This window comes from Andrographis paniculata, unplaced genomic scaffold (genome assembly GCF_009805555.1).
Source record: "Andrographis paniculata isolate CXL003 unplaced genomic scaffold, ASM980555v1 Contig38END, whole genome shotgun sequence".
NCBI classification, from domain to species: domain Eukaryota; kingdom Viridiplantae; phylum Streptophyta; class Magnoliopsida; order Lamiales; family Acanthaceae; genus Andrographis; species Andrographis paniculata.
The window spans coordinates 1,894,364-1,966,452 of NW_026137571.1; the positions used below are offsets into that span (position 1 = coordinate 1,894,364).

At 31.3% G+C, this 72,089-nt stretch overlaps 4 protein-coding genes and 1 pseudogene across 4 annotated transcripts; 4 read left to right on the forward strand and 1 right to left on the reverse strand.

The window, feature by feature from the left end:
- Positions 1-2,405: 2,405 nt before the first annotated feature.
- LOC127250965 (uncharacterized) lies at positions 2,406-9,057 on the forward strand. The gene is made up of 12 exons (XM_051274478.1): positions 2,406-3,024; positions 3,913-4,128; positions 4,275-5,381; positions 5,506-5,625; positions 6,022-6,203; positions 6,325-6,556; positions 6,713-6,922; positions 7,083-7,211; positions 7,541-7,609; positions 7,971-8,093; positions 8,369-8,419; positions 8,507-9,057. Exons 1-12 carry the CDS (start codon positions 2,785-2,787, stop codon positions 8,672-8,674), a joined length of 2,847 nt encoding a protein of 948 aa, XP_051130435.1. The 5' UTR covers positions 2,406-2,784; the 3' UTR covers positions 8,675-9,057.
- A 3,988-nt stretch (positions 9,058-13,045) lies between these two features.
- Positions 13,046-13,827, forward strand: LOC127250835 (thaumatin-like protein 1b). The gene is made up of 2 exons (XM_051274264.1): positions 13,046-13,097; positions 13,163-13,827. The coding sequence occupies exons 1-2, from the start codon at positions 13,046-13,048 to the stop codon at positions 13,825-13,827; spliced, it is 717 nt and encodes a 238-aa protein (XP_051130221.1).
- A 5,405-nt stretch (positions 13,828-19,232) lies between these two features.
- Positions 19,233-19,901, reverse strand: LOC127250837 (thaumatin-like protein 1a; annotated as a pseudogene).
- A 14,025-nt stretch (positions 19,902-33,926) lies between these two features.
- On the forward strand, positions 33,927-34,883 carry LOC127250838 (uncharacterized mitochondrial protein AtMg00810-like). The gene is made up of 2 exons (XM_051274265.1): positions 33,927-34,119; positions 34,282-34,883. The coding sequence occupies exons 1-2, from the start codon at positions 33,927-33,929 to the stop codon at positions 34,881-34,883; spliced, it is 795 nt and encodes a 264-aa protein (XP_051130222.1).
- A 15,166-nt stretch (positions 34,884-50,049) lies between these two features.
- LOC127250784 (UDP-glycosyltransferase 1-like) lies at positions 50,050-55,781 on the forward strand. The gene is made up of 3 exons (XM_051274205.1): positions 50,050-50,674; positions 53,898-54,447; positions 55,153-55,781. The coding sequence occupies exons 1-3, from the start codon at positions 50,133-50,135 to the stop codon at positions 55,624-55,626; spliced, it is 1,566 nt and encodes a 521-aa protein (XP_051130162.1). The 5' UTR covers positions 50,050-50,132; the 3' UTR covers positions 55,627-55,781.
- Positions 55,782-72,089: the final 16,308 nt, after the last annotated feature.

Below are 72,089 nucleotides of genomic sequence, written 5' to 3' on the forward strand. Positions count from 1 at the left end.
TGATTTTCATTATCAAAGAGATATATATTTATAAAGTTTAGTTTTTTTCAACTTTTTCTCTGCCTCAACCTTCATAATATATACAAAATAAATTTTAAAAGAAAAAATGAAGGCCTCAACCTTCAAAATATATACAGAATAAGTTTTAAAAGAAAAAAAAGGAAGGTTTCAATCTTCAAAATATATACAAAATAAATTTTAAAAAAACAATGAAGGAGAAAAAGACCTCTAAATTAGGGATCATAGTATGTGCTCTATGTTTTTAGAGAGCGTTTGATTGTAGGTTTTTTGAATTTTTAATGATCATGATTAATGTAATGATAAAATTATAATAGAATGAAAAAAGAAAAAAGTTAGATACAATATTTTTGTAGAACATTATACTTCATATAATAAAAATATTATTCCGTTCAACATAAATTGTTTACATTTTTCATTTCTCTCCATTCCATATAATTTATTATTATTTTTTTATGAAAATATAATTATATATGTTAATCAAATTTTAAATTTCATAATTTCTAATTTTTAAAATTTTAATCAAATTATTTAATTAATTTAATCTTAATGTATAATTATTATACTTTATCTAAATTCTCGTATATAATTTTCGGGGATGGAATGAGTAATATAACACTCCCTTCGTTTCAAAACAATAATATAAAAATATTTCCAAAAGACTAAAATATCCTACGAAACTTATACCAAAAATAAAAATAAAACTATTGTTTTATAATGGACAAAAATGACGAAATGAAACAATTTTGTCTTGGGACAGAGGAATAAGTATTGTACAATAAATTAATTAAATATTAACAATTTTTTTACAATTAAAATTTATATTTAGAAAATTAAATATAAATAAGGAAAAAAATCAATTTTGGTCCAAATATAATCAAAATTAATCAATTTTGGTTCCAATATAAAAAATTCATCAATTTTGGTCCCAATATAATCAAAATTTATTAATTTTGGTCACAATATAAAAAACTCATCAATTTTGGTCCAAATATAAACAATTTCAATCAATTTTGGTCTCATTATAAATAATTTTTATCAATTTTGGTCCCACTGTTAAAAAAACTAACGGAAATTGCTGACGTGGACATGACGGAGGTGACGTGGCAGTTGACCTAGAAAGAACGTAACCATGTACAATTATACACGGCCATGTTGTTACATGACCATGTATATTTCAGTGTATAATTAGACATGACTGTGTTGTTACACGGCCATGTACAATTATACACGACCATGTTGTTAGAGGGCCATGTATATTTCAGTGTATAATTATATATGACCATGTTGTTACACGACCATGTACAATTATACACGGTCATGTTGTTATATGACCATGTATATTTCAGTGTATAATTATACATGACCATGTTGTTACACGACCATGTATAATTCTACACGGCCGTGTATCTTTCTGTTTCGGAAAATTTTTATTTTTTGTTATATTTTTAATTTTTATTTTTTGAATTTAGAATAGTTGATATAGTTAAAATGAAAATAATAATAATAATAATCATAATATAATTAAAATATCATAATATAATTAAAATATATCAATTTTAGTTCAAATATAAATATTTATCGAGTATGTTCTTTTGGAAGATTTTGTCTAAAATTATACTATTTAGTAAAAATTTCAATACATTAATTGGATGTTTGTAAGAGAAATTTTTTTGCTAAATAGTAGAATTTTAGACAAAATCTTCCAAAAGAACATACTCGATAAATACTTATATTTGAACTAAAATTGATATATTTTAATTATATTATGATTATTATTATTATCATTATTTTCCATTTTAACTATATCAACTATTCTAAATTAAAAAAAAATTAAAAATATAACAAAAAATTAAAATTTTAGACCGAAACAGAAAGATACATGACCGTGTAGAATTATACATAGCAGTGTAACAACATAGTCATGTATAATTATACACTGAAATATACATGGTCATGTAACAAGATGACCGTGTATAATTGTACATGACCGTGTAACAACATGGCCATGTACAATTATACACTGAAATATACATGACCGTGTAACAATATGGCCGTGTATAATTGTACATGACCGTGTACTTTCCAGGTCAACTACCACGTCACCTCCGTCATGTCCACGTCAGCAATTTCCGTTAGTTTTTTAACGATGGAACCAAAATTGATAAAAATTGTTTATAATGAGACCAAAATTGATGAGTTTTTTATATTGAGACCAAAATTGATGAATTTTGATTATATTGGAACCAAAATTGATGAATTTTTTATATTGGAACCAAAATTGATTAATATTAATTATATTTGGACCAAAAATTGATTTTTTCCCTATAAATAAATACTATACAACTATTAATTATAAATACATAAATAAACAAACCCTACCCACGCCGCCGCCGCTGCTACTCCCCCACCCCCTCCTCCACTTTTTTCCTCTTCCCCTCTTCCTTCTTTTTGCTTTTTCTTCCTTCTTCTTCCATCTCCTTCTTCTTCTACGTTGCGCCTCCGTCTTTCTCCCGAAGTCGTAGTCCGCCGCCGCTAGCCGCTGTAGCCGTGCTGCTCGCCTGCAACCGAACCGTGTAAAAAACGGTTTTGGTTCACCGTCGTTTAAAACCGGCGAACCGGTGATTTGGACCGCCGGGTCGGACCGGTTGGGCAATTCGATATATAAGGCGTGCTTTAAACCTAAAACTTTCAAACTTTGTCTTCTCCGGTTGAAGCAGAGCGGCTGAGCACTCTGCCACCGCAGGCCGGCGAGGAGGAAGGAAAATGGTGAAGGCCTACCTGAGATACGAGGCGGCGGCGTCGTTCGGGGTGATAGTTTCCGTTGATTGTAATATTACTTATGACAGCTCCGGCAAGCATCTTTTGGCAGGGGCTTTGGAAAAGCTTGGAGTTTGGCACGTCCGGCAGGGGATTTGCACCAAGACACTAGTTCCTTCTGCTTCTTCATCTTCGCGCGGTCCGTTGCTCGCTGTTACATCCATAGCCTCGTCTCCTTCCACTCTGGTAATTTTCCTTAAATCTTATTGTTTTAGTGCATTTTAAATTAACTGTTTTGATTTTAGATGATGGATACTTATAATGGTAGATTGAATTCATATCTTTGAAATGTATCAACCATGATTGTGTTATTATCATATCATCAAGGTGCTTCTGTGTTCAAATTACCCTTTGAAGTGTAGTAATGGTGATTTATGTTTGTCTGGTGATGCCTCTAATTTAGTAAATTGCATTGTATTAAAATTATCTTCATGGTTTCATTTTGCATAAATCTTATTGAACTACTTGCATTGGTTTTGTTTTTATTAAGAAGCATATTCGAAAGAAAAAAAGAAACAAAAAAGTTTGTGTTTTTTGGAATGAGACATTTTTCTAGCTCCAATGCCCGTACTAATAGTTTATGTATAATGTACATATTATTGTGTTTGTTTTGTTTTTATAGTTTTATGTGTTATTGTTGTGAGTGGTTAGAAATTGTGAAAATATTATAATAGATGTTTTTATGATTTTGTTAATTTTTATATTATATGTTTATATATTGTATTTTTAAGATAAAATTTTTGAGGAATTGTATGGATGAAAAACATAAGGGAAACACTATATGGGTGCATGGAGTTTATTTTTTTACATTAACACCGGTTCCTTGTGCTAAGTGTGCTCGGATATTTTAGATTTAATTTCTTGAATGAATGTTATATTTGAAATTTATAATACATGTTACATATTACATACTGCTGTAGGTCTTTTACTGCAATGTTTTAATTAATTATATTAATGATGTAATATTCATCAATTTTGGCTTACACACGTCACTATTTGGTTCCATGTTTTAGTGCGTTTTAAATCTGCAGATGTGTTAATCTCTTAGGCAATAAATGCTGTTTGGTTTTGCAGATTGCTAGTGGCTATGCTGATGGTACTGTAAGAATATGGGACAGCGAGAAGGGAACATGTGAAACTACTCTGAATGGACATAGAGGTGCTGTGACAGTTCTTCGTTATAACAAGCTTGGATCGTTGCTTGCCTCTGGAAGTAAGGATTGTGACATTATTTTATGGGATGTAATTGGTGAGGCTGGTCTCTTTCGATTACGTGGGCACCGGGATCAGGTTTTTCTTGATTTTTTGTTTATAAAGTGTAATTTATTTTCTTGTTGCATCGTTCTGTAGAATTCATGAGTTTGTTTGTTTCATACTACTTTGATTTTCGGGGGTAGCAGTATTTTAATCATTTTCTTTGTTTTTACGCAATGTAGGTTACTGATCTCATCTTCCTTGATTCCAGTAAAAAGCTTGTTACTTCATCGAAGGACAAAGTTTTGAGAGTTTGGGATCTGGAAACACAACACTGTGTTCAGATTGTTAGTGGTCATCACAGTGAAATTTGGTCAATTGATGTGGACCCTGATGAAAGATATCTAGTCTCTGGATCAGCAGATCCAGAGATTAGATTTTTCAAAATTAACAATGAGTCAGCTGGTCGAAAAGGTGGACCTGAAATAAGTGAAACTGATGCTGACAATGGAACTTCTTCTGTGCTGAACAAATGGGAAGTTCTAAAACATTTTGGTGATATTCAGCGTCAGAGCAAGGATAGAGTTTCTACCATTCAGTTCAACAAGTCTGGTAATTTACTCGCTTGTCAGGTTGCTGGGACTACAGTGGAGATATTTCGTGTGTTGGACGAGTCTGAATCCAGACATAAAGCGAAAAGGAGAATTAAGAGGAAGTTGAAAAAAACTACTAAAGGAAAAGATGATACTATTGAAAATGGAGACCAGCATATGGATTCTGAAGAGAGTAGTGAGTTCCTTGTTACAATCCAAGACATCTTTAAATCTTTTCAGGTTGTGCGAGCAAAAAAAAAGATATGCTCTATATCTTTTTGCCCCATAACTCCAAAGAATTCCCTGGCTACCCTAGCCTTATCTTTAAACAACAATTTATTGGAATTTTATTCAGTTGAAGACAGTCAGGCGGCACGAATAAGTGCTATTGAGCTCCAGGGACATCGTTCTGATGTGAGAAGTGTCACTCTTAGCTCAGATAATACACTTTTATTGTCGACAAGCCACAGCTCGACTAAAATATGGAATCCTAGCACTGGATCATGCCTCAGAACAATTGATTCAGGATATGGCTTATGTGGCTTTTTTGTCCCTGGTAATAAGTATGCAATTGTTGGTACTAAAAGTGGGACTCTGGAAATTGTCGATGTTCGAAGTGGTACTTGTGTGGAAGTAATAGAAGCTCACAGCGGCTCTATACAGTCTATAGCTCCAACTGCGGATGGTTTTGTCACAGGAAGTGTGGACAAGGATGTTAAATTTTGGGAATACCAAACTAGTGAAAAACCTGATCAAGTGCGCCCTATATGAGTTCTTTTGTACTATTTTGTTTCTTTTTATTGATTGAATGATTTAAAGATTTATTTTTATGTGCGAGACCACATTCTAAGGCAGCTAAAATATATTTAATCATTTGTAGGCTAAACATCTGACGGCTTCTCCAGCAAAGAATCTCAAAATGAATGATGATGTTGTAGCAGTTGCTGTGAGCCCGGAGGGTAAACACATTGCTGTTGCCTTGTTGGATTGCACAATGAAGGTTGAATATTTATTATCTAGTATGATCGTATGTTATATATGGCTCAAATGAAGGGTAATCAGTTTCATATGCACTATGCAATAAGCAACTTTGAATGATTTTTCATATTTTACTTTTAGAACTTAAAAAAAAGAACATTTTGGCCAGTAGTCAGATATGTGAACAGAAATTGGCTCATTTTGTTTCATCTATAAACAATTTATTTAAATGATTTTGTAGTTGTTGTGGATGGTTGACCCGGTGTGTTTATTCTGTTATGTTGACTTTCTTTTTGGTTTACATTGTTGTTGCTTGAATGATATAATTCTGCAGTTGATTTGGAAGATCTGAGGGTTGAAGTACTTCATGGATGGAATCTTTTGATATATTCCTAATCATTTTTCTTAATTTATTTAGGTCTTCTACATGGACACACTTAAATTCTTCCTCTCCTTGTATGGACATAAGCTGCCTGTATTGTGCATGGACATATCTTCTGATGGGGATTTGATTGTCAGTGGTTCTGCGGATAAAAATTTGAAGATTTGGGGGTTGGATTTTGGTGATTGCCACAAGTCCCTTTTTGCTCATGCTGATAGGTATGTTCTCCAATCTACTGGAAAAACAATCTTCAGTTTACTTGTTCTTTTTGACTGCGTGATTATAATACTTAAAGATTGTGGTGGGGTTATTAAATGTGTTACGCTGTCTTCATTGCAGTGTCATGGCTGTTAAATTTGTTAGAAATACCCATTACGTGTTCAGTGTGGGGAAGGATCGCCTGGTTAAATACTGGGATGCCGACAAGTTTGAATTGCTACTAACTCTTGATGGCCATCACTCTGAAATTTGGTGTCTAGCAGTCAGCCATCGTGGTGATTTTCTTGTAACAGGATCTCATGATAGGTCTATTCGCCGTTGGGATCGGACTGAAGAACCTTTCTTTATTGAGGTATTTCTTGTTCAATATGCTACATGGCTCATGTTGCCTCAAGCATGTTATATTGTTTTAATGTTTTCATTACTGACTCATTGTCTTATCTAATGAGATCTTTAAAACTTCTGGGAGCTTCCTGGTTGTGAGATGACATTTTACTATTCTTTGCAGGAAGAGAAAGAGAAAAGGCTAGAAGAGATGTTCGAGGCTGACCTTGACAATCCTTTTGAGAGCAAGTATGCGCCAAAAGAGGAGCTCCCTGAGGAGGGTGCAGTTGCATTGGCAGGGAAGAAAACTCGAGAAACAGTGACTGCAACTGATTCTATTATGGAAGCATTAGACATTGCACAGGAGGAGCTGAAACGTCTAGCTGAACACGAGGTACTTTAGTTTGTTTGATCTCTCCAATTGCACTTTATCCTTATTGATTTCCATATTTTCATTTAGTTGTTCGAGGGTTGGGATGCTCTATTCATTGCAAGTTTTACAGCTTGAGATTTGTTCTGAATACATATTTTTCTTACACTTGTAAATTTTTCAGGAAGAGAAATCAAAAGGGAGTGTTGCTGAATTTAGGCCGAATGTTCTGATGCTTGGTCTTTCTCCATCTGATTATGTTCTGCGTGCAGTTTCAAGTGTTCCCACCAACGATTTGGAGCAGGCATTGCTAGTAAGTCTGATTGTGTAGCATCTATATATGAAATCTTATATGTTTGGATTGAATACCTGATGGATCATAATTCATACCCGATTATATGTCTATATGTTTCTTCTGTATGAAAATAAAGTTTAACTAATGAGCTTTAGCTGAAAGTCGTATCAGAACAAACTTACCATTGGCTGTAGCTTAAAAAGTTGTGCCACTTGTATTTAATTTTCCCAGTCTGATAAATTACGTAGGTTTCATATATTACAGTTTTCAGCTTTGACATTCCCCGTGAGCTTCATTGTGAGTAAGGAGCTTGATGTATTACTATTTCCGTGTTTACCTTCTTGCAGGCCCTGCCATTCTCAGATTCCTTGAGGATTTTGTCGTATTTGAAAGATTGGGTAGCTTTACCTGATAAGGTGAGTGATATTGAAAATCTGTAAGTGTGTTGGGTCGATGGCTGTTTATTGAATACCTTGTTCAATTCAATCAATAGAATCAATTATTTTGATTTTTAGGAGATTATCACATTCTCTGGATGAAAATTTAATATTTAAACTTACATGCTGATCATTTGAAACAAGGTTGGCTTTATGTGTTTTCTCGATATCGAGCTTAGTTATATTTCTCTGACAATGATTCAGATCATTTTGTATACAGCCACATTTTAATGATTACATTTTCTTGCAAGTAAAAGTCATAAAAATCTTGTCTAAATATCTGAGTAATGTGTTGGGATCTGCATAATTTTCTGATGTAACATTGGTTTCTATTTTCCAGGTTGAGCTCGTTTGTCGGGTTACCACTGTATTGTTGCAAATTCATCATTACCAGCTAACCTCGACTGCATCTGCTCGACCCATCATTTCTAATCTCAAAGATGTATTGCACACAAGGGTGAAGGTACTATTTCATTTCTCAATATATAATCTGCAATAAAAAAATTCATCGTAGGTTACAATCAAATAATATCTTATTTTTGGGATGTGCAATGGATCTGTCTTATGGGTAAATTCATTGTTGTTTCAAAAATACAGATTTGTATTAGTACTCAATCCAAATTACATCCACTCGACAAATGTTAGTTTTAGAATTTGAGTTATGACATACTTTGAATCGATAATCGTTTTCAATTTGAATATAAAATCTGTATTTGATCGAATCATTGGTGGTAATAGGAATGCAAGGATACATTAGGCTTCAACTTAGCTGCAATGGATCATGTGAAGGTAAAAACTCCCCTACTTAGGCCATTTTATTTATTTATTTATTTTCACCCAACATGTAAAACCAATCCTTTCTTCTTCCTATCGCAGCAATTGATGGCTGCAAAGTCCGATGCCCCGTTCAAAGATGCAAAAGCTAAACTGTTGCAGATACGCGCGCAGCAATCGCAGCGCGCCGATGAAAAGTTGCTACCGCGGGAAGAGAAGAGGAAGAAGAAAAAGAAGCATAAGATCGATAACGGACATGTATGGTCGTGAGCCATTCATAATTGATGTCCTCTTCTAACAACATACTCGGAACATCCATTTGCTGCAGCTGTTTGGACACTGTCTTTAGTCTACGCAAAATTTTGTTCGACTGGCCGAGGTTAGTTTCCGTTTCCTGCTGTAAATAGATCTTGATGCACACAATAGTCCTACCGTTGCATTATACTGGTTTTTCGCACAATTGTTGGAGCAAGTTAGCGTTATTTATTTATAGATGGAGCTTTAAGGGGCAATTTGACAATTTGACAAGAAAAGGTTTTAGGACAGAAAAGATTTTGGACAATTTGATGTTAGTTTGAGTATATTTGGAGTGTTGGCAATGTATGGTATGGATAATTATATTTATTCACTTAAAATTTTTGGAGTTTTATTTATTTAATTTTTGGAGTTTTATAGTAAATTAAAAAAAAAATACTCAATTCTAAGGGTCACATTTATCTTTTGCGTATTTAATATTAAAAATATTTTTATATTTGTATAATTTTTTTACAAATGTTCTTTTATTAGTATTAGTATTATAAGACAGTGATGGAAATATTTTTGTAACTTTATTTTTATAAATTGTACTACGTGCGGATATAATAATTAATATTCAAAAATGAATATGCAAAAAGTAAATGAGACTTTTGGAGTTGGACGAAGATAGTAGTATTTTATGAATGAGTGAAAGTGTGTAAGATATTTTGGTATTATTGTCCTTTGAGTTTGTATAAAGTAAGGCTCAGCGTTTTTGGATACATTTATTTTTGGTAAAAAATTCTTGCACGAACAGACCTTAATTGTAATAGGAGTAATATATTTGTAATTTAAATAAAAATAAAAAATATTTTGGTATTAGAATATAATTATTTTTATTAAAATAGAATAAAAGATATTTTGAATAAGATAAACGAAAATAATAAAAATTATTTTAACTTACGAAGAAAGAAGTATTTTTCTCAAATGGCATTATACGAAATTAATTCATAATATTGTATTTTAAATAAATAAATAAATATATATGTACATTTAATTTATTTTTTTTATAAAATTAGTTTAAATTAATTATAAATATATATTATATTTTTCATTTACCTCTATTATATAATTTTTTTTATATATTTTATTAAAATATATTTTTTAAAATATTTAATATATATTTCAATTTTTAAATTATATATGTCATATTATAAAATAAATAAATTACTTTCAATCTAATTTTCACTTATAATCCAATCTGTGGCCGAGTATGACTCATTTCAATATATATATATATGTATATATATATATATATGCTAATTTGAGTTTTTTTTAGTAATTGTATTTTTTACTTTAATAAAAAATATCTCAATATTTTATATAATATTACAAACATTTCTATTAAAACGTAAATGAGTTTGAGGGTCAAATAAATATAGTTTAAAAATTTCATAAAAAAAATTGTGCTTAAATATAAAACAAAATAGATCCGAAAATTTTTGGGCTATGTCATCCTAGAATGAGTGATGAACTGTGCAAAATTCGGGCCTATTTAGGTCGGACTATGCTTGCTTGACTCGGCCCAATTTAATAAAAAATATTTTAAATTAAATAATTTTATAAGTCTATTAATTAAGTAAATTTATAAAAATAAAAATATAATGACGCCATGTGCTGGCCGTTGGGTTTGCTTTGTATTTCTAATTTATTTTTTCACTATTAAATTTATATATTTTAAGTAAAATATTTTTATTTATAAAATATTGTGATAAAATATTACTCCCTCCGTGTCACATACCGTGTCTGCTACACTGTAAATACGGTATTTTAGGAAGAGTGTGATTAGTAGATAATTAAGAATATATTAATGAAAATAATTATCTTATAATATAAATAATTATAAATTAAGATTAAGATAACTAATGAGTTTAATTAAATTTTTTTAAAAAATAAAATTAAAAAATTTAAAATGAGATTAAAGTGTATAATCATTTTCCAAAAAAGGAAAGAGTGACATGGTATGTAGGACGGACAAAAATGGCAACGTGGACATAATACATGGGACGGAGGAAGTATATTTGAACAAAAATTTAATAAAAAAATTCAAACCCAAACTAAACATGATTTTTTGGTGATTTTTTTTTTTTTTTTTTTTAAATGTCTACTATCCAAATTTTATAATTTTTATAAAATATAGTATCGTTCTCTCATTAAAAAAAAATTATATTCAAATCGCTATTAAAAAGAATCACCAATCATAGATACTATACAATTTATTTTGAATCTTTATATATATATATATATATGACTATATAGAAATATATTATATAATTTCATCAAATATCACATAAAGTATTAATTTGGCTTCCGAAAATGATTTTGGAATTACTACATTCAAGACCATTTTCTTAAAGTCTCGGAATTTCTTTCGAATGGTGTCTGAAGAATAAATTAAATAAACTCAAAATTTTCAAGACTATTTTAAATGATTTTGGAATTTTCGAGACCAAATCCAACGCTAATTATTAATTGTCTTGAAATTCGAGACCAATTTTTTATGTTTCAAAATTTTGAAGCAATTTTTAAATATTTACAAAACACATTAAATTCAAAATTGGATCACTGGAAAATTTCCCGGCTACCCGGGACGCTGGATTCTCCCCCACCCTCAAGCAGCGGCGGCAGTGGGCTTCGTGAAAAGGAGAGAAAAGGCCAAGATAGACAAAATGCTTTTTTTTTTTCCTTAAAAAAAATAAATCAAGAAATCGACCGGTGAATTTATGAGCTCGTGATAATACAATATTGAGGCCCTGTCGATTTTTGTCTATCTGATGTAATCTTCATTGCAAAAGACATGATAATACCGAGGGAGTGTCCTCGAAACTTATGTATTTTCCTATTAAAAAAAAATGAATTGTTTTGATTATCAGAGCTTCAAGTTCCGCTATCTTCTTGACCGATATTTGTTTGATGTTTGCGTTGCGCTTGCACGCTTCATCGAGCATGCTCGTTAGTTGATGCCACAACTTTTTCAAATTTTATTAATTAAATATAAATAATATATAACAAAAAAAAAAATAAAATTCAAGACTATATACTCATAAACTTTTGAGCTTTTTTTTTTTTTAAATAATATATTTGATATATAAAAATAATTTATTTAGATAAAAATAAAATAATAAAAACTATTAGGCATTTTATATATTCTTTTATGAGAGAAAATTTAATACTCTCTCCGTCACGGAACTAAATATTCATTTACTTTTTGCACGTAGTTTTAGAAATATTAGTATTATATTGGAATATAGTAGGAATAAAGTAGAAATGACTAAAATAACCTTATTAGTATGTGTGATATAAAGGTAATGACATTTGTGTAATATATTGTAAGTTGTAAGGGTATTTGTAATATTAAGTAGATAGTACAATTACTTAAAAAAAGAAATTGATACTTTGTTATGAGACAAACTAAAATGAGAAAATGGATACTTTGTTATGGGAGGAATGAAGTATGACAGTTTTTTGATATTTGTTAATGTCCAAGACCTTGATAAGTAGTGTAAGAAATTCCAATAATATGCAAATAGTCCAAATTCAGTAAATTATTATTATTATTATTTAAACAAAAACTCACCAATTCAAATAAAATAAGAATAATTCTAGAAATTACGTCTTATATGAAAGGAAAAGGAAATTAAAAAAAATGAGCAAAATATATATATATATATATATAAATAGGTATGTTTGTTATTGTTAGTTACTTAAACATACATAAATATATTTTTCTAATTAAAAAATAAAATAAAATAAAAATATCCCAAATTGATTCTAAACATATCCAGATTACATCCCAATTATATAATACTACTACAATATTTACAATGAGTTTACTATATTTTTCCATGATTTTTTCAACAAATTAAAAAATTTAATGGTTTTAAAAAAAGCAAAGAAGTTATTGCATTATTTAAATCTAACAATATTTATATATACAAAATTTAAAATTAAATAGTTTCCTTCTTGAGTGTGCAATTCCGTCCACGTATCTGACCGTTACACATTACGTACATTTATACGTATCAATGTCGGATTAAAAATTCAATCGTGGATTAAATATAATTATTTGGCTATGAGTCAGGTTAAGCTTGTATTAAGTGATATATGATTTATTGGGCTTAAATATATTTTGTAAATACGTACAGAAATTCGGTAATTTATTAATTGAGTGACGATGCCAATTAATAATAATTAATAATAAATGATGCAACAAAAACCTCGGGTAATTTGTAGATCTGAATCTGCTTGCGCTGATGAAATAAGGTTATATTTAATGGTTTAATTCCAACAATCTATAAGTATAAATCATGCGTATCTAATTTCATTACAATTTAACCAACATTTCGAATGGATTTCAGAATTGCACTCTACTGTCTGATCGCTCTCTGCAGTTCCCACGGTACGGTTCCATCTTTTTCCTTCTTTCCTCGCATTTTATTTTTGACGATTTTTCCGCCGGCGCAGGTGTTAAGTCCGCCGTCTTCACCGTAGAAAACAACTGCCGGTTCACGATCTGGCCGGCGATTCTAACCGGTCGCGGCGGCGCTGTTTTATCCGGATTCGAATTAGCCCCACGCGCCGCCCAGAGCGTCGCCGTGGCTCCGCCGTGGTCCGGCAGGGTCTGGGGACGATACAACTGCAAAAACAACGGGACGTTCGTTTGCGATAGCGGCGACTGCGTCACCGGAAAAATCCCCTGCGACACCGCCGGCGGGATTCCGCCGGTGACGCTCGTGGAATTCACGCTCGCCGGCGCGGACAACAAGGATTTCTTCGATGTCAGTCTGGTCGACGGATTTAACCTTCCGGTGGCCGTCGCACCGTCGCGGAGGAGCTGCCCGCCGACGAGCTGCCCGGCGGACGTCAACAGCGGCTGCCCGGCGGAATTCGCGGTCAGAGGCGGCGACGGGAACGTGGTGGGGTGTAAGAGCGCGTGCGTGGCGCTGAATCAGCCGGAGTATTGCTGTTCCGGCGAGTTTAGTACGCCGGAAAAGTGCCCGCCGACGAAGTACTCGATGATGTTCAAGAGACAGTGTCCGCAGGCGTACAGCTACGCGTACGACGATGCGACGAGCACTTTTACTTGTCCCAACGGCGGCGATTATCGCATCACTTTCTGTCCTAATTAGAACTTTGATTTTAGGGTTTTCATGGATGAATAATGAAGAGATTGATTAAATGTTTGATTGATTATATTGGGGATTGAAAGAATATGATTTTAGGGTTTACACAAACACAATAATGCAAGTTTCATACCGGTAGTGTAGGGGTTGGACTTGTGACCATGAGGTCATGGTTCAAACCTCCGATGCCTCAGGTAACCTGCCACACATGGTTCGCCTAGTGTAGAACTAGCAAAAACTGACCCGACAACCCAACACGGAATAATTGGGTTTCGGTTATGCAGGACCCGATTATAATATATTAATATTGATTAATATATTTATTATATATATAAAATAATCATAATTTAATAATTTTTTCCATAAATTAATTTAAACTAAGTTCAATTTTAAATAATTCAATCTATTTTACGCTCAAACTAATAAAAACTAACATAACAAAAAATTATTTAATTTGAATCAAGAAATACGACTTAATTATGTATACAGGTCAACAGGAGTCAACCCGAACCCGACACGATAATAAACGGGTCAACACGAACCCGATACGATCATAAACGGGTCGGGTTAAAGTTGAGTAATTTAACTCGTTTAAAGTATTCAACCCGACACGAATTGACTCATTGACAGCTCTAGCCTAGTGTGATTTTCCGGTCGGGCCTGGTTTGTAGGATATTAGGCTCGGCCGGGAGTTTACCCAGTACGCACTTTCGGATTCCCACGTCATAAAAAAAAAAAAGATAAAACATCGTAAATAATTTTTTTAATAATATAAATAAATAAATAATTGATTAATACTTTATTTTATAGTAATTTTTTTTTAAAGACAAATTATTATCTAATTGTTACAAAAACTATAAAAATAAATAATTGATCAATTATTTGTTTATTTATTTTGTTAAAAAATTATTTAAAATATTATACGTCTTTTATTTGTATAAAATTTGAGTATTTAAATTTCTATTTAGAACCAAACATTCCATTTGAAATAGAAAAATATTTTGTCCAAACTTTAAATTAATGCAAAGGATCACGCAATAAATAAAACTCAAAATATGTTGTTTTTCTTTTTACTAATGCATTTAAGTAAACATTTCAATGAAATGACATAGGTACAATTTATCCATCCAAATTTATATTTATTTTTTAATATTCTATATAAAACAATATTCCATTATAAAAAATCTAAGAACTTGATTTTTATTTTTTGAAATGGAAAATTAATTTAATATTTAAATGAAGAGAAGTTAAATATGCTATTTTTATAATGTGGAATTTTGTTTTATTATATTCTTATTATTTCATTAGCACTAAAAAAAATAATATATTTGTAACAGAATTTTGTCCCTAAAGTTCACGTAACTAATGTAATTCCATTCCTAATTATGTCTCTAATGTCATTAGTAACGGAAAAAGTAGATTTAGAGACAAAAATATTTTGTTACAAAAATGATTTTTTCTTGCAGTGTAGTACATGAACAAAATTAAAGACACCCTTTGTGTTTCGTAATAATTCGACCGCTTTGAATTGGCCATGGATTGGGTGTTTTGAATTTTATTTATTTATAAGGTTGTTAAATTTATTTAATGCAGACTATTTAAATAATGCGGATTACATTTGTATTTAATGTGTAATTATTGTTGAAGATAAATTTGGAGATTCAAATTCATTGCAAATAATCCTTTCGTCTCATAACTAGATATTTATTTGCTATTTGCACGTAATTTTAGAAATATTAGTATTATATTGGGCTGTAGGAATAAAGTAAAAATTACTAAAATAACTTTATTATTATGTGTGATATAAAGGTAATGACATTTGTATAATATATTGTAAGTTGTAAGAGTATTTGTAATTTTAGGTAGATAGTACTGTTACTAAAAAAAATAAATTGATACTTTGTTACGAGATCGACTAAAATGAAAAAATAGATATTTTGTTATGGGACAGAGGGAGTATATGAAAAGACGGGGCAACGTAAAAATCCATTTTTTAATTTCATTACTCACTTAAACATTCTTAAAAATAAAACATTGAACACCGAGTGGTTTTTTTTTTCTAAGTTTATTTATTATATTTTTAAAATAAAAATACATTATTTTCTTCATAAAAAAAATATTAAATCGAATCGAATTTTGAATAGAACAAGATTCTCTTATTAATGCAAAATGGCACAAACTTTATAATTTTACAAAATTGCGCCAAATTCTCGTATTTCTAAAATTGCGTTAAACTCTCTCATAATTTCATAAAATTTGCTTCTAATCTCCTCGGTCGTTCCTATTTAACGATGTTTGATACTTTGACAACTGCAAATGAATTTCAATTTATTTTTTTATTTTTTTGTTATATTTAACCTCAAAGAACAATAAAAAAAAATTAGTACAACATAAAAATAACTATTTTCGAATATATTTACTATTTTTTATTGTAATTATAACAAGGAGAATATTTGTATTAAAAGATTTTAGAAATGAATATTTGTTAGATAATGTAAATAACCGACCAATCTAATACTCCTTTCGTCCCATAATAAAGTATCCATTTTTTCATTTTAGTTCGTCCCATAACAAAGTATTCATTTCCTTTTTTTAGTAACTGTACTATCTACTTAACATTACAAATATCCTTACAACTTACAATATATTACACAAATGTCAGTTCCTTTATATCACACATACTAATAAGGTTATTTTAGTTATTTCTACTTATTTTAGTCATTTCTACTTTATTCCTACTATATTTCAATATAATACTAATATTTCTAAAACTATGTGCAAAAAGTAAATGGATATTTAGTTTCGGAACGGAGGGAGTAGTTTAAGCTGTTAGGATACATATTATTTATATATTTATTTACAAACGAAAGTCAACCAAAAATATTCGCAGTTTGACGTGTGCAAGTAGGGTTAGATACAAAATTTCATAAAATAACTTTTGTGTAATTTTATCTTTGATTAATTTACAAAACCTTAGTCCCAATTGCTTAAAATAAATGTTGTCGACATCGCTAGGGGCTCCCCACACGTTATCTTATTTGTATTCTCCTAAATTCATTTTACTTGTGTTTTCAAAATTAGTCTTCTTCTTTTTCTTTTTTATTTTTTTTAATTCTAAAAAATACTACATTTTATATTAATTTCTATTTACATTATATCACATTTTAATTATTTCTAAAATAATTTTGAATTTCAAAATATCTCAAAATACTTTCAATGCTCAAATCAAACGAGTATTGAAAGAAAAGTGGACTAACATTTGGAGGTGAGATTTTTATTTATTTATTTATTTAGAATAAAACACTCCCTCCGTCTACTTACAATGTCTATATATTTTTATTTTGGGACATTTAATTACAAAGTTAACATTTTATTAAATACCCTATTTTTTTTTCCACAAATACCCTTACTTTACATCACATCATTACTTTTACACAAAAAAGTGAAGACAAAAATGTCATTACACTACTTTTAACTACTCACTATAATTAAAATATTATTATTTCTTAAACACCGCGCCAAAAGTAAATGTAAACATTGTAAGTAGACGGAGGGACTACTTTTTTCCGTATGCCTTTAAGGGTCGTATTTATCTTTTGCGTCATTTTACTTAACATTAAAAATATCCATATATTTGTATAATTTTTTGTACAAATGTTCTTCGATTAATATTATAAAACACTAATAGAAGCATTTTTGCGATTTTTTCTTAATTTGTATTATGTTTTGATATATTATTCAAATATCAACACACAAAAAATAAATGAGACATTTAGAATCGGACGGAGATAATATATGTTTATTAAAAGTTATAAACATTTAACAATGGAGTGTTTATTTTGTGTTTTTGTACGCATATATATTTTTTTATGTTAAACATAAAGAATTGTGTTGATAATATAGAAAATAGTAATATTATGTCTCGAAATTTTGACTTCTTGTAAGTGGATAAGATATATGTATTATATATTATGTTAATGAATGTATATATTGTGTTTATAAATTATTTGGGTTAACATTAAAAAAAAAAAAAAAAAAAGGTATAGATAACATAGCCACAACACTATGTTTAAAATAAAAACAAAGGATAATTATATCTTTAGTTTCGTAAATAGAATCCTTTATTATTTCGATTATTTAACTGAAATATATATATAAAAAAATAGTTTAATATCTAATCCACAGTCCATTAAAAAGTTATTTCATCTATCCCACATAATTTGTCTATTCTTTATATTTTGATCCGTCTCACATAATTTATTCTTTCATTTTTTTAAAATATAATTATACACTTTAATCACATTTTAAAATTCATAATTCATAATTTCTTTTTAAATTTTAATTAAACTATTTAGTTATCTTAATTATAATATATAATTATTTTTATTATATAATAATTATGTGTACTAATACACTTACTTACTAATTATATAATATCTAAAATTTCGTACCCTAAAATAAAATGGACAAATTAGCTAAGATTGATAAAATATTTCGTATTGAAATAATGTTCTATGTGTAAACATAGCAGCGGGAGTTGACATGCATTGGGCTAGCCACTTTGAAACATCAAATATTGGTATTTAAATTTTATATTTCCAAAAATTGGAATGATTACAGTGCTGATTTGAAAAATTCAGCATCGAACTGATTCAACATATATTTTTATTACACATATCATATGTTATGTATAATAAAGACATACATTGTTTGTTCATAATTCTATGTGTTATATAAGAGTATATCATGAGCTAAAATCAATTGTTGTATATAGTATGTTATTATAGTATGTATTGTTAATTCATGTATTGTACTTGTATTATATTAATATATATAATGTGATATCTGTAATAATATTATGTGTTACTCAAACAATGTGCTTTTTTAGCACAATGCTAAATTTAAATTCAATATTTTGTAGTCCGTAGCCTATAAAAAGATATACTCCATCCGTCTCATGTAATATGGTTGTATTACTGTAAATACGAGAATTTAGGTAAAGTATAATTAGTAAGTAATTAAGAAGTGTATTAGTAAAAATAATTATAGATTAAGATTAAGATAAGTAAATAGTTTAATTAAAATTACGAAAATTATAAAATTTAAAATTTAAAATGTGATTAAAGTGTATAATTATATTTCAAAAAATAGAAAGAACAAGATATGTGAGACGAACGAAAATAGAAAATAGGGAAAAATTATATGGGACGGAGTAAGTATATATTTATACTATTTCAATCCAGGGTCTATGTATTTATTTTATATTTATATAGTACAATAGATAAATGAAGTGACAATTTGTACTTTTCTAAAATTTAAATAGTATTTTATATGTACTTCATGCATATATGCCTCGTTACAATATCTCCATTAACTACTTATTTTATTTTAATTTATTAATTAAATTGAATTCAAGGGCAAAAAACAATTTTAAAATCCCCTCCAGTAGGGCAAGTAAATGTGCTGGTTTTATCATCATATGCATAACTATAAGCTTTAGGACACTGTTTCTTGAAAATCTCCGAATATTTCGTCGGCGGGCACTTTTCCGGCGTACTATATTCGCCGGAGCAGCAATACTCCGGCTGATTCAGCGCCGTGCACGCGCTCTTACATCCCACAACGCCGCCGCCGGCCTGGACTGCGAATTCCGGCGGGCAGGCTTTGTTGACGTCAGCCGGGCAGGCCGTAGACGGGCAGTTGGCCCCGCCGGGAAGTACGGACACGGGCAGGTTGAATCCGTCGACTAGGCTGACGTCGTAGAAATCTTAGTTGTCGGCGCCGCCCAGGGTGAATTCCGCGAGAGTCATCGGCGGCGCGCCGCCGCTGGCGTTGCACTCGATCTGGCCGGAGCCACAGTCACCGGTCTGACAGGTGAATTTTCCGGCGGTGGTGCAGGTTGTCCGCGCCCAGACGCGGCCGGACCACGGCGGACCGACGATGAGCTGGCGCGACGCCTTCGGCTCCAGGACGAAGCCGGTGAGAATCTTCGCGCCGCTGCCAGCCAGCGTCGCCGGCCATATTGTGAAGCCGCAGTTGTTCTGAATCGTGAAGACGGCGGCGTCAGCCCCTGTAGACATACAAATATATATATATATATATATATGAAATAATTAAATAAATCCATATTATCAATTTACTGTAGAAAATGTGTGTTTGTTTGCATATTGTATTTAAATTCAACTATTCATCCAATTTATTCCCAAAAAAATATCAAATCAAATACTTATTTTTTATTTTTTATATTATATTAAAAATTAATTTTACATTCAAAACATCACATTAACACCTATTTATATTACATCATACAACTATTCAAATTCAAAATTTTTACTATTCAAATCCCAATCTAAAATTCAAACCCCCAAACAAACACAAATATACAATCGTGTAGAATTGAATATTAGCGCAAGAAAAAAACATAGTTGTGTGTAATTGTATACTGAAATATTCATGACCGTGTGACAACATGGTCGTGTATAATTGTACATGGTCGTATAGTTTCCAAGTCAACTACCACATCAACCTAGTTATGTCCACATCAGTCATTTCCGTTAGATTTTTTTTAACAGTGTGACCAAAATGGATTAAAATTATTTATAAAATAATCAAAATTATTTTTTTTTCCTATTATTTAAATCAAAACTCAAATTCTTCATCAATTTCAAACTATAATCAAACAATTTTTGTTTTTTATTATTATTCATGCGATTTAATTTTATTATTATTATTTTTAAATAAGATTTTGTTTACATAAATAGTTTGAGAAAATTTTAGAGATATTCATCATTGGTAAAATATATATATATATATATATATATCAAAGCAAATATTATTCCTCTTATAAAACATAAAATCAAGGTGCATAATACTACTATTATTTTATGTAGAATATTATATCTAATAATCAATTTTTTATTTAAAAATTAAAATACATGCATTTCATTGGTTTTGATTTAAAATTAAAAATACGATTTCGATTTAATTTAAGTAATATATTAATATGATAGGTTATGAAAAATAATATATTTTTAGTGAAAATTGTGTATACTTAATTGTATAGATATATATATTTATATATTAGTATATATTTCTATCTTACTTACCACAAATATTGTATAAAACAATTATACAGAAGCAAAGTAACTCACATTCTAAATAGTATATTGATATGATATTTTACGAAAAAAAATAATATATTTTTATTAAAAAAATTTTAAAAATATAATTATACACTTTAGTTATATTTTAAAATTTATAATTTATATTTTTTATTTTAATTAAACTATTTAGTATTTTAATCTTAATTTATAATTATTTTTATTAAATTATAATTATTCTTACTAATATATGTTTTCAATTATTTACTAATTACACAATATCTAAAACTTCGTGCATTAGCTAAAAGGGACAAATTAGCTTAGACTGCTGGAGTATAAAACAATTATAGAGAAGTAGAGTAACGACATTCTAAATAGTATATTAATATGATATTTTAGGAAAAAAATAATACTCCATTCGTTTCACATAATTTGTTCATATTTTTTAGTTTCGTCCGTCCAAAATAATTTGTTCTTTTATTTTTTTGAAATATAATTATACACTTTAATCACATTTTAAATATTATAATTTTTTAATATTAATTAAATTATTTAACTATTTTAATCTTAATCTACAATTATTTTTACTATACAATAATTATTTTTACTAATACACTTCTTAATTACTTACTAATTATACTTTACCTAAATTTCCGTATCTACGGTAACGTGTCCATATTAGATGGGATAGAGTATATTTTTATTAAAATCGTGTATACTGAATTGTATAAATATATATTAATATATATTTTTATCTTACTTACCACAAATATTGTATAAAACAACTATAGAGAAGCATAGTAACCATGTTCTAAATCCCATTCTCAAAATATTAAATACTCCCTCCCCCGCATAACTAGGTATCCATTTGTTTTTTGCACTTAGTTTTAAAAATATTAGTCCTATTGTTGGAACAATATTTTTCTCCAACTTATTTTTGGCATATGGTTCTTCTTGCTTTTCCCCTGCTGCCTTTTTCTGTTTCCATTCAGGTCATTTCAACAGACTGCCTGCAACTCTGCTGGTCTACTCTTCTCGATTTGGGAACCTTAGAAGAGACAAAAAGAATGAATTTTTGGGTGGTCAACCTTTGACAGAGTTCATGCAGGATTACATCATTCCACTTTCGTGCAAAGGGTTTTAATTGAGTTTGTCCTGTATGCTTTGTTTGGCTGCTTCTTGTTTTGTTTTGTGGGAAGTATTGTGGTTGTTGCATAGGTTAGAGAGAGTGAACTGTTGTGAGAGAAAGTAAGTTAAATCCTCTCAACCCCAACCCTTCCCTTCTCCATGCATTGAAAGAGTGCTTGACACATTTACTTGCCGGAGACATCGTCGGAGGAAGAAGAGATTGGAAATCCGATCAGGAGATTCGTCCAAAGTCTGAGCAACCCTGCTATTTGCTAGTTGTCAGTACGAGTTCGTGACAACTTATACCTGTGGAGGGATTTTCCTAGGTGGTTTGCGTTATAGTATGGGATAAAGGAGTTTTGGGCTGTTTAGTTCATAATCAACCTTGATTAGTGAACTTCTCCTGGATTGGAATCCCCCGGATGTAGGTTGGTTATAACCGAACCGGGTTACCAAATATCTTGTCTTTTATTGCTTTGGATTTTGCCCTTATTTCGTTGACAAGATAATGTTACAACTGTGATTTTACCACGCTTCGGGAGTTGGCCCATTTGGATAAGTGTACAAGAATTTATCGGGGTTGCACTTATTCCATCCCAACATTTGGTATCAGAGCGGTGTTCTCTAAGTTGCTGAGTAGATTCTTTCACAGTTGAAAAGATGAGTAAGGAAGGTCGATCTACATCGAGACCTCCATTGTTTGATGGAACAAGTTATCGAAGTTGGAAAAACAAGATGGAAGCTTTTCTGATGCAACAAGGTGAAGATGTTTCTGAAGCTGTTGAGTCTGCATGGTCTCATCCCATGAAGACCATCCAAGATGAAGATAACAACATCTCTCTTGTGAAGAAACCGAAAAGAGAATGGACTCTCAATGAAAAGTCGGCTGCAATCGCCAACTCGAAAGCCCTTTTCTCGATTTTTAATGCTGTAGATGAAACTCAAGCAAAGCTGATATCCAACTGCAAAGTTGCTAAGGAAGCATGGGACATCCTGGAAAATGCATTCGAAGGGTCTGTACAAGTTCGAGAATCAAAGCTGGATCATGTTGAAACCTTGTTTGAAGGACTGAAGATGAATGAAGATGAAACGATTGCTGATTATCATAACAGATTCATGGATGTTGTGAATCAAGCTGAAGCTCTTGGGATGCACTTCGAAGAAAAGAGACTAGTGAGGAAAATGCTTAAAAGTCTCACAAAAAATTTCAGACCGAAAGTGATTATGCTTGATGAACCACCAAAGCTGAGAAGTATGACATTGGATGAACTGTATGGTACGTTGGTGAGCTATGAAATGAACTATATCGAAGATGAAGCACCCAAAAGCATGGCTCTAAATGCTGAAGACTTGAAGATGATAGAGTCTGATGAAGAAATGGCACTGCTGAGCCGTAAACTTTCACGAATGATTAGTGAGAAACGAGCTGCCAAGCTGAAGTTTGGGAAGTTTCAGAACAAAAATAGCTATCAGGGAGGAGGAACATCCAGTTCTCAACGAAAATACCCTGAGCAGAAACCAATTACATACAACAAGCCAAAAGAAAGATTCGATGGTGAATTTAAGAAGAAGTTTGTGGTGTCTGCAAAACCAGAGACGGTTCAAGAACCTACCTGTTATGGATGTGGTGGAGTCGGACATATTAAATCAGAGTGTCCAACAGTAAAGAAGAGGGAAAAGAGAGTTTATCAAGCCACATGGAGTGACAATGAAGATGGTGAATCTGCTGGAGGTGAGGAACAGACAGAAAGTGATGAAGTGGTGGCATTTATGGCAAATGCTGGTGAAACCAGTAAAAGAAATGAGGAATCCAACCCGAAAGCTGCTGATGAGTCAAGGGAACTTGATGCTGAAGAGTTGATCGAAGCCTATGAGGAAATGGTAATCGAACAGAAGAAAGCTGTAGTGAAGAACAAGGAGATGCTGGAAACAATCTATCGTCTGGAAGATCAAAAAGAAAAACTTGAGGATGAACTTGAAAAACTGAGGAAGATTGCTGATGATAAATCTGCTGAATCACAGAAGTTGAAGTCAGAGAATTTGAAGTTGAAGGATGAAAATGATAGACTTCGGAAAGGAAAAGAAAAATTAGATGAAGTCCTTTCGATTGGTAAACCATTTGGTGATCACAAAGGATTGGGATTCTGTGAATCTTCTCAAAGTAAACCAACTACATTTGTGCGTGGTGGTTTGTTAACTGATGTCAAACTTCCAGAGAAGAATTCAGTATCTGTAAGGAAACAGAATCTAAAGAAGAGCAAAAACAGAAATTGGAACAGATATCGCAGAAGAACTCAGAATGACAGATCGTCGTTATTACAGCCTACTGACTGCAAGTACTGCTTGTATCCTGGTCATTCAGCTGAGAAGTGTTTCAAACTGGCAAAGGATGTTATCAACGGGAAACACATTCGATGGCCTACAGAAGGTCTGAAACATAGCATCAAAGTCAAATTGGTGTGGATGCCTAAGGAAAGTCTGAATCAGGTGGAATGTAATGTGATTTTGTCAAGTCAAGAGTCTACCAGGGCAGATCGATGGTATTTTGATAGTGGTTGCTCGCGACATATGACTAATCAAAAAGAACTTCTGAAAAATTATGTTGAAGACCGAAGTGGAGATGTTATCTTTGGTGATGGTGCAAAAGGAAAAATCAGTGGATATGGCGCTCTTGAAAAAGTAGGGATTCCAAAGTTGTCGAAAGTCTACTATGTTGAAGGACTGAGTACAAACTTGATCAGCATCAGTCAACTTTGTGATGATGACTTACATGTGAAGTTCACGAAAAATTCATGTGAAGTATATGATACTGAACAAAAATGCGTGATGACTGGAGTTCGATCAAAGAACAATTGTTACCTGCTGGAATATCCTCAAATGGAAGCATTGATATTGAAAGATGATGAATCTATGCTGTGGCACACCAGATTGGGTCATGTCAATCCACAGAATCTATTGAGGATTAGCAAAATTGGAGCTATCAGAGGATTACCCAAATTTTCAAAGATCCCGATTACTACGTGTGGTGACTGTGCGAGAGGAAAACAGAAGAGAGTTGTACATTCCTCACTGGAACAACGTTTCAGTAGCAACTGTCTGGAGCTGTTGCATATGGATCTCATGGGTCCAGTCGATGTCTGCAGTCTTGGAGGTAAGAAGTATATCCTGGTTTGTGTTGATGACTTTTCAAGATATACATGGGTAGATTTTCTACGTGAGAAAAGTGATGCCTTTAATGCCTTTGAAAAATTGAGTACAAGGCTTATGAATGAGAAGAAATCAAAGATTGACAGGTTGAGAACTGATCATGGAAAGGAGTTTGAGAATCGCAGGTTTGCTGAATTCTGCAATGGATTGGGAATTAAGCATGAATTTTCTGCCCCAAAGACTCCACAACAAAACGGAGTGGTGGAAAGAAAGAATCGAACCCTACAGGAAATGGCTAGGTCAATTATGCATGCAAAGGGAGTTGCAAAATATTTGTGGGCTGAAGCTATTAACACAGCTTGCTATGTGATTAATCGAGTGTATCTCAGACCCCACACAGAAAAGACAGCGTATGAAATCTGGACTGGAAAGAAACCAAATGTCTCATACTTTCATACATTTGGGTGTAAGTGCTATATTATGAAGGACAGAGATCAACTACATAAGTTTGATGCTAGATCAGATGAAGGTATATTCTTGGGATACTCTCTGAATTCCAGAGCCTACAGAGTTTTTAACAATCGAACAAAGAAAGTGATGGAATCTGTGAATGTGATATTTGATGATGCCCTCTCGGAAAAGAAATCCATACATCCGAGTGATGATGATGATGATGAATCCACTCCCACCAAAATAATTCAGAGTCATCCAGATGTTCAGAATGTTCCTCAGATTCAGAATGATGTGCCTCAGACTGGTGACAATGCTGCAGAGAGCTCAGTCAGATTTGATTGGTCAGAACCAGAGTGTTCAACCGATATTACCACAACCAACTTACAACCTGCAGAGAGTGAATCTGATACTGAAACAAGAAGATATGGTTCCAGAGTTCCACAAAACCATCCAATTGATGCAGTCATTGGTGATCCAAAAGGAGGAAGATTAACTCGAGGTAAACAAATTGATTTTAAGAATTTGTCTGGGATGAATTGTTTTATTTCCACAGTTGAGCCAAAGACAGTAGACGATGCCCTTAAGGATGAATATTGGATTAATGCAATGCAAGATGAGCTGAATCAGTTCACAAGGAATCGAGTATGGTATCTGGTTGAAAGACCAACTGATGTGAATGTCATTGGAACTAAGTGGATCTTCAAGAACAAATCTGATGAAAAAGGGAATGTTACCAGAAATAAGGCGAGGTTAGTTGCACAGGGGTACACACAGATCGAAGGCATTGACTACGATGAAACATTTGCTCCTGTTGCACGTATTGAAGCAGTGAGATTACTGGTATCTGTTGCATGTTCCTTGGGATTTACTCTCTACCAGATGGACGTCAAAACAGCATTTTTGAATGGATGGATTAAAGAAGAGATTTATGTTGAACAACCAAAGGGATTCGAGGATCCTTTTCATCCAGATCATGTGTACAGATTGAGGAAAGCACTTTATGGTCTTAAGCAAGCACCAAGAGCCTGGTATGAGAGGCTGTCCAATTTTCTGCTGGAAAAGAAGTATGTTCGAGGATCAACAGACAAGACCCTGTTTATCAAGTTGCAAGGAAAAGATCTTATGATTGCACAAGTATATGTAGATGATATCGTGTTTGGATCAACTGCTGAATCGTTGAAGAACGAATTTGTGAGATTCATGGAAGCTGAATTTGAGATGAGTATGATTGGTCAGCTCAATTTCTTTCTGGGATTACAAGTTAAGCAGCTAGCAGATGGAATTTTCTTGAGTCAATCGAAGTATGCTCAGAATATGATTGAGAAATTTGGCCTTCGTGATTCAAAGGTTGTCCGGACCCCTTTAGGACAACAGGATAAGCTATCCAAGGATGATGATGGGAAGATCGTTGATCAGAAATTGTACAGAAGTATAATCGGGAGTTTGCTGTATCTGACTGCTAGTCGCCCAGATATTTCTTTCAGTGTTGGCGTATGTGCAAGGTTCCAATCAGCTCCTAAGGAATCTCATTTGAAGGCTGCAAAGAGGATTCTCAGATATGTCAAAGGGACGACTGAACTTGGACTGTGGTATTCGAACAGATCTAGTCTTGATCTTATTGGATTCACGGACTCAGATTGGGCTGGATGTTGTGATGATAGGAAAAGCACAACTGGTGGATGTTTCTATATCGGGGACAATATTGTGAGTTGGAGTTCGAAGAAACAGAATTCAATTGCTCTATCCACTGCTGAGGCTGAGTACATTGCTGCAGGAAGCTGTTGTGCTCAATTGTTGTGGATTCGACAGATGCTGCATGATTATGGAATTATTCAGGATTCATTCACTCTATTCTGTGACAACACAAGTGCTATTAATATTTCCAAGAATCCAGTTCAGCATGGGAGGACAAAGCATATCGACATTCGATATCATTTTATTCGAGACTTGGTAGAAAATGGGGTGTGTGATCTGCAACACATTGGAACAATTGAACAGAAAGCAGATATTCTCACAAAGCCTCTGGATGGAGACCGATTCGAGAAGTTAAGGAGGAACTTGGGTATGTGTTCATGCCCTATCTGAATTTCACTTCATAAGTGAAAAATTATTTATCTCCAATTTATTATGTTTCCATCGATGAATATTGGAGATATATATATATATATATATGTATATTTTTATTTATATATGTAAGGGGAGAAATCAAATACTCTGGAAATAGGACTTTGGGAATCGTGGTGATAAGGATCATTCCAGAGAGAGGGATTTAAATTGCAGAAGATGAAGTGACCTAAAGTTGTCTGCAACGCTGCAGCTACTGTGTCAAGACAGCTTTTTGGGGAATTGATTGACTAAGGGGGAGAATTTGTAATTGAATATTCAAAGGCGTGTACGGATCGTCTCTCTACCCTGGCTATTTCCTTTGGCAGTTGTCGTTTGTGGAGATAACCTCCTCCAGTCACAAGGTTTTCCCTCATTCTTTTCTCTCCTGCGAAAAATCATGGCTCGAAAACGTTTTGGGAATGTTCGTCGCGCCGGAGCCGAAGGTGGTAGACGTGGGCGTGTTGGCACTCGAGGCAGAGGTCGTGGTCGACGAGGTGAAACTGTTAGTCCCTCTCCCGATCCCATGGAGGTTTCTGAATCGATTAATAATCCTCCGCCACTGGCCGAAGCAAATCTGAAGGAAGCAGAGGACGACACTGTTATTCAAACCCTACAGTCCTTGAACGAACAATCGAAGGTGCTAGAGGAAAATGCCTGTCCAAATGAAGGTATCATCACTGGAACTGAAGTTGCTGTTGCTGTTGAAGAAGAGCCCCCAACTACCGCTGGCGAAGCCCCCATTGAAGAACTCGAAAAGGTTGCTGAGGAGCCCCTGGTTACTGAAGAAGTTGAAAATTCTGGTGATGCTGAGGAAGTTGTTCCACCACACGTCGCTGAACATGAGGTCCCTAACACACAGATAGATGAAGTGGTTGCTGAAGAAGAAGTTCCTACGGAACAAGTTGTTCATGGAGTTGACACAGAAGGTACAAATCTTGAGCCTCGTTCTTCCTCTGAAGATCTTGATGCTCTCATTGACAAGGTCGTGAGTCAGCTTCCTTCTCAAGATAAGGAATCATCTTCCGAAACACCTGGACCAGACACAGTCCCTGAATCTCCGTTACTTGGAAAAATGGTGGAAGGTAGTGAAGAGGTTGTTGCGACATCAGAACAACAACCTTCTGCAGAACAGGCAATGGAGACTGAGTTTACTCCATCCTCGTCAAAGAGACAACCCTCCAGAAAGAGGAAGTCGTCTGCTGGTGTTCCCGGGTCTTTTCGAAAACGGCTCAAACGATCTTTTTCAAAGAAAGTCATAAAAGGGAACAAGTCCAAAACTCGTCAAAAGGCTCTCGGATCTCATTCCATTACTGCACAACAAGCTATGGATACTATACACTTTGATGATCTTGCTGAAGTGTTTGAGTACGACATTCTCGCCGACCGAAAATTTGTGATTGAAAAGAAATTCACGAGCAATGAGCATGTGGAGGTTGGTTTTTCCGATTACCTGCGCCGGAAAGGACTGTTTCACTGGGCTGTCAAACTGCGGAAGTACTGTCCAAAATTGGTCAAGGAGTTTTACGCTAACCTTTCTGCTCATGTCTTAGATCAAGACTCTCCCTGGTTTCATAAAGCTTATGTGCGTGGCAAGGTTTTTGAGCTAAGCCCGCGGGTCATCAACAAGCTGTTAAAGCTCCCTCTTGACAATCCTGAAGAGCTTCCCTCTGATCTTCTGAAAGACTCCACGAAAGATGTTGCCCTGTTCCTGTCCTCACGCAAGTCAGTGGACTTTGGTAGAAAAGGACTCAGTGCCTCTGAGCTTTCACTGAGATTTCAATGTCTTTTCCGTCTCTGCTCCAAAAACATTCTTCCAACCAGCAATGGAACCACTATTGGTTCTGAAATGGGTAAACTAATGTATTCCATTGATCGCTTTTGTCCTAACATTAACTTTGGTTTTATTGTGATGTCAAAAATGGTCAAGTTCTCTCGCGGTCAAAAAACGGAAGGTACGAACCTACCGTATCCTGCCTTGATCACACTGTTGTTGAAAAAGAACGGCATTGTTCCGGATTCTGCCGAAGACGTCATCAACCTGGAGGTGTTTCAGCCCAAACCGAATATTCTCAGTCTGCACAACGACATTACTGACGACATCCCCCGAAATGCGACCGAACAGCTTCTTGAAGCCCGACGAATTCTTCAAGAAGTGGTGCAAGAACAAGCGGCCATCCGCATCACTCTGGGTGAGCATCGTCAGAAAATCATCCGTGCGGTCAACCTCATGCCGAAGATTGGTTCTGTTCTTGCTGATGAAGGGGAGGACCCTTCGCTTCTCTGATCTGCTCGTCCATCCCTTTTTGGCATCTGCTCTCGAGGGGGAGAGATGTGCATGAGATGTACATGGTGTTTGTGTGTTTACGGCTTTGCTACTGTTTCCTGTTGCTGACTATTTCATTCCATTCGCCAGGCTGCCTGTAGCCTGTGTTTGTTTTCTGCTGGCCTGTAACAAATTGATAACTTACTGTTGGTTGTTTGGATTGTTTGGCTTGGTGTGGGAGTGATTCTCCTGCACATTGGGCGAAGTCCCATATGCCAAAAAGGGGGAGAATGTTGGAACAATATTTTTCTCCAACTTATTTTTGGCATATGGTTCTTCTTGCTTTTCCCCTGCTGCCTTTTTCTGTTTCCATTCAGGTCATTTCAACAGACTGCCTGCAACTCTGCTGGTCTACTCTTCTCGATTTGGGAACCTTAGAAGAGACAAAAAGAATGAATTTTTGGGTGGTCAACCTTTGACAGAGTTCATGCAGGATTACATCATTCCACTTTCGTGCAAAGGGTTTTAATTGAGTTTGTCCTGTATGCTTTGTTTGGCTGCTTCTTGTTTTGTTTTGTGGGAAGTATTGTGGTTGTTGCATAGGTTAGAGAGAGTGAACTGTTGTGAGAGAAAGTAAGTTAAATCCTCTCAACCCCAACCCTTCCCTTCTCCATGCATTGAAAGAGTGCTTGACACATTTACTTGCCGGAGACATCGTCGGAGGAAGAAGAGATTGGAAATCCGATCAGGAGATTCGTCCAAAGTCTGAGCAACCCTGCTATTTGCTAGTTGTCAGTACGAGTTCGTGACAACTTATACCTGTGGAGGGATTTTCCTAGGTGGTTTGCGTTATAGTATGGGATAAAGGAGTTTTGGGCTGTTTAGTTCATAATCAACCTTGATTAGTGAACTTCTCCTGGATTGGAATCCCCCGGATGTAGGTTGGTTATAACCGAACCGGGTTACCAAATATCTTGTCTTTTATTGCTTTGGATTTTGCCCTTATTTCGTTGACAAGATAATGTTACAACTGTGATTTTACCACGCTTCGGGAGTTGGCCCATTTGGATAAGTGTACAAGAATTTATCGGGGTTGCACTTATTCCATCCCAACACCTATATTGGAATGTAGTAAGAATAAAATAAAAATGACTAAAATAACTTTATTAGTAAGGTGTGATATAAAGATAATGATATTTGTGTAATATATTGTAAGTTGTAAGAGTATTTGTAAGGTTAGGTAGATAGTACAATTACTAAAAAAGAAATAGATACTTTGTTATGAGACAAATTAAAATAAAAAAATAGATAATTTGTTATGGAACGGAGGGAGGGAGAGGGAGAAAGTAATATTTTTTAAAAATATTTTTATTTGTATATTTATAGAGTCAGCACACTAACTTTTATTTTCGTAACTTATCTACTAACATAATATAAATTGATTGGATAATTAGACGTATACGAAAAATAAATTAATAAAATCGATTTTTTATTTATAAAAACAATAGAAATTGAATCACAATAATATAAAAAATTTCTAGAGATTATTTAATTGGTCAACAAGATACAAATAACTTAAAATAAATAAATAAATAAAATTTATAAGGATGGGCTTAATTGTGATTTTTTCATAAATAAAAACACGTAAAAATAATTAATGCAATTATAAAAATTTAAATGGGATTAAATTTGGTGGTAATTTACGTATCTACCTTTTAATTGCATAAGCGAAACATAATAATGACTTGCTAAAATAATAGTAGAATTAATTAAATTTAATTAATTGATTTTTACGTTATAAGTATAATGCAAAAATAGTTCTGTTCACTTTATATAATGTTTACATTATTTTGCCATTTTTTTTATGATAAAATAAATTTTTCTAAAAAAATATTAAATTAATATTTAACTTATTTATTATATTATATTAAAATTTAATTTTATATTTAAAGTATCACATCAAACGATTATTTTAATTCAAAATTTTATTATTCAAATTTTTAAATATATTTATTTGAATTTTTATTTAAATAGTATTTTTATATAATATTTTTATTAAAAATCATTCCGACCAATAGTATAATTTTGAGTTTGAAATACAAAACAAAATGTAACAAATTGGAATGTTAATTTGGGATATAAAAAATAAGCTAGTTTCTTAAATTATATTTCTTTTATCCGCTTCAAAGGTCACATTTATTTTTGCATCGCTGTATTTAACATTAAAAATCTTCTTATATTTGTATAATTTTTTTTACAATTTTTTCTTAATTTATATTATGTTTTGATATAATAACTATGAATGAAAGAAACCATTTGTTATTTTTTGCATATGGACAAATATGCTTTTCATTTTCCTGCAGCAAGTTTTCCTTTTTCAGTAGTCTGATGTTGCAGAAAGGCTGTCTCTGCAATCCTGCTGCAGTCTAATTTTGTGGGCTTGATTTTATTCATTGTGTTTAATCTTTTAAATGCCCACAAGAGTCAAACATGACAGTTTGGAAATTGTCAGACTCGTGCAGATTCATTGAAGGACACTCTATCATTTTCTACGTTAAGGAACATTAATGTGAGATGTGTTCTTTCTAAGGTTGCATGATATAGACAACCAAAGGAGAAAATGTTTGGTGGTGAGTGAGGTTTGAGAGCCAAAATATAGAGAGAGAAATTATTGTGTGTGCTCTCACCCTTCTCCTTATTTTCCCAATGTTTTGAATTGTTGTTTAACATTGAAATCCATCGGAGAGGTTGACGGAGATCGGATAATGGAGTTCCAACCGGAGAGGATGATCAAACTCTGAGCTGCTTTGTTGTATGATCATTGTCAGTACGCGTTTGTGACAACGTGAACTTGTGGAGATATTTTCCTAGGCTAACCATGATAACTTTTTGAGTTGAAGGAGTTGTGGTTGTTTATGTCCTTAATCAACACTGATTAGTGGAATACCTTCTGGATTGGTATATTCGGATGTAAATTGGTTGATAATCGCACCAGGTTAACAAACACCTTGTCTCATTATTGTTTTATGTTATGCATTGTCTTTCGTTGTTAAAACGTTGTTATAACTGTGAACCGCCCACACTTAGGAAGTTGACCCTTTAAAGCGTTTGAATGTGTTTTGTTCGATAAATCACTTTCCCAACAATAACTAATATTCAAATATCAACACGCAAAAAGTAAATGGACCCTTCAAGCCGGACGAAAATAGTATATATGTTGAAAAACAAACAAATATTCATATAATGTTTGTTCGTTTTTTTTTTTATTTTTGTTTTTTAAATATTTCCGATTCGTTGGGTAAGCATTTATTCATGTACTTTTTACACATAAATTTTAAAATATTAATATTTAATCATTTTTAACTAAAAATATTATTATTATATTTGTTTTTCTTACTCAAATATATCTCTTTCATAGTATAGTAATAGTAATAACATACTATTACAAAATAATTTAGTTTTTACATAAATTACAAACATACCGTTACATATATACATAAAGTTTAAATGACAAAAATATCAAAATTATCTTACATATTTTTACCAATTAATAAATACATTATTTTTTAATAACTATAAAAATACAAAAGTATACATTCATCCGGGGCAAAGATAGTATTTTATATGTCACCCTCACTGATGTCATACCTCATCGATCACATCGAGCAAGTCACCCTCTTACTTATTTGCGTGATATCATTGTTACTCTCTGTCATATTATCTCATCATGAGTCTAGGTCATTTCGTGAGGCGAGTGCTGATCCATTGTGGCAGCAAGCTATGACTGAAAATTGCATACTTGGGATTTAGTAGATTTGCTTTCTGGCAAAACACCTATTTGGTGCAAGTGGATTTTCAAAATCAATACTATTTCTCATAGTTCCGTTGAGCACTACAAGGTGCGTTTGATGGCTAAGGGTTATTCTAAAAAATATGAAGTTGACTATGAAAAGACTTTTGCCTATGTTGCTCGTCTCACTACTGTTCGTTGTTTTCTTGTTGTTGTTGTTATTCGTCAATGGTCTTTTCTTCAGTTATATGTCAAGAATGAATTCTTACATGACACTTTGTCTGAAGAAGTTTATATGACTTCTTCTCCAGGTTTCCCGTCTTTTGGAAAGTTTTGTCCCTTACATCGTGCTTTATATAGGTTGAAGTAGGCCCTTAGGGCCTGGTATGGCCCATTTAGCTCTGCCCTATTGGAGTTTGGTTTTACCATATGCGCCTACGATTCCGAATTATTTTTTCGTCGTTCTTTCTTAGGGATAGTTATCCTCTTACTTTATGTTGATATGATCATCACGAGAAATGATGCATCTGGAATTTCTGATCTACAGACATATCTTAATCAACAATTTGATATGAAGATCTTGGGTCCCATTCGCTATATTTTGAGACTTGAAGTTTCTGATTTTCCCGATAGTTTCTATTTGTTTCAAGCTAAATATGTCTTTGATCTTATTTCTCGAGCTGGTCTCACATACTGTCAGGTAGCCTCTACACCACTTGCCTATAACGTTCGAGTTACACCTCACGATGGCTTTCTCCTTGATGATTCTACCCTATTTCGTCAGTTTGTTGGGAGTTTAATCTATTTGGCTATTACTAGACTTGATATTGCTCATGCAGTGCATATTGTGAGTCAGTTCATGGTTTTTCCGAGGACCTCACACTACTCTGTCGTCTTACATATTCTTCGCTATGTGAAAGGTACTCTTCTGCATGGATTACATTTTTCATCTCACTCCTCTTTGGCACTAAGTAGTTATTCTGATGCTAATTGGGCTGGGGGACCGTACCGATCGTCGTTCTCTCATTTCTTCGCGCAGCAAAAAGCAAACTTTGGTTTCTCGATCAAGTGTTGAGTCAGAGTATCGTGCTCTTGCTCACTCTACATCAGAACTTTTATGGCTTCGTCGACTACTCACTGACCTTGATGCCCTTCAGCCATTTTCTACGGCTCTTCACTGCAATAGTTAGAGTGCTATAAAGATGACCCATAATGAGCACAACAAGCATATTGAGCTTGACTGTCACTTCATTCTGCAGCATCTTATCAATGGAGGAGTTCATCTCGCGGTATCTTCTGCAGATCAGACAGCAGATATCTTCACCAAGTTTCTTCTCTCTAACCGCTTCCGATTGCTCTTGGACAAACTCAAGTTGGTTTCTACAGTCTCATTTTGAGTTTAATGGGGTGTTAGATTTAGATATCCTCTTATTAGATTTAGATATCTTTTTTATATTATTTGATACTATCTATCTTAGTTTATGCTCGAATCCACTAATATATATACTCTTGTATTTCCTTATTTTGGTATTATATAACTTCATAATTTTTCCACAAATTTAGGAGACTAAATGAAAAGTTGCATACCTAAAAATTTAATACTCCTTCCATCATTAAAAAAAAAAAGTTCAAAACTTTTGATATAAATTTTAATGTGGTGTGCATTTTTTATTATTTTTATAGTATATATATAATTTTTTACTAAAAAATAAAATTATAATAATTTCAAATGACATACCTCGAAAAAAGTGATCATAATTTTTATATGATACAAAGAATAATATTTATAGATAAATTGATGAGATTGTTATAATAATATATAAAATATAATTTTTTTCAAAAAAAATTATATTAAAAGTACAATTATTCAAAAGAAAATGAATAAATTAATTTCAGACGAATCAATATATGAAAATAGATAAATTGATTCTAGATGGATGAAATATATTATACTATAGTAAAAATTGTAACATTCTTTTCTAGAGAAGACATTGGGTATGCTTATTTTGTATTTTTTTTTATTATTATTATTTTTTTATGAATGTGTTTTTTTATGTTTGATATAGAAAATTAAGTCGATAATATAAAATATATTTTGTATTGAATTATTGATTTTTTATAAATAAATAAAATATATATTATATTAATATATATATATTATTTTTTTATAATATTTATAAGGAATCATGTCGTAAAAAAATAGATTGAATAAACAAATCTAATTAATCGAGCTAAAGTGGATCCTATACAAATGGGCTTTGTGGCCCTACGCATTATGACTCCATTTGGCTAAATTTAATGTGCTGCGAACTGCAAAAGCCCTTTCGGCCTAGCAGACATTAAAAAATAAAATAAAACAAAATAATTGTATTAAAAGTATTCTTACATACTCTTTAATTTTGTAGTTATTATAATTTTTCACTATCATCGTTATTATTTATACTCCATTCGTCCCGGAACTAAGTATTCATTTGTTTTTTTTACGTAGTTTTAGAAATATTAGTATTATATTGGAATATAGTAAGAATAAAGTAGAAATGACTAAAATAACCTTATTAATATGTGTGATATAAAGTAATGACGTTTGTGTAATATATTGTAAGTTGTAATGATATTTGTAATGTCAGGTACATAGTACAGTTATTAAAAAAAGAAATGGATACTTTATTATGAGATAGACTAAAATAAAAAAATGAATACTTTATTATGAGACGGAGGAAGTATATTTTATCTTACACGTGCATTTTTCTTACGGCGCTGACATTCTATGTTACAATCAGCTTCTTTTATTTTAATATTATATACTTACTACCTTCGTCACATATTTATTGTTTCAAAATATTTTTGTAGTAAGTTTTAGAAAGAAAAAAGAAAAAGTATTTCTTTAGTCCAATATTCAGATTCATTTTGCTATTTTATCATATCTGTATATTCAAAATCAATATATTTATTTTTAGTCATTATACTTCTCATTTAAATAAATAAATAAATCAGTTACTAATAAACTTTGACCCAATATTACAAGAATACCATAAAAATCCATTAAAAAAAAACAAACAAACTGGTTAACAGGATTAAAAGAAAAAAAAATTAATTATTCTATTGAACTGTGTATCAACAAAATACTAATATATTAAATTTGAATTAAAAAAAGATGAAATGTGTAATATGGCCCTGGAAAACTAACTTAGGCTAAGGCCATATGTTGGATTGCGTAGAATGACTGTCTTAAATTTTTTACTGAGACGGTCATCTACATTATTTAATATGATATCGAAGCTTTAGGTCTTGAGTTCGAGTCTCGACTGTTCTCATTTGCTTAGATCCCAGACAAAAATAAAATATAGGTCCTATAAATATTTTATTATATATAATTATGTTTAATTATTTATTTTATTATTTAAACTTTTTTGAGTTTATTTGGTTATATTGTCAATAAAAATACATATATCTTTTATATACTATAAAATATTATATTAAAATATATTTGAATAAAAAATAAAATAAATTAACTTTAAATATAAACAAGCAAATTTTAATATATATTTTTGATATTATACATATATTTGTAAATTTTGTTATATATATATAAATATATATTATAAAAATGGACCCAGAGGAGCCCAATTTTTGGGGCCTGGGCTGGGCTCGAGTGGCCCATGCACAAGGCCGATCCTGCTTACATTTAAGGGGGCGTGTTAGAGACTTTTATTTTTTGAATAAATATATTATCTTCTTTCGGTTCCAAGGACTACATTTACTTTTTACGTGTTAATCTTTGAATGATAATAACTATATCAAAATATAGTACAAATTAAAAAAAAATAACAAAATTAATTCTATTAATGTCTTATAATACTAATATAATGACATTTGTACACAAAAATAATAAAAATATAATAATATTTTTAATGTCAAATACAATGACATAAAAGGTAAATGTAACTTTTAGAAACGGACGAATGAAATATTAATGATGCGTATCATTCTGGGCATATGACAAAATAGATAGATAAACAGTGGACAAAGTGAGTATTATATTGGTAAATGAGTTGTATAAAATAAAAGGAAGAAAATCTAAAATAACCTTATGTCCAATGGATTTAATATCCTTGAGTTTGTATTATAAATAAAATGACTATTTATATGAGATAATTTAAATGATTACACATGTTTGACGAAAATAGGATATTTACTAAAATTGCTATTTACTCATAGGAATATATATATATATATTTGTGAAAGAAAAGTACTTCTTTTGTTTTTTAAAAATACATTGATTTTTATTATTTATTGTCATTTAAAGATATTTATATTTCTTTATTTAGTAAATATATATACTAATGCTTTTTTTTTTTTTTTTTTTATTTTTTATTTTTATAGATATAGTATTAAACTTGTGCCCAAAAGTTTGAATGTATTTTTAGAGAATGAGCGAACGTACTCTCTCCGTTTCAAACAAGGTGCAACATTTGCTTTTAGTACGGAATTTTTAGATGGATAGTATTAAGTAGGATAATTTAAAAACTAAGTGATGTGATGGAAAGAAATATATATTTTATTTTTTTATTTGGATGATGTGAGGGGATTAAGGGTGGGGTAAATATTAAGTATAATTAATTATTTCCTATTTTGAAGATATTGCAGATTGTTTGGGATATACCAAAAAAAAAATGTTGCAGGGTGTTTGAGATGGAGAAAGTAATATTTTATGTTATTAAAAAATAATCTCACTATATATATTCCCCTCGATGTCTTAATTAAATTTTTTTTTAATTTTTTTAATTTTTATTTGTTACACTCAAAAGCATTCATTTTAAAAAATAAAAAATAAAAGTAATCATATACTAATATTAAAATATCATTAATCTTTATTTAAATTACAAATATACAATTACACACACCTATTTTTTACATAAAATCAAAGGGCAAAAAAGTCAAAATTTATTACACACTTTTACTACTAATCAATAAAATATTAGTATTATTTTTTAATTTGCTACAAAACCCTAAAAATCTCTTTCAAATAGAGACGAAGAAAATATTATTTTATCTATTTTGATACTACATTTTCAACTTCTTTTATTATAAAAGTATTAAAGAACAAAATATACAAATCATATTAAAACTTATGTAAAAATTAAATAAATCTATATGTATATTTTTATAACAGAGATAATATTTACTCTTTCTATCATACATAAAGTATTAGTAGTTTTATTTCGATCCGTGTAGCATAATTTGTCTTTTATTTTTCGAAAAAATAATTATACATTTTAATTATATTTTGAATTTTATAATTTATATCTTTTAATTGTAATTAAATTACTTAATTATTTTAATTTTAATTTATAATTATTTATATTAAACTAAAATTATTTTAATTAATATATTCTTAAATTTTTTTATTAATTATAGACAAAGTAACTATGTATAACATTCAATAAATATAAACTATACTCCCTCCGTCCCACATACTATGTCCACATTGCCGTTTCTGTCCGTCCCACATACTATATCATTTTCCTTTTTCGAAAATAATTACACATTTTAATTTCATTTTAAACTTTTTAATTTTATTTTTTTTTTAAAATTTTAATTAAACTAATTAGTTATTTTAATCTTAATTTATAATTATTTATATTATCGGATAATTATTTTCACTAATATATTTTTAATTATCTACTAATTACACTCTTGTTAAAATACTGTATTTACAGTGTAGCAGACGCGGTAAGTGAGACGAGAGAGTAAAATAAAAAATAGAAATAGAAATAGAAAGGGATCGGTACAGGCAGCAATGCATGCAGGTCAATTTTGTGGGTTAACGTGCCCAGCAGACAGGCAGGAACTACAGTCGTACACGAAATTTACAGACAATAAGATCAATATCCTTATCAGAAAAGATCTATTTCATTTCATTTCATTTCGTTTCATGTCACCCCTTACGTCACCATTCCGCTGTCATTCAAAATCACATCACTTACTAATTTGGGCCGCCTCATTGGCTACTGTTCAAATTATCTTTTAATCCTTCCCTCAGTCACATTGTGTGTTTATTTGATCGGACACGAGTTTTTTTTTTTTAAAAAAAAGTAAAAGTAGACTTTTCCGATAAAGAAAAAAATAGAAAAAATGGTATTTTTTACTAAAAAATGAAATGATAATAAATTTGAAGGACAACAAAAAAGAAAATATGATAATAGATTTGGACGACGGAGTGAGTAATACTCTTTTCGACCCCATCCATCCCAAGAGTCTTTGTTGTATTCTTTTGTGATTTTTACCACAGGTTTTTATTATTCAAATTCTTTTTTTTCTTAAAAGATATCACATCAAACAATTACTTTTTATTTTCTATATTATACTACTTTTGTCTAGGTTCCATTCACTTTTTACGTGTTGATCTTTAAATATTAATTATTATATAAAAATGTAATACAATTAAGAAAAAATTGGAAAAATATTTCCATTAGTGTCTTATAATACTGATAGAAGGACATTTTGTACACAAAATTATACAATGTAAGGATATTTTAAATGTTAAGTACAATGACACAAAAAGTAAATGTGACCCTTAGAGGCAAACGGAGGGAGTACTACAAAATTATTTTACATTTAAAACATCACATCAATCGCTATTTATATCACATCAAACAACTATTCAAATTCAACTTTTTACTATTAAAAAATTCAAACCCAAAAACTAAAATCCGCAAACAAACACACTGAAATTTTGTTAAAAAAAATATAATATTTTATTACATGAAATTTTGTTAAAAAATTATAACTATTTTGTTAATTAATAAAAATATATAAGAGATTTTGAATTTTTACCAACATAAAAGTTCGTTCTTTTTCGGTGAGAGTACAAACTTTAATTTGTTATAGCACAAGAAGTGTCTATACAAATAATAAGGTGATAGTGCTTTCTGAATATATATTTCATTCTTGTATTCACAGTATTTTTATAAAGAAAACAACAATATAATTATATCTCTTTTGGCGAGAGTACAAATTATAATTCTTTAAAATATAACAAGAGTCTATGCAAATAATAAGATGATGCTTTTTGGATATATATTTCATACTCTAAGTATGCAATCATAATATTCTTTTTATAATTATGTTAAAAATTAAAAAAAAATATAGTTTAGGAGAAAGACAACTATGCCCCATCGTCGGTCTCTTCTATTCCCCATCTCTGTCACTGGCGAACTTTCCAAAAGTCCACCTCAATATTGCATCCACCATTGATGATTGTAAGCTTTTTTTTTTTTATTCAAATTATCAATTTCGCATATAAGAACAATATGATGAAATTCAATTAAATAGACATAAAATCAAAATCATTTATATAAACGATAGTAAAAGATCTTGAGAACGTGAAAAAATAAATTAATTATATGCGCTGGATGAAAGGAAATTAGGAGATGATGTTGCAAAATAAATAGCGGCGTTGCAGAATAAATAGAAGAGATAAGAAGATATTAAAAAGTTATCAATTTACCCTTCAATTTAATATTAACAATTGGATTAAAATATAATCGAACGAATTATAACTAATCAACACCATGTTAATTAACCTAATCAATAAGTTAACCGCCGTCCATATATATTATATCATAATTTAACTTTCTTTAAAAACTATTTCATTATTTGACACTAGAATTCAAATTTTCATTACAATTCCGACATACAAGAAAATATAGCTTCTACTTTTTGTTTCTTTCTGGATAAAATAGTTGTTTAATATAATGTTTTATATATAACGGTCCCAAATAATATAACTAAACGGGAAATACTTTAAATTTTAGCATAAATGACTTAACATAATATAAAACAAACACCAAAATTTTATTTGAGCACAAACATGTTACCTATTGAATGTTCAAAAGATTTATGTATTATAGTGTAAACTACTCAGAAATTATAAGACAAATGGAATACCAAATTAATGTACCCAATTTGTCTTTAACACATCTTGAGTTTGAACTTGATGACAATTTTGTTCTACTCCTCTTATACCAATTCTGAATGCCTCTACAAATTCTTTCAAGAATTATATGTTTTTTCTCACTAAATGCATGATTTTACCTATGAAAAAACAATCTTTCTATTACACAAGAGTAAGGTCATAGCTTTCCCGACGCGTCAAGTCACCTACCACGCATGGTTCGCCTAATATGGCTCGTCTGTCGGGCCTAATTTGTAGAGTATTAGGTTCAGCAGGGGTTTACCCATTGTACACTTTCGGATAGCGGTTGCGGCTTCCCACGTCATAAAAAAAAAAAAAAAAAGAAAAAAGAGTAAGGTCATAGGTTCAAACTCCGACGCCTCAAGTCCACCTGTCACACATGGTTCGCTTAGTGTCACTTGCTTTGTCGGACTTAATTTATAGGTTATTAGGTTCGGCCGGGGGTTTACCCAGTACACACTTTCAAGTAACGGCTACGAGTTTCCTAATTATATATATATATATATATATAGATAAAGAGTAGGTGAAATTCAAACAAGAATTACAAAGGATGAAGACTTCTCTTATACATAATCTAAACATAAACATACAAATAACTGTGGTGGAATTAGAATTTGGTTAAAGGGGACTTTAAAAAGAAAAAAAACAAAAAAAGGAAAAAACCTTATAAAATAACACAATCTAATTTAATGTCAATATAATTTTAATTTTTGAATCATCACACTTTGAAAATATTATTCCTTCTATCTATTTACAAATTATACATATTTTTATTTTAAATTGTCCAATTACAAAATAATATATATTATTTAGTAACTTTGAGCCATATTTTTTACTACAAATACCGTTCCTTTACCATAACATTATTACTTTTAACATCAAAGATCAAAGATAAAATTATTTTTACACTACTATTATTTCTTAAACTGTATTTCAAAAGTAAATGTATAATTTTAAAATGAACGAAGAGAATACAAAATAACAAATTATAACAATTACAATGATTACTATATATCGTAATATATATTTGTATTAGTTAAATGATAAACAATATATATATTTTCTAATAAGAAAAAATCACTCTTGAAAACTTACATTCATTTTTAGTATACTATACTTATTATTGTCTTTTTCATCCGCTAAAATTATATAACTATCTAGTTTTTTACCGTTCGTTAAACTTATGTATAATTTATTTATAATAAACAATTTTATCAACTTATAATTTTATTACTATTATTTTAATAAATAATAATCATTTTGTCACTATTTTTTATACTTACCATATAATTTATTTTTTTTATCACTTTTTAATAAATTTTTTATAATGCTCTTAATTTATTTTTTATTTACCCACTTTAATATTAAAATATCATTATTTGTAATCTTTAAATCCAATCAAATCTACATAATAATGTCGAATAATTTTTTTTCTAAATGTTTTTTCATGTATACTATATATATATATATATATTAAAGGACTGGATAGGCTGCAGCCTCTTTGCCCCTATAAGTATGTCCCTAATTGATACAATAATTAAAATTAAATCAAATAATATAATAATAAGTATTCTTTCGGCTTAACTCAATATATTTATTTTATTATTTTTATCTGTATTTAAAATTATATCTTTTTATAGTAAAAGTAATTCATATATAAATACTAAAATAATCTCAACTTTAATAAAATTATTTATTTTTTTCTATCCGTAAGGACAAAATTGTCAATACTATTTTACACATTTTCACTAATAAATAAAATACTATTATTTATTAATTTAGTAAAAGAAATAAATATATACTTCAGAGTTAGAATAGAACAAATATAGTTTTATTGGAAACAATAAAATTATATATATGTATGTATAAACTAAAATAGATGGGAGTAATTAAGGGTTTGTTTGTTTTGTGTTTTGGTTTGAATGAATATTTTTTTATTTGAGGTATTGAGAATTGTATAGGTAATATAATAATAATTATGTAATATATTAACTTTTTTAGAAAAATTACATAAAACTCACATGTGATTTTATGACATTGTGCTAAAGTCTCCGTACTTCCAAAACTGAGTCAAATTCCTTTGTAGTTTCATAAACTACGTGTCTAACTCCCTCAGCCGTCCTTATCCGTCATTATTTAACGGTGTTTGACCTGTGCCAAAACTGTGAATGAGTTTCAAAATCTTCATTTCTAAACTTCTAAAATTACAAATATATTCATTCATCTAATATTAGTTTCAAGAAACACTAAAAACAAAATCTTAAAATCAGAAGAAAACAACTATTTCTAAATATATTTTTACTCTTCTTTAAAACTAAATATAATAAGAATAAGTATATTCGTAATTGCAAAAGTTTAGAAATAGAGATTCTAAAATTCATTCGCAGTTTGAACGCATACAAGTCAAATACCGTTTAATAAAGACACGAGTCAAATGGATTAGACGCAGAATCTATAAAACCACAAGAGAGTTTAACACAATTTTAAAAGTATATAAAATTGGACACATTTTTATTAAACCACAACTGAATTTCATACAATTTCATACTCCCTCTGTCCACAAACCAATGTTCTACTTTCTTATTTGGGACGTCCAACAACTATTGTCATATTTTCTTTTTTAAACACAAATTTTACATTTTTACCCTTCATTCATTTATTATTTTTAATCTCTATCATACAATTAAGGGCAAATTTGTCAATTCATAACAAAAAGACAATCACCTAAAAAACCGTGCAAATATACTTTAGGACAATATAAATTGAACGGAGGAAGTATATTTTATTTGAAAAAATATGTTAGGCACCACCCTTAGTCTTACTTAAACCACAAGAGAAAAACCCCACAACGTAAGTGGGGCTTAAAACACTGAATCACTATAAGAAAGAGGCTCAAAAAAAATTCTCAAAAAATAATGTTTTGTAGATTAATTTGGGCAAAATGGAGCGCAAGTGCATAAAGGGGAGTTGGCCTTAGAACAGAAGATTGTTTAAATGTCACAGTCTACTTTACCTAAGTAAAATCACCAAAAAAGAATTTTAAAAAATTTAAAAAAATAAAAAGTCATAACCAAACCAATAATTGAGCAATGAATGATCATCACATGTGTACTCTCCACCCAATAATGATACACTTCTCTTCTTCATAATACTCCATTCGTTTATTAATAATTTTTTCATTTATTTTTTCTGACAAATTTAGGTATATTAGTATTTTACTGTGTGTAATACAAATACGGTATGTAAAAATAATTTTATCCTTATTCTTTTATTAAAAAAATGAGAAAATTTAAATAGACAGACTAAAATAAAAAAATTTAATTGGACAGAAGAAATACTTTTTCCGACTATTTATTTTTTCATTTTTTTTTGTCCTATAACAAAGTATCAATTTCTTCTTTTATTGATTGTATTATCTATCCAATATTACAAATACCCTTCAAATTTACAATATATTACACAAATGTGATTACATTTGTATCATGCAATATTAATAAGGTTAATTTAGTCTTTTTACCTTTATTTCTACTATATTTCAATAAAATTTTAATATTTCTAAAACTCAATACAAAAAGCAAATTGATAGATAGATACGAGAGTGAGGAAGCATATATTTTACCAATGATCCTCTCAATTAATATTTATAAAATATATTATTTTTTTTACAAAATATTTAAGCAAATCTCCTTTTTAACATCCTTTCTTCACTTAAATCCGATATAATTTTCAATTAACGTATATAAATTTTATTATTTTATAAAAAAAATAACATTCAATTTAAAATACTATTTTTCATATTAATGATACTATTTTTTATACTTTATTCAGAAAGAAAAAAAATTTCAAATTACAAAACTAAACAAACACACCTTAGGTTAGTTGGGTTTTTGTCATTTTTAGTAACATTGGAACCTACAACTGATATTTTTTTAAGATATAGTTTTATTTAAGTATTGCATATGATGTTTCATGAAATAGTGAGTTGGTTCTTTCTATGATTTTTATTATTATTATTATTTATAATAGTTTTGATATGAAATTTCTGTAAGAACAAAAATAATATATATTTTTTTGATAGAGATTTAAAAAAAAAAAAACGAGCAGATTGTAGTATAATAAAAGATTTGCAAACCAAAAAAACAAGATGATCATGAAATGTTTGGCAGTGGGGAGTCAATTTGTGACCGTGAGGTTATGGATTAACTTTTGAACCTCCAGAGGTTCACCTGCCACACCGTTGACAAAAAAATTCTCTTAAAATATTTTACATTTGATTTATTTTTATCTTTTGTTTGCATAGTGGTTGTTCTTATATATAATATATAAATAATATTTGGTGGGATTTGAGTTTGAGTTTTGAATAGTAAAATTTTATTTTGAAATAGTTATTTATTTTTATATAAATATATTTTGATGTGATAATTTAAAATAATATAATAAATAAAAATAATTATTTGATTTAATATTTTTAAATAAAATACTCTCTCCGTCCCAAAAGTATAGTCTTGTTGTGTTGGGCACGAGATTTAAGGAATATTGATATTATATTGGTAGTTGGTAAAAAATAAGAATAAATGATTTTTTTGCCCTTGTAAGTATATTACTGTAAAAAAGTAGTGACAATTGTGTAATAATAATGAAAAAATAGGGATAATTTTATGGTGATATGATTATTTATGGAAATGAGACTATTATTTTAGGACGAACAAAAATGGTAAACAAGACTATTGCGACGACGGAGAGAGTAATAAAATTCAACCAAAAACTCTACAAACCAACACATATTGTATTTTAATAAAAAAATTATAATGATTGTGTATTAAAATTTTAGAAAAAAAATAAAAAAAATCACCAAGAACAAAGTCTATAATCTCTTAAAAATACTTCCTTGGAAAAGGAAATATTTACATTTTGCATGAAGTTTATGAGGATAGTTTTGGTATGAAAATACTATTTTACCTTATGATGTGTAAAATTAATATAAAAATATTAATATAAATAAATATAAGTGTGAGAGTATTTGTAACATATAATAAGACCTATACATATTAAAATAAATGAATACTTTATGTTTGAACAATAAAAAAAATAGCAAAATATATATTTACCAAGTAGACCGGAAGAATTTCATCTAACAAAACTACTATATGTAACCTATTATTTAAACTAAAATAAAAAACACAAAAACATCTAATATTTCAAGTTAAAAATTTCAACTTTTACTATTAGATTTTTATTTTTTCTTTAGAAATACTCTCTTCGTCCATTTCTAACGTTTATATATTTTTATTTTCGTCAATCCAATTCAAATGTTTACAGTAGTGACACTCAACCTTAGGACAATAGATATAAAGATGATCAGCATTCGGGCAGCTGAAAATTTATCATACTGAGGTGGTCGGGCATCCTTGCGATTATCTCTGCGATGAGTAGTAGAAGAGGGAACTACTAAAGTCGAATCAAGGGTAGGAGCCTTGAGCATCTTGAAGCAGGTGTCCTCAAACAAAATCTCCTTCATCGGTTTCTCCAAGGAAGGAAAAGGATGACGATGAAGCAAGGAAGCACGCACAAACTCATATTCTGGACCAAGCTTCATAAAGAGTTGAACCAATCGAAAGTGCTCAATCTGTATGTTTGTCTCATCAATGCGATCCCACATAGACTGTATAGTAGAGAGGAACTCATTCATATATTGGCACGAGTCATGTGCCAGTGCATTCAATGACTCTATAAGTTGATAATAATGCATGCCTTCAGTGGCATGATATCGATGCTGCAAATAATCCCAAGCTTTGTTGGCAGTGTCCATGCGGCGAAGTTGAATTTGAATGGACTTGGAAGAGGAATAATGTGGTTCTTACTATCCCTATAAATATACTCAAATTTACATTTGTTATTTATCTTAGTATCATTTTATCAAATTTGGCGGTTATTGTACTAAGTTTTACAAGAAATCACATTGTATATTGACAAGTACCACATGATATGATTATAATAAACAATATATTGTTTATATTAATATAATATAATATAAATAAATCACATGAATTAACAATGCTTACACATGACATAGTCCACTCAACGGCGGCGAAATTCAACACCGTGTTGACATATAACACACGGTATTACTACAAATAACACATGTATGCATTCATATAATACAAATAAAACATATGAACTAACAATACATGCTATAGTCTCATACAACACACACAATAATTGATTTTAACACATCACATACTTTTATACAACACATCTATAGTTACGAACAAACAACGCGTGTCTTTATTATATACGATATGTGTTGTGTATAATAAAATTGATTTTGTTTGTATATATTACGAATGTTGATTTGAAAAATCAGTACGATGCTAATTTTTTCAAATCAGCACTATAACCGTTCCCCCACTCAACATATGATACAATTGATTTCAGCATATAACAACGTACCAACTTTCAACACCGTGAGAAATAAAAGCATAGGTTACATGTTGTTATAAAAGTGTTAGACTCAGCAAATTCTAATCAACACCGTAAGTATTCCTCAAATTAATATATAAAAGCAAACTAATTTTAATACATATAAAATATCAATTAATTATTTAAATATATTTTTGCCGTTTCAACTCAAAGTATTATTTTATTATTTTTGTTTATTTCACTTAAAAGTATTATTTTCCTATTTTAGAAAAAATAATCATATGCTAATACCAAAATACCCTTAATTTTTACTTAAATTACAAAGATATCATTACACATACAATTATTTTATACAATTTCTTTTTTATGTGAGATATATGAAATTGTGTAAATAATATTAAAATAATGAATGTGTGTAATATATTAATTTTTTGGGAAAAATGTATTGGAGAATTTTTGTTAAAGAAACAAACCCAAAATCTCTTATACACTTCCTCTAACCAATAACATATTATTCCCTCCGTCCTACATATTGTGTCTGATTTACTGTAGATACGAAAATTCAGATTAAATATAATTGGTAAGTAATTAAGAAATGCATTAATAAAAACAATTATTGTATAATAAAATTAATAATATATTAAGATTAAGATAACTAAACAATATAATTACAATTAAAAAATTATAAATTATGAAATTTAAAATGAGACTAAAGTGTATAATTATATTTCCTAAAAACAAAATTGACAAATAAGATGGAACGAACAAAAAACTAAAAATAGTGGACAAAAAAAAAGAGACTGAAATGGGGTATTATTTCTTAATTTAATATACAACTCCAAATAACCCATTTGGATGGGACGGATGAAGTAATATTTTTTTTTAATTGTGAAACAAAAGTAAATATAGAATTTATTCATCCAATTTATTTTTTAGTGGCATGATTTCCCTATAAATATTATAACAAATATAATATATATACATATTAAAACAATATATAATATATATTATTCACCAAAAAAATCAAAATTCAATATAAAATATTATTTTTTTATATCACTGACATGATTTATTATATTTAATATAAAAATACATTCATCCAAAAATATAAAATGAACACACCATAAATGACAGATAAAATATACTCCCTTCGTCCAACTTTAAAGTTTATATTTACCTTTTGTGTCATTATATTTAATATTCAAAATATTTTTATATTTGTGTAATTTATTAATAAATAACATTAAATTTATATTATAAAAGACTAATAGAAATTTTTTTTTTTCTCTTAATTTATACTCCCTCGTCTAAAAGTAAGCTTCTCATTATCCCATAAGGGATGACATAGTGATGTAGGAATGGACTAGTGACTATGAGATAATAAGTAAAAACCTTCGACGTCCTCGTAATATTAATATATTGATATTTATACGAAAAAATATATAAATAAAAATATTTTTAATGTTAAAAATAGTGACATACTGATATAGTATTATGTTTTATATAATAATTAATATTTAAATATTAATACGACATAAATAAACAATAGAAGTGGAAGGAATTATTATTAAATTAATTGATTCAAAAAACGAGAACGATACTTACCTAAAAGAACACAAGTATAATTTTGTATTCAACAATATATACAATATTATAGCAAAATTATATATACACATTCGAAGTCCATTCCTTGGACGGGGACTGACGATCATGGCCGTCCTTTTCAATGCCACAGATCAACATCCAATCCCCAATTGCTTTCATATAATAATCATAATAAATAATAATATTAATAATAATAATAATAATTCCTTACAACGTGGAGTAGTATATATGTATATATATATATATATGTATGTATGTATGTTCGACACATAATTAATTAAGGCTAAGTCTAAGTCAGTCTCCCTCGCTCCTCCTGCTCCCATGGCAAATCACAACTCTGAATTATCCGACCAAGTCCCGGACCTGGACCAGGACCAGGACCAGCAGCAGCTCCACATAGTGATGATCCCATTAATGGCGCCCGGCCACATCATCCCCATCGTCCACATGGCCAAGGTCCTGGCCCGCCGCGGCCTCTCCATCACCCTCGTGCTCCCGCCCCTCACCGCCGCCCGCTTCCGCCCGGCCCTCGAAACCTCCAACAATGACAAGAAAATGATCCGGGTCCTCCCGGTCCCGTTCCCCGCCGAGGCCGCGGGGCTCCCGCCGGACTGCGAAACCGTGGACCGGCTGCCGTCGAACTCGCTGGTCCGCACTTTCTACATCGCGATCCGGCGGTTCCAGCAGCCGGTCGAAGCCGCCCTCCGGTCCCTCCCGGCCGCCGCCGCCCCCGCCGCCGTGATCTGCGACAAGCACCTCCCCTGGACCGCCGCCACCTGCGCCGAATTCCAAATTCCGAGGATAATCTTCGACGGCATGGGCTGCTTCGCTCAGCTTGTAATAAATTTACTCTACGAGTCCAGGTACGCCGTAACCTCATAATTTGAATTAATTAATTTGGATAAATATCAACCCCAATTTTTGGATAATCAAGACATTTGACTTCCTCCGTTTCAAAATTAAATATTCATTTGCTTTTTGCAAGTAATTTTAAAAATATATTATATTAGGATATAATAAGAATAAAGTAGAAATGACTAAAATAACTTTATTAGTATGTGTGATATAAAGGTAATGATATTTGTGTAATATATTGTAAGTTGTAAGGGTATTTGTAATGTTAGGTAGATAGTATAGTTACTAAAAAAGGAAATTAATACTTTGTTATGGGCGGACTAAAATGAAAAAATGGATACTTTGTTATGGACAGATGGAGTATTTCATCCGTCACGATAATTGAACTATTTGGTTAGGGACAAATATTTAAAATAAGAATATTTAATTAGTTAATAGTAATGGGTTATAATATTATTTTATATATAATTAATAATATTGATGGTTTTGGTAAATTTAATAGATATAATTAAAATAATTAAGATATATTTTTTTGAATATTTTAAAATTTATGTAGCAATAAAAAAAAATATATGCAATATGGATATTATTTGTTAGAGAATAAAATTTTCTGTAGCACAAGGAAATAAAAATACTTTTAGTTATTTATAATTAGTATAACTTAATTTTATAAAAGAGATGGAGTTTTTTTCAATATATATATATATATATATAAAATATTTATTTTTTTAAGAGGAAAGATAGAAATAGAGGGGTTTTGACTAGATGTTACGTATTTGTGATGTTATATGTTAAGTAGTTAATTAAGTTGATTTATATTTATTAAATATATTTTAATTTAATAAATTTTAATCAAAATATAAAGGTGTCGATTGTTTTGAAACAGAAATGTCAATCGTTGTGGAATAGTATATAAGTTTGCTCAATTGTATTTTTTGTTTCTTACTACTACTACTATTTTTGTTATTAATCTATAATAATTCTTTTTTAAATAATAATAAAGCAATAATCTATTTTTAAATATATTACACTAATAAGATTTTATTCCTTTCGGCATTTAAATTTAGTCATTTTTTAAAGATTATTTTCAAAAGTAATATTTATGTTTTTGTTTTTGGTAAAATTAGCTCTTTTCTTTCTACTTATTTTTATTTCTGATTTATTGTAGATACAAAGAATTCATGTAAAGTATAATTAGTAAATAATTAAAAGTGTATTAATAAAAATAATTATATATAATATACATAATTATAAATTAACACTAAAAAATATTGATTAATAAGTTAGAATATGATTAAAATATTTAATATTTTTTTTAAAAAAAGAAAACAAATAAAATGGAATATATCAAAATAAGAATAATAAATTTAAAGGAGTATTATTTATTTATATTAAAATTTATACTCAAAATTTGAACACATTTTAATGCCAGTGAGTATATTTTAAAATATCACATCAATTATCTATTTATATTACTTTCACTTTTAATATATATTTACTTCCTATTTTAGTCTTTCACAATAAATTTATTCATTTTTTTTTAGTATGAATTTTCCATTTAAATAAATATATCCCTAAACTACATATCATATTTTAAAATATATATATATATAATATTTAAAAATAAATAAATTTAAAGATAATCTCCTTTTATCATTATATTATTGTACGCTAAGGGTGTGTTTGTTCGAGGAATTTGGTGGGGTTTCTACAATTTTCATAAAAAAATTTCTCCAAAAACATCAAATGAAATATTTACTTTTTATTTTTTATATTATACTAAAAATTAATTTTTCATTCAAAACATCACATCAATTCTTATTTATATCACATCATACAACTATTCAAATTTAAAATTTTTATTAGTCAAATCTCAATCCAAAATCCAAACCCTCGAACAAACACACGCTAATAGTATTTTAAAATAGGAAAAATACCAACAAATAATCATTATATATATATATATATATATATATTTGATACGTTTTTTTTTTCGATACCAAATCCATTTGAAATATTTGCAATAGTTTTTGTTCACTTGAATTTTGATTATTTAATGAATGCATTTTTTAGAATAGCTTATTTTTACATTATTTACAAATAATGCAAATATTTTAGGGTGTGTTTGTTTGAAGGATTTCTGTTAATTTATACTATTCACGCAAAGTTTTTCTCCTAAAAATATCAAATCAAACACTTATTTTTTATTTTTTATATTATACTTAAAATCAATTTTAAATTCAAAATATCACATCAATACATATTTTTATCACATTATACAATTATTCAAATTCAAGTTTTTTACTATTCAAATCTCAATTCAAAATCCAAACCCTCAAACAAACGCACCCTAAACATTCATGGTTGAATATTTGTTTATTTCAATTTGATTTGAATACCAAATATTTATATATTTGCAAATAATCACTACCAAAGTTGAAATTTAGCTACAAAAAATTTCATAGCAAAATGTAATAAATTTTTAGCAAAAATATTTTTGCAATGCAACTCATTTTGTTGCCTATGCTGCATTAGTAAAAGTCTTTGATGAGAATATGACTTTAGTAACGAAAAATATATTTTTTGCAATGAAAGTTCGGAAAAATGATAGCTACGAAAATATAATTCATAGCCAAAGCTCTTTTGCTATAAAAATAAAATTCATAACAGAAGAATTTTAGCAACAAAATATGGATGATTTTTTTAACCAAATGATTATGAAAAATAATTTTGTATCTAAAACCTTTTTTCTATAAAATAGAATTTCCTAACAAAAAAAAGTTTAGCTACGAAATTAATTTTGTAGTACATACATTATTTTTAGCGATAAAATTAATTTTTGTTATTGAATAATATGTTTTAACTACAAAAAATTTAATAATTAAAAATACTGTAGATAATTAGATACTCCTTATGTCCCTTAACAATCTATTATTTTTTTCATTTTGGTCCGTCCCATAACAAAGTATCCATTTTCTTTTTTCAGTAACTGTACTATCTACCTAATATTACAAATATCCTTCCAATTTACAATATATACAAATATCATTACATTTATATCATACAATACCAATAAGGGTAGTTTAGTTTTTTTACCTTTATTTCTACTACGTCTCAATATAATAGTTAATATTTCAAAAATTCTGTGCAAAAAATAAATGGATAGATAGATATGGAACGGAGAGAGTATTTTTTTTTAATAAATTAAACCATACCCACCCGTAATTTCAGGGCGTATGAGAATCGTCCGCTGATGGAGCCCTTCCCCGTGCCGGGATTACCCGACCCCGTCAAGTTCTGCCGCGCACAGCTCCCGGGGATGTTCAATCCCGGCTCCTTTGAGGCCTACGATTTCCGGGCCGAGGTGCGCGCGGCAGAGCTACAAGCTTACGGTGTCGTCATCAATACATTCGAGGAGCTCGAGACGAGCCACGTCGCCGAGTACCGTCGCCTCAGGGCCGGGAAGGTCTGGTGCGTCGGCCCACTATCCCTCGCGGTCTCCGACGACGCAGAGAGAGGAGAAAACCCGGACGCCGAGAAATGCCTAAAATGGCTCGACGGGAAGAATCCGGGATCGGTCGTATACGCCTGTCTCGGCAGCCTGAGCCGCCTCCCGCTCGAAAAATTCGTCGAGCTCGCCCTTGGCCTGGAAACGTCGAACCGGCCGTTTATCCTGGCGGTGAGGGGCGTCGATACCTCGATCGACGATTGGATCCGTGACGACGGGTTCGAGGACAGAGTGTGCGGAACCGGGCTATTGGTCCGTGGATGGGCCCCACAGGTTTATTTTATTTTAACTTAAATTATACAAAACTGATATGTGATTTCACAAAATTGCGTAAAATCTTTATACTTTGAAAATTATGCCAAATTTTCTTGTAGTTTCACAAACTTTGTATCTAATTTCATCGGCCGTCTTTATTTAATCGTGTTTAACTTGTACGCGTCCAAAATACAAATAAGTTTTAAAATCCTAATTTCTAAACCTTTAAAATTACAAATATATTCATAATTTTTATTATTTAACCTAAAAACCAGTAAATATATTCCTAAATGGTTGTTTTTATCTGCTTTTAAAAGTTTTTTTTTTAACGTTCTTTGAGGCTAAATATACCATAAATGAATATATTTATAATTTTAGGAGTTTAGAAATTAGTAATATGAAATCTATTTGCAATTTGAGCGCGTGCAGGTCAAAAACCGTTAAATAAAGACGGACAAGGGGGTTAGACGCAAAATTTATGAAACCACAAATGAGTTTGACGCAGTTAAAAAGAATAAGGATTTCGTGGAATTTTGTGAAACCACTGATGAATTTTGTGCAATTTAACCTTAATAATATAAAAATTTAGTAAATTCAAATTTAAATTTAGACTACTTAGTTTATCAAATTTATTTTATATTATCTATATATATAAATATATATAGACCTTTTTATTTTGATAATCAATATAACGCAATGTTTCATTTTCCAAATACTCTATAGGTTGCGATACTTTCGCACGGCGCCGTCGGAGGATTTCTGACGCACTGTGGATGGAATTCGACACTCGAGGGGATTAGCGCCGGCGTGCCGATGATGACGTGGCCAATGTTTGCGGACCAGTTTTTGAACGAGAAGCTGGCGGTGGAGATTTTGGGGGTGGGGGTGGGGGTGGGGGCTAGGGGGGTGGTGCATTTGGGGGAGGAGGATAAGGTTGTCGAGGAGTACGAGGAATGTTATAAAGTGACAAGAGATGGGATAAGGGAAGCCATTGAAAGGGTTATGAAGGAAGATGAAGAAGAAGGAATGGAGATGAGGAAAAGGGTACGGAGACTTGCTGAGCTGGCGAAGAAATCCGTTGACAGAGGAGGGTCGTCTTGTCGGAATCTTACATTGCTCATTCGAGAAATTGGTCGGATGAACAAGAACAAGGAGAAGGGCAATAATAATAATAATAATAATAATAATAATAATTGAATAGATGTTTGGAGTTTGATAAGATGATAAATTTTATATAATTATTATGCTTTTATTAGATAATAAATTTAGTGTGTTGTTTTGATGTATGGTTTCGAATATTTTAGTATATAAATAATACTTGTATGTGTGTTGGTTTGTTTTTTATTTGTTTAAAAAAATATATTTCCTTCGTCTGTAAGTTTTTCATTTGATATTTTGTATGTGAATTAAGGTAAATTAGTATTTTATAAATATTTAGTATAATAAAATAATGTAATATTTTTATTTTGTTTTAATATTTTAAAAGTAATGTAAAAAAGTAAAAAGAACAATGAATATTTTGATATTTAGTTGATATTTACTTTTACTTTAACAAAAATAAAAAGTTTTTTTATAATATGAAAAATAAAAAATATGAATATTTTCATATTTAGTTGATAGTTATCTTTATTAAAAAATAATAATAAAATTTTATAATGTGAAAAAGTAAAAAATATGGGTATTTTGATATTTAATTGATAGTTATTTTTACTAAAAAAAAAAATTAAAAGTTTTTTATAATATGAAAAGTAAAAAATATGATTATCTTTGGTATTTAGTTGGTTGTTATTTTTACTTAAAGAAAAACGAAAAGTTTTTTTCTTGGACAACTAAAATAGAAAAATAAAAAATTTACTATTGGACGGAGGAAGTATATTTTATTTATAAAAAATAATTTTTACATATTTTTTAATTTATATATTTTAACATTTACTTATTTACAAAAAAAAAAAAATCACAAGTATTTAGGGTGTGCTTTAAAAAAAAACTCATATTTTTCAAAAGAAAAATATTTTTTTCGTCCCATAACAAAGTATCAATTTTTCTATTTTTGTCTGTCTCATAACAAAGTATTTATTTTTTTTTTAGTAATTGTACTATCTACCTAACATTACAAATACCCTTATAACTTACAATATATGACACAAATGTCATTACCTTTTATATTACACAATACTAATAAGGTTATTTTAATCATTTCTATTTTATTCCTACTACATTCCAATATAATATTAATATTTCTAAAATCATGTGCAAAAAGCAAATGAATACATAATTATAAGACGACGAAGAGAGTAATATATTACACATATTTATTATTTTTTATATTATCTACATAATTTATATATATTTCATGTAGAAAATATCTCTTCAAAATAATTTCACAAAACAAACCCGCCCTTATTCACCTAAGTTATTAATAAAAATAGTTTTTTTACATTATTAACCCTTTTTAAAATATGTTCATTTTATGTCATAATTAATTAATTAATATAATAGTATATTAATTAACATTCATGTCCAATTCAAATCAACGTCCAGTTGGTCGAGAGAAGAAAACAAATTTTCATTAAAGACGTTAGTTTCACTTATGAATGATCACGTTCAAATAATTAATTGTTGAATCTAAAAATGAAAATAAATGATCAAATAAAATTTCGAAACAATATATTTATTTTCTCGTCGGGCTTGGTTTGCAGAGTATTAGGTTCGACCGGAGGTTTATCTAGTGCGCATTTTTTAGTAGCAACTGCGGATTCCCGCGTCATAAAAAAAAAAAAAAAAATTGTTCATAACTCTCTTTCGATTTCGAAATTCTGCGTAAAATCTCACTGTACTTTAAAAATTGTATGGTATTCTCTTATACTTTAAAAAATATTGCATGACACATCACCCCTATGAAACCTCCATGGTGTGATGCGAAGGTGATTTCCTATCCATATTTTTTGCACGGCGGAAGGTTTCATGCAACATTTTTTAAAGTATAAAGGCGTAATGCATTTTTTTTTAAGTGAAATAGAGATTTACACTGAATTTCGAAACCATAGAGGGGTTTTATGCAACGTTTTTTGAAAGTATAAGGGAACGCTACGCAATTTTTAAAGCAAATGAAAAATTTACCCTGAATTTCGAAATCACAAGTAAGTTATGAACAATTTTTTCAAATATAAATAAATACTTCTTTCATTCCACGTTGGATGTCTGCCGTCACTGTATACACACAAATTTAGAATAAGTATAATTAGTAGATAATTAAAAATGTATTAGTGAAAATAATTATCTTATAATATAAATACTTATAAATTAAAACTAAGATATCTAATTACTTTAATTAAAATTTAAAAAAAAAAAATTTAAATGAGATTAAAATGTCTAGTTATTTTTTTTTAAAAAAAATAACATGGAACGTGAGACAGACAGAAACGGCATTATAAATATGCTATGTGGGACGGAAGGAATATAAAATTTATATTAATATAATAAAAATATAATATATAAACAGACAATTCTCGACAATAGTCCGAATAAACAGCAAAAATGCATATGTAGCCGATGGAGGGAGTAAATAATAATAAGTGCTCAAACATTAATACAAACATACATGGAAGATTATTACATAAAAGTTTCTTATTGAAACACAATTAACCAAATATCGATCCAATTCCGTACATACATCTATATATAACCTACTTAATAATAATAATAATAATAATAATAATAATAATAATAATCAATGAATCAATACCAAATTGATTGACTCATGACCGGAAATGCCAAAGGATACAAGTTGCCCTACACAAAGCCCGCGGCGGCGGCGGTGCGGCGGCGATCTCCTCCGGCCGGTGGCGGGGGCGGGGGTCGAAGAGGGTGTATTAAGACAGAGATTGTCGGGATGTTATAAGGATGGGTAATAAAACTTTTCTTTTTTTTCCACTAAAGGAGATATAAGCAGAGCATCTTCCAAAGGATATTCCATTGCCACCTTCATTACTCCATTTGCTTTTTATATTTCTTTATTTATTTAATTTTATTTACTTATTTATTGCTGAATTTTTATTTTATTATTATTTTATGATGTAATTAAACTTTATGCAAATATTTAGACACTCTTTCTGTCTCAATCCAACGGAACTTTTGTAATACATTAAAAAATAATATTTTCTCTGTCCCAAAAAAGTTATTTTTGTTTTTTCATTTTTGTTTGTCTCAAAACAATTGTCTTATTTTGTTATTTAGTAATTGTGGTCCCCACTTTATAACAAATTTATTCCTATTTTTTAAAATTACCTCTAATTATTATTCTAATAAATTTTTTAAAATCCTTAAAAAAGTAAGGGCATTTTAGTCTTTTACATTCTATTTTATACCAACTTTCAATTAAATACTAGTATTTCTTAATTCTCGTGCCAACAGCCAATAAGACGTCTCTTTTGGAACAGATGGAGTAGTATTTTATTAATTAGTGGAAATGTGTAAAAAAATTTAATATTTTTGTCCTTTGAATAATTGTATATATAATGATATATTTGTAATTTTTAAGTAAAAATTAAAAGTATTTTGGTATTAGTGTATAATTATTTTTTTAAAAATAAATTCTCTATGACAAACAAAAATAGTAGAAAAGATAGTTTAAGTTGAGATAAAAGAAAGTATAATTTCTTTTAAAAAAAATTATTTTTTTATTTTTTATTTTTTATTTTTTGAAACCTATTATTATAAGGGTTTCAATGAAAAATATCCACTGAGAACTTGTAATTATTAACTTAACTTCATTATTCTTTTATATATATATATATTTCTCATTATCTATATCAATATTTAAATTATTTCACTTAATAGTCATTGTAATATACCACCTTCAATTCATTATCTTTACTATTTTATAAAATTTATAATAATTAACTTTTTATCTTTTTATTATACTCCTATAATAATATATATAATTTATTATATAATACTTCATCTGTTTCACATATTATGTCACATTTTCTATTTTCATCCGTCCAACGAAGTATATCACTTTTCTTTTTTGAGAAAGTATTTTAGCTTGTAATCATATTTTAAATTTTATAATTTATATATATTTTTTTAATTTTTATTAGACTAATTAGTTATTTTTAATTTTAATTTATAATTATTTGTATTATATTTTAATTAATTTTACTAATATATTCGTGATTATTTACTAACCATACCCTTCTAAAATCTCATGTCTACAGTATCCGTGACGTCGTATCTGAGACAAAGGAGTATTATATTTTATTTTTTATAGAATATGATAATGTTGTTGAAAAAAATTCTCGGAAAAGAATTCTCACAACTTCTCAATGTTGGCCACAATATTCATAACAGTAGTTTGTTAGGGGTATGTTAGCAATTTGTTGTAAATTAGTTACGCTTGGATTTCTTCTCTCTCTCCTTTTTGTATATATATTACTTATGTACTCCTTAATGATCAATGAGAAAATACAGAAATTCAGCTTCACATGCCACCTGCTCATATCTCGTTCACAACTATCTTCTTATGGTATCAGAGCAGATACTTACTGCTAGCTAATTTTTCATGGCCAATACTTCTAAACCAGAGTATCAAAACACTTTGAAATTTTGGCTCATCTGCTCCCTAAAGCCTTAATACTACAACCCGGAGATCATTCCAGTTTCTCCCTATCCATCATTTCTCTCAATGGTAACAACTATATCACTTGGTCTCGAATAGTTCGCACATCACTTCTTGCAAGAGGAAAGCTAGGCTTCATCACTGGTGCATTACCTATACCAAGATACGATGATGTTATATATGAAGCTTGAATTGAAGCCGATACAATGATGTGGGCTTGAATCTGAAACTCCATAGCTCCAGAACTTCAAAATGCATTAGTCTTTGCCCCAAGAGCCAAGCAACTCTGGGATAATATGACGGAGAAATTTGGACAATATAACTCCTCACTTATATTTCAGTTGCAAAAGAGTATCTTGTCTTATCTCAAGGTGGAGATAAAATTTCTACCTACTACACTAAACTACAGAAATTGTGGGATAAGTTAACAGTTATTGATCCTCTAACTAGTTGTTCATGTGGAAAGTGTTCTTGTGATGTCAAGATTTGTAGTACTACTTGGTTGGACAGAGATCAACTCATTCAATTTCTCCCTCATCTGAATGAGACATACGAGAGCCTCCGATGACAAATTCTCCTAATGGATCCCTTGCCAACCATGAGTTGGGCCTATGCTCTGCTTCTGCAAGTTGAAAAACAAAAAGAGATGCAAGTTACAACAAGAGAATTTGCCAATCAAAATGTGGCAGCTACTGAATTTAAAAGGACTGATATCAATAGAAATTTGGGAGACAAAAGGAGATAAGTGCAAGATAAAAGAAACACAGCTATATTAGTGTTGGGTACCTGTAACGTCTATCGTATTGTCTTCTTCAGGCAACGGGACACGCATCCCATCGCTAATGCATACAATCCAGAGAACCTATCATCCCAAAAAAATCATGTTCTTTGTTCTCCGCTAATAATCATGTGATGTCGTTGTTGGTTGGATCACGTAAATACTGGTCCTTAAATATTGAGTAATCGTTTCACAAAAATTCAAGGTTGCCTCACAGGTTGTCGATTCTCTTATCTTTATCACTTTATCAATATTGTCAAAAAAAAAAAGACGTACACAAGGATATGCAAAGCTACCATAATTTTTTGAAGAGGTGAAAGACTTAAACGATGCGCACAATAGTCGTTGACTGAAGTAAGAATTAGTATTGTATACATCCGTTAAAATTCCGTTAAAAACAACTCTTCGCATTAGAAATCGTTTTCTGAAAAAAGACTCGGGAAAGCGAGGGGTTTCAGATAAGTAGTTCATCTACAACTCTTTATGTCTTCTTTCTCTATCCCTACGTATGTAGTTTCTTCGTGTTGGAGCTGCATTCACTCCGATATTAGAATAAGCGAGTAAAATTGTTGACCACCGTTGGAGTTGTTCTCCCTCCAATTGTAGTAATTGCTTTTGCCTACGGTGTCGCTCCCTCACATGTCGTTGATCTTGTATTAGGAAGTAAGCTGCTTCGTTGGAGTAATCGGACTCATCGTCTTGGCTGTCCATAGAGAAGAGAGTAAATCTTTTGCACTTTAGAATAAGCAATGATGCAGTATTATGTTTATAAGGTTGAGGAAGAAATTGCATCAGCAATACATTCAACAAACTCATATATACATACGTACACATGCAGTCCTATATATATATATATACTAGAACCCGCTTTTGCGCGGTATACCGCGCGACTATTCTATAATGCAATTTGTTACGTACAAAAACTAATAGTAAAAAGAAAGGTAGCAGGATCTTAAACGAAGTTATGCACGAAGTGATGTGGAAAAGAAGAAAAATTTGCGTTGGGGTCCGTTTGTCCGTTTGGTTGTTCCTTGGTTGGTTGGCCGTCGATCGGATCTGTACGTCGGAAGGTCTGCGGTCGGATAGGCAAGTCGGTTTCTCCTCTTTCGGTAGGTCATGTCGGTTGGTCCGCTGTGGGATACTCGACTTGGTTAGTCCTCGGTCGGTTCGCATGTGGGAAGGTCTGCCGTCGGATAGTCAGGTTGGTTGGTTAGTTGGTCGGATGGTCCATAGGTTCGAAAGTTTGTATGTCGGACGGTATGTGGTTGTATAGTGAGGTCGGTTGGTTGGCGTGTCGGATGGTCTATACGTCTGAAAGTCTGCAGGTCGGTGGTTGAGTCGGTTGTACGAACAGGTCGGTTATTCAGTTGTCGGGTAAGCGGGTCCGATGGGATGCGATCGGATATGCAAGTCTGTTGGTACGTCGTCGGACGAAGAAAAGTCGGGTGCCTGCTAAGTGAACAGTAGGTTGGTCTTTCGGTGGGAGCGGCGAAGGAGTGTTTTTTTGTCTTTTGGTCGTACTTTCGGATTTTACCTTTTGTTTATTGGAAAAATACATCGGCAGTTATGTACCCTACAGTCTTTATAGATTCCTAATGTAATTATTCAAATTTAAGGATACTTCTATATCTTTGAATTTTACTTTTTGTTTGTTGTATAAATGCAACAACACAAGGGAATTATGAATTTATAGTAATAAGAAATTTGATAAATATATGTAGCCGATACATATTCAAAATGTTGTACGTACATATCGGATAGTAATATTACAAAAAGGTAGGCAGTTTAGTACTTGGATGTAGTACAGAACAAAAGATATTGTAGAAAAGCATGAAAACTATTTTTTGGATTCTTTCTGTGGAGCGATCGAATTGTTGTTCGTTGATGCTTCAACCGTTGATTTCTGTTCATTGATTGATTGGAACTCATCGAACAGTGGCAGCAAGTTCTTTGCATGTTTACCTAAATAATGTTTTTTGTATAAGTATAGTTGAAACTATGGAATTGTACCTATGTTTATTATTTTATATTGTTGGGATGATACATTGTTGTTCTTACCAGGAACAGATGTTTCTAAGGTATCAGTTGTGCAGGTTGCCTTCTCCTGCAGTTCAGGTGTTATCCCAGTGTATTTGTGTACAATAGGGTGGTTCTTTGGCAGTGTTTCTTCAGCAGCAATTGCCTTATCTGTACATGAATTTTATTTGTTATATAAGATGAGTAGTATATAATTGCACCATATGATGTATTAGTCATAGTTGTTTTCATGATAATGTATGTACCTTTGTTTTCTTTGGAAGCAGACATAAGTGTGTAAGTATGTGTTTCTGTTTGGGATGGTGCGGCGGCCTTTTTCTTTATGTGAAAGAGGTATGATTGGTTTTGAAGTTCTTGATTGCGCAGATTGCATAGTGAAATGATTTCCTGTGTAATATATATATATAATGAGACAGTATAGTACTTTGACGAAATATTTAAAGTTTAACCTGTTGTCCTAGTTCATTTGACTCTGGTATGTCAAAGTTCAGAATTTGTTGCGCTATATTGTCATAAGCAACGCAGGTAATTGATCCTGTCTGATCAACAATCTGTAAGCGCAGAATTGACCTGTTTGTATATGTGTACTGTTATGTGTATATAAATATATATCAAATTTTAAATGTGTATAACGTAGAATGAGTAGTCTTTCTTACTTTTGCTCTGACGATTGGACAGATTTGCACCTTAAACAAAAAAACTGCCGTGTTATTGGTGCTGGAGTTGATGTGTAACACTTATCGCAGGTGTTGTAGTGGAGTTGCACTTTCTTATCCACTTTGATTGACAAACATCCCTTGATTTTGTACTCACCTTGCTATATCAGGCAAGTTTTTGATTACTTTATGATGTTTTATTTGTATATAAACAAATATACATTGTAAATAACTGACGCGAGTAGATTGTGACATGGTTGCAATTGTTGAGAGAGTTACTACAGCTAGCGGGCTTCCTTCGGCTGTGTTAAAGTATGGTTTTTGGATTACGAGTTCATCAATGCATACCTTATTATTGAGTTTCCTGTGATGTAAAGTGTTTTGAATTAAAATGAAATTTGTAATTGATTTTCAATGGGAGTGTAGTGTTGTGATATGAATAGTATAAAATATTGATTTGATATAGAAAAATACCAGCTCAATAGATTGTCAGCTTCAGGATATGGAGAATCAACAATAAAATTTGCCATGGAAATTGCAGACAACGAAATACCTTGACATGCGAATATAGAATCAAATGAAGTGAAATGGTAATTAGGTGGACTACGATACAAGTATTGACAATAATTTATATGTGTTTAGTCAAATACGGTTGATGCATAAACTACCTGCATATAGTGTTGCTTTCAGGTGGAGGGCCGCAATGATAGGTCTTTCCTTCACAATGGATGTGAAGTATTTTCCTTCAGCGTCCACCAATTCATTCCATAAGGTCAGTCTTGTCGGTAGCAATCTATTATGATGAAAATTAATAGAGAAAACTGTGTGAAGAACATATGCTACTTTAATTTGGTAAATTTAGTGTACTATTAAAAGATGTCGAATAGAAATGGAAGCTGATAAAAATTTAGTATATTGATTTAAAAATATAGTTGTTAGGCATAATTATTGACATAACTTCTTTTAGAAGAAATAAATTGTGATTAAAGATGAATACATACATTGATGTGAAAAAGGTGATAAAAATATAATGATACCAAAATAACTGTACTTGAATCTATGCTTACTCCTCAGTTACGATTACAATCTCTTGAACACGATCTCCTATGATGTTGGAAGAGGTCGGTTGTTGACGTTTGTTTCTTTACTTTTGTTCTGCAACATCTATCAGTACACCGACCACATCTATTTGATATGTATCATATATTAGGTATAAATGCAAAAATATGGACAAGCGAATGAATTAAAGCATAAACATAATAGGAGTTATACCGATGTACTCATTTGTTGCTAGGCAATCAACAATGCATGAGAGCTTTTTGAAAGATGGCTTTCCAGTTAGAGAAGATATGGGATCAGATTCAACAGGGACGATGCTGCAGTGTTTGTTGAGATAGAGCTGGATTTCAGAGTTGAAGTTTGGTAGATCCGTCTTGTACTCTTTGCCTTGTTTAGCAAATATCTCGTAGGTCTTAAGGAGTTTTAAACAATGATCATATGCTTCCATGTCCGCAGAAAAGGCACACGTCATGAGTTTGGTGCCCTACAAAATAAGTAAATAAGATAGTTAACCCCGAAAAAACTAATTAGTAATGTACAAAATTAATGTATCAATTTTCTTCTACTATAAAATAACTAATAGTAAATTATAAGCATAGTAAATATGATTAATTTTAAATTTTATTCCATATTAAATAAAGTATATTAAATGTAAAATTTAGATAGTAGTATATAAATTCAATCAATTATTTTTATAAGCAGGATTGTTTGAATACCTGTGTGTCAACAAAGACGTATCGTCTGTAGGGCTTTCCACTGGTCTTCGATGTTCTGATAGCGGACATCTCTACGAGTAACGCACGGACTGTCCAGTTTCTATTTTCCATGGTTAAATCAGTTATGGGTGTTATGTGGTTGGCCATTGGCTTGCAGTGATTAGCAGTAAGGAGAATTGATGGAAGAGTGATGAAATGTGTGAAAAAGAAAAGCTAAGGAAGAATGTAGCACGTATTGAAAGTCAATCTTGTCTTTATAATTAAATGGATGTTGTTGGCGTGTTGCTTTGTTAGAGTGGTTGCTGTGTTAGAGTGGTAACTTTTATGTAAGAAGTGATAGAAGTTAGTGAGTGACACGTTTTTTTATGTAAGAAGTGATAGAAGTTAGTGAGTGATACGTTTTTTCATGTAAGAAGTGATAGAAGTTAGTGAGTGGCAGGCTCTATGTGTTTATTTTGGTCAGGTAGATTGGCTCTGGTACATATAGTTACGTATGTAGATTGACTTTGTAGCTGAATTCAAGGTAAGGGATGTGATTGCAGTTAGTATTTTTGTAAATTGTGTGTTTATTTAAATGGTTGGTCGTATGAGAGTCTGTTTTTTTGGGTATTCATTATCATAAGTGCATTACTTTTTTTCTATTTCAACCATTATTATTATTATTATTATTATTCTTATTGGGCGGAAAAAATAATAATAATAATAATTAATAACCGTAGTACGGTTGTGGATGGGTCTGAATATAAGCTAAACGGCTCAGAGGTCGGTTGAAAGAGGAAGTCTGGCGAAGATAGAGATGGAATGGTACGCAGTCGGATAGGCAAGTCAATTGGTTTGGAGTCTGACAAAAGGAAGTTGGTCCGTTGGTCTGTAGTTCGACGAAAGTAAGTTGGTTGGTTGGGCCACGGACGGGCAAAGGTAAGACGGTATGGTAGTAGAGTCAAAAGGAGGTCGGTTGGACCAGTCGTCCATCTAAGGAGATAATGCGAGCAGAGGATTCTGTTTCGTCGTCGCTTGATCCACGGTTGGTTGGTTCTCAGTTGGCTCATCGGGGCTCGGTTGGTTCTCAGTCGTTTAAATATGTCAGATGGTCGACTGTCGGTTGAGCAAAGCGTGCGGTCCGCGGTCGGTTGAGTCGGACCACACGTCGATTGTTTGATATGGTGGTCGGTAAATGCCGACTTGGGAGTAAGTCAGTTCCTGCGAAGAAGAATGTGACGAACAGTACGTGGTCGGATTAGAGGAAAAGACCGACAGAAGGATAAAACGGCCCATACGGAGGTTGTCCGAAGGATGGTCTGTTAATTGGTCGTCCATATTTGTGAACAGTAGTTCAACCGGTTGATTGTAGCGACCAATATATCCTCTGGAGGAATTGTTGTTCGGCCGTTTCAAGGCGACGTATGGTGGTTGCTTGTTAATGCGACCAATGAATCATCTGGGCGAATGGTTGTTTAGCTGATTGAAGAGACCAGATGGTGGTTGCTTGATTGGGCGACCAATGATTTGTTTGGTTTAGAAAGATGAGAAATTAATTATATAAATATATATTTTTTATATCTGTGTAACGAACGAATTTTCAACAATATATATTTTCTTTAGATAATACTCTTTTTCTATTTTATTAAAAAATGATTGTGTACAAGATCATATATATACTTAATTACTCGGATGAAAAGAAGAAGAAACGTCCAGTAGGTAGTCGTTTGGGATAGAATGATGAGAGAAAAAATATAATAAATTATATGAATTTATATTTTTTATATTTGTGGAACCAACGAATTTAAAAAATATATATTTTTCTTTCGATAATTTTTTTCTATTTTGTTAAAAAATTATTTTTTATAGAATGATATAAACCCTAAATTATTTAACAATTTGGCTTTTCCCGCCGGACTCCCTGCCGTAATTTCTCGATCAGTGTGAGATGTGATTTGTTGAGGGAGTCAGATGATCATTACGGTTTTTAATTAGGGGTTTTTGCAGAAAAACCTTACTTAAATCCCCTTCGTCTTCATCTTCTTCCTTATGCATTGTAATTGGTTTTCTGCTTTTGCGATCAAATACTTTGTCTTCGTGTTTTCACGCTTTGCTGCTTTCAACCATGGCTAACCAGTACGTCCCAGCTCTACCTTTTGATGGTTCATATCCAGAAACCCCTTTTGTTTCTTCTGTTGTTCTTACTCCCACTGTTCGTCCTTATTGTACATCTTCTGAGGATGCTGTTCGTATGAAGAGTATTATCTGTTCTGTAACTCCCTTAGCTATTAATAGTCCTGATTTCAAACCCGAACGCATTAATGGTCATATTAAAACACATCTTACCGATCCCAAAGATGCCTTCCGTTCGTGGTATTCGAGGCTATATCCTGTTTTTCATGAACAATGGCAACGGCAAGGGATTGATAAGGCCATTTTCCTAGCGACTCAACCGTTGTATCTTCACGACAAAGTTCTTTTTGCTATGGCTGCCTTTTGGAATGCCCAACTGGGTGTTTTTCTTCTCCCAACTGGCCCCATGGGTCCAACCCTGATGGATGTGGCTATGATTGCCCACCTCCCCGTGGTTGGTGACGACCCTGTCCTTGGGTCGTTGGATGGGCAAGAACCAGCGCCCGACCATGAAGGCTGGTCGCTTGCACGCATACCTGAGAGGGAACGCGGCTGGACCAACTTTGTCCTCGGTCGGTTGGTTAGCGGTGGGATAGGCAGGTCGGAAGGTTCTCGGTCGGATTGTTAGCGGTCGGACAGACAAGTCTGATGATCTGCGGTCGGATAAAGTAGGCCGGTTGGTCTGCGGTCGGATAAAGTAGGTCGGCTAGTCTGCGGTCGGATAGGCAAGTCAGCTGGTCCGCAGACGGATAGATTGAGATAAGAAGGGTGACCCTGCATCTCTTTATGGGTTTTGAAATGTCAAAAATAGCAAGGATATTTTAACTCTGATAATTGTTACGCACAAATAATAATAATAATAAGGATAGCATGATCTTAAAGGAAGTTAGACATGAAATCGGGTGAAAAAGGAGAAAAATTTGTGCTTAAGTCGGTTGGTCAGGTGGGTTGGTCGGATGGTCAGGTAGGTTGGTTAGCGGTCGGATAGGCAGGTCGGAAGGTCCTCGGTCGGATGATCAGGTCGGTTGGTTTGCGGTGGGATAGGCAGGTCGGAAGGTCCTTGGTCGGTTGGTCCTCGGTCGGATGGTTAGCGGTCGGACAGACAGGTCTCATGGTCTGTGGTCGGATAAAGTAGGTCGGCTGGTCTGCGATCGGATAGGCAAGTCAGCTGGTCCGTAGGAGGATAGACTGAAATAAGAAGGGTGACCCTGCATCTCTTTATGAATTTTGAAATGTCAAAAATAGCAAGGATATTTCAACTTTGATAATTGTTACGCACAAAAAATAATAATAATAAAAATAAAAATAAGGATAGCAGGATCTTAAAGGAAGTTAGACACGAAGTCGGGTGGAAAAGGAGAAAAATTTGCGCTCAGGTCGGAAGGTCCTCGGTCGGTTAGTCCTCGGTCGGATGATCAGGTCGGTTGGTTAGCGGTCAGATAGGCAGGTCGGAAGGTCCTCAGTCGGTTGGTATGGTCGGCTGGTCCTCGGTAGGATGGTTAGCGGTCGGACAGACAGGTCTGATGGTGGTCTGCAGTCGGATAGGCAAGTCAGCTGGTCCGCAGGCGGGTAGACTGAGATAAGAAGGGTGACCCTGCATCTCTTTATGAGTTTTGAAATGTCAAAAATAGCAATGATATTTTAACTTTGATAATTGTTACGCACAAATAATAATAATAATAATAATAATAAAAATAAGGATAGCAGGATCTTAAAGGAAGTTAGACACGAAGTCGGGTGGAAAAGGAGAAAAATTTGCGCTCAAGTCGGTTGGTCAGGTCGGTTGGTCGGATGGTCAGGTAGGTTGGTTAGCGGTCGGATAGGCAGGTTGGAAGGTCCTCGGTCGGTTGGTCTGGTCGGTTGGTCCTCGGTCGGATGATCAGGTTGGTTGGTTAGCGGTCGGATAGGCAAGTCGGAAGGTCCTCGGTCGGTTGATCTAGTCGGTTGGTCCTCGGTCAGATGGTTAGCGTTCGGACAGACAGGTCTGATGGTCAGAAGGTCGGACAGACATTTCTAATGGTCTGCGGTCGGATAAAGTAGGTCGGCTGGTCTGCGGTCGCATAGGCAAGTCAGCTGGTCCGCAGGCGGATAGATAGGTCGCTTGGTGGGTGCGGTCAAGGAGTCTTTTGGTCTACCGATTGGTCTTTGGATTGGTTGGGTGGACTATTTGAGTTCTGGAACTGGTGGAGGCGTTTGGCGAGGCGGTTAATGTAACCGACCAGACGACGTTCCAAAACGTTTCGTCTTGGGCGGTTGACGGCGGTTGCTGACGACGGTTCCAAAACGTCTTTTCAAGCGAGTACAAAGGTAGGTTAAGGGCTAAATTGTCATTTTTGAAATGAGGGGCAAGATAGACTTTTCAAGTGGCAGATCCGTACAAACTCGTATTTATAAGATATAATATCTACACTCAACCTACCTTTCTACCTACTCTAATGAGCTATTAATTGACTAATTAAATAAACCACTTTAATACATCATCCATGAATAACTTGCAAAAAATATTTCACACTTATACCCTATTATCACTTTTGTCATGTATTTATCTCTCTGACAAAATATATCCCACATGTTTACAAAAATCGTTATTTATGTCATTTTCTCGCGCGTGAAATTCACACCACGCGCCCTTACGCGCAATCACGCGCGGCCACACGCAGTCAAATGATAGAAATAGTGACTTTTGAAAACATGTGAAATATATTTTGCTAGAGAAATAAATACATGACAAAAGTGATAATGAGGTATACGTATGGAATATTTTTTGCAATTTCCCCCATCATCCAATAAAAATTCAAATATGCAACAATTGTTAAAACATGTTGATGTTGTCTTGTGTTTGATTTTTTTTTTCAGAAAATAGGTTTATAAAGTCATTCTTGTAGTAATTATTAAGTAATTTAGTACTCACAATGATTAATTAGATATTTCTATATATATATACATATGCAGTTATTATTTAATTATTTTGTTTTAGATTTCTGTACGATAAAGTAAGTAACCAAAGTATCTAACACCAATTTAAAAATTCATCTTCATTTATCAAACTGACTTTTTAATAAATTTTGAAAAAATTTTAAATCTATTTAATAATGATGAAACCATTACTTTTTGCACTTGCAATAAATACGGACAGGCTAAATATGATATGTGTACACCTCAATCTATCTTACACTTAAGTGGTTTGTATTAACAAGAAAAAAAAAAATAGAGTAAACTTTTTTTTTTTTTTTTTTTTTAAAGTCCCGTGGACCATTTATCATTTTAGTCCCGTAAGTGGAGCTTGTCGCAAATTAATCCCATAAGTGAAAATTTTTCGATGTTTTAGTCCTCTGGTGCTGAAGACACCCGCGTGGCTCGCCGGAGGTGACGTGTCTGCGAGGTGTCGCTGACCTGACGGACATGTGGATTTTTTTATTTTTTTTTCATTTTTTAAAATTTTTTAAAACACTTATTTTAAATTATTTTTAATTTTATTTATATTTTTTTATTTTTTTATTTAGTCCAATTTAAAAAAAAAATTCAAAAATTCAAAAAATTAAAAAAATAAAATAAATCCACGTGAGACCTGGCGGACACATCACCTCCGGCGGGCCACGCGGACATCTTCGGCTTCGAATGACTAAAACAACGAAAATTTTTCACTTATGAGATTAATTTGCGATAGGCTCCATTTACGAGACTAAAATGATAAGGAAATCCAGTTAAAGACTAAAAAAACAGTTTATCCAAAAAAAAATAATACAACAACGCAATAAAGCTTAGTATAACTGTATAGTAAATGAACTCCACAAACAAGACAATACTACTGTCATTGAATACTTCACAATCAGTATTGAATGTAACAACTAAATCAAATTAACATGCCAACAGTGAACTTTAAAGTAGATAATGGAGAAAGTCTTCTTCTAAGGGTGTGTTTGTTTTGGGGTTTTGAATTTTAAATTGGAATTTGAATAGTAAAAAAAATTTGAATTAGAATAGTTATACGATGTGATATAAATAAATACTGATTTGATATTTTTGAAAAAATAATTTAATGAATAGTGAAAATCCTAATAAATCCTCCAAACATTCACACCCTAATGTCAAGTGGCTTGTATTGACACGCAAAAATAAATAATACAACAGCACAATAAAATTTAGTACTCCTTCCGTCCAAAACACTGTGCAATATTTCATTTTTGATATGTCCCAAACACTGTACAATATTTCTAAATTAGAAAATAATTAATTATACTTAATCTATATCTCCAAACCTTATCTTATCAGATCACCCTAATAAAAAAATATATATATATATACTTCTTTCTATCACATCACCTAATTACTCAATTATCCTACTTAATACTTCTCACCTAAAATCCCGTGCTTAACTTAAATGTTAGCACCTTATTATTTGGGACGAAGGGGGTATATTAAATGCCACAAACGGCTAATCATCGCCCCATTTTTTAAATTTTAATGCAAATTCATTCATTCCTACATTTTCCTAATGTTTGTTAGGGGGTTTGGATTTTGAAGTGGAATTTGAATAGTAAAAATTTTGAATTTGAATAGTTGTATGATGTGATATAAATAGGTGTTGATGTGATGTTTTGAATGTAAAATTGATTTTTAGTACTCCCTCCGTCTTAGATACCATGTTCACGTTGCCGTTTCTATCCGTCTCACATACCATG

Bases quoted from the DNA above. Each gene is read 5' to 3' on its own strand.
- LOC127250965 (XM_051274478.1), top strand. From the start codon at position 2,785: ATGGTGAAGGCCTACCTGAGATACGAGGCGGCGGCGTCGTTCGGGGTG. The intron at 3,025-3,912 runs GTAATTTTCCTT...TTGGTTTTGCAG, and splicing joins CCTCGTCTCCTTCCACTCTG to ATTGCTAGTGGCTATGCTGA. The intron at 6,204-6,324 runs GTATGTTCTCCA...TCTTCATTGCAG, and splicing joins CTTTTTGCTCATGCTGATAG to TGTCATGGCTGTTAAATTTG.
- LOC127250835 (XM_051274264.1), top strand. From the start codon at position 13,046: ATGGATTTCAGAATTGCACTCTACTGTCTGATCGCTCTCTGCAGTTCC. The intron at 13,098-13,162 runs GTACGGTTCCAT...CCGCCGGCGCAG, and splicing joins CGCTCTCTGCAGTTCCCACG to GTGTTAAGTCCGCCGTCTTC.
- LOC127250838 (XM_051274265.1), top strand. From the start codon at position 33,927: ATGGCTAAGGGTTATTCTAAAAAATATGAAGTTGACTATGAAAAGACT. The intron at 34,120-34,281 runs GTTTCCCGTCTT...GTTCTTTCTTAG, and splicing joins TTATATGACTTCTTCTCCAG to GGATAGTTATCCTCTTACTT.
- LOC127250784 (XM_051274205.1), top strand. From the start codon at position 50,133: ATGGCAAATCACAACTCTGAATTATCCGACCAAGTCCCGGACCTGGAC. The intron at 50,675-53,897 runs GTACGCCGTAAC...CCGTAATTTCAG, and splicing joins AATTTACTCTACGAGTCCAG to GGCGTATGAGAATCGTCCGC. The intron at 54,448-55,152 runs GTTTATTTTATT...AATACTCTATAG, and splicing joins TCCGTGGATGGGCCCCACAG to GTTGCGATACTTTCGCACGG.